The sequence below is a fragment of the Dendronephthya gigantea genome, unplaced genomic scaffold (assembly GCF_004324835.1).
Source record: "Dendronephthya gigantea isolate DGI-Jeju-01 unplaced genomic scaffold, DenGig_1.0 000193F, whole genome shotgun sequence".
Lineage (NCBI taxonomy): Eukaryota > Metazoa > Cnidaria > Anthozoa > Malacalcyonacea > Nephtheidae > Dendronephthya > Dendronephthya gigantea.
In genome coordinates this window covers 148212-203436 of record NW_021163203.1, presented here as the reverse complement: position 1 = coordinate 203436, position 55225 = coordinate 148212, and the positions used below count along the sequence as shown (strand labels likewise).

Here is a 55225-nt window from a genome sequence, read left to right as displayed (position 1 = left end):
ACTTTGTAACCATGTGGTTGTCGTTCCTGTTTCTCTAAGAATACATAGAATGATCTTAGAACATTAATGTCTTCTACAGACAAATTCAACAAAGAATTAGGTATGTTTTCATATCGAGGAATAACATATCGCGATTGAGTACATATACAATTTTTCAATAATTTGTTAGAAGGCTGTGATGTAAAATTGTATGGCAAAATTTTATTGGATAATGAATTGCATTTGGCACAAAATGCCCAAGAGAGATTAGTTGCCCAAAATTGCAAATGTGATGAAATCTTCATTACTGCATTATTACCTGTCGCATCCACAGGCGATGGAACTGAAACATGGCTTGCAAAGAAACATTGTCTATCTTCTCTTCTCTTTATCGAATCGATTTTCCAAACCACTTTTATACCTAGTGATTTGCTCATCTAGATCAGCATACTTATATACTAAATAAGTCTGTCGCTTTTGCCAAAAAGATTTGGCCTCCTCAATGGACCATATGTTTGGCATGAGGAATAAAGTATGTAACTGAATAAAATATATATATATTGCAACCCAAACAATTTTGTCACAGTAAGTAAACAATGTTAATTTCTTCGCCTAACTCACGAATACGCGCCAGCTTAATTTGAAAACAAATTTGGCACAAATACATGTTCCACTATCATTTTGCCAGGCTGTAAGGAGATTGAACTTCAGGACACCACTTTTGATTAAGTTAGCCAGATAAACTGTAATAAATAGCTTGTAATTATCTTATCAAAATGAATAATAACTGCCTGATATTGCAAGCGATGCTCTATATGCCGTTTTAATAACTAATTTCCTCAAAACCTATTCAAAAATCCGTACAATATAACAAATATGTTGTTATTATCTTGTTAAACTTCACCGATATAGCGAGCATTATTCCATATGCTCTTTCGATTATTATTGTGCCAAACACTTCGTCAAAAATTGCCTAAAACTCCCAAATAATTTTCAAATTTAATTGAGTTACAACTATTTTTAAACCGGTCAGTATAATCTGCAGACTGCGGACCGGAGTCCCGGACTGCAGACTAGGAGTAAAAAATGCAGACTGAGGATAACATGTTGACTGAGAGTGAATTAGGGATATTTTGCAAATCCCGCGGAACCATAATCACGCGGTCGAACGTGGTCGTTGTTGGGGAAGACTTGAAGTCTCAAAATGGACGAACAAGACAGCGATATAGAGGTATTGAATATTTATATTATTCTCATTCAACCGTGAAGGTTGCACGACAGTTTTAACGCGTTTTTTCGTTTTTATCTAAATGTTGCATTAGATCAGAACAATAAAATATCATCTTCGTTTTGTGCGTGTAAAATTTGAATAGTATATCACAATCACATCAAGCACAATTTATAAATTTATAGCACATTGTTTAGTAAAAATTTTCGCTTCGCTCCTGTACTTCACGTTATTTTACAAGATCAAATAAAAACTATATGCGAGGATCTACATACATAATTATATAAATCAAAAGCAGGCTTGTGTTTGCTCAATTGTGAAACATGAATAGAGTAGAGCATTGTGCTATTAAATCACGTGACAAGTGTTGAAAGCATTTGCGTTTGTCATACGAACCAAATTCCTAGTAACAGAACGAAGTATATATATATATATGTTATACATATATTGTCTTGTTGATCTCTTTAAATTTTTATTGCAGATTACCAGTATTTACAGTGGTGATGGGTCAGACCTATTTGCAGTAGGTCAAATAATTTGCATCATAAACTAGATTGATTGCAGCTATAATTTTGTCCAATTGCCTACCAAACTAGCAGTTTGGTTTGCACTACTGATCAAATTTGTTGGTACTGGTAGTTTGAAACTACCAGATTGTCCAGTAGTGGAAACTTGGGTGCTTTTTAGAGAAGTGGCCATGTGCATTTGGGGGGGGGGGGGGGAGAGGGCTGGGGGAACCTATCCCATTCTAACCACATTTTGTAAGAAGTAATTTTGTACAGTAATATTTTTGTTGCCGTTTTTATTATAATAAATGGTACTTTATTATCTTGTGCTTAGCTCTTCCTTACCTTTCATACTTTGTTTTGCAAATTTAGCTGAACTTGTTGAGGAAGTAGCCCCCCCCCTCCTTGTTTCCACTACTGGATTTTTTATCAAATCCTCCTGGGTTGCCTGCTCTTGTGGTGAGAGTTGTGGAAACAAATTATTGTTGAACCCAAATCATACCTCAGATAAGCCCTTTTCAAATTAAGCTCTGACCACATGCAAAGCACACTCATTTTTGTTTTTGACTAATTTATTAGATTGACTTAACTCTCGAAGATGGAGGTGATTTTTCGTCAGAGAACATAGATTTTTCTAGTATATTATTTATGACAACTTTGTTTATGCGATTTGCGGCTTGAAGTGACACAGTTATTGAGACAGTACTTGTTGTGTATTGTTTTAATGTTTCAAGAAGTTCTTCATCCGTTGGGTCTTCATCATGAAGAATTGTGCCATGCTGTACTTCTGTCAGCAAGGATTGTTAAGGCTGCCAAACCCAGATATGTTCTAAGAATTTTTCATAATCACCTCTATTGTTTCTGTGCTGCTTATTTAGCAGGACTTTTACCGTTACATTATTTAATTCTTCCACTGCCATTGCTGTTTTCGTTGTTTGGATTTTACCATTTATTTCTTCTATTGGTTGCAGTTGACGGTCATCACCAGCTAACAGAAAAACTGGTCGAATAGGTATTTCCCGAAAGGTTGCAAGGATATGTTCAAAGATTTTAATTGGAATCATAGAAAGTTCGTCAACAATGACAATATCATAATTCGAAATATTCCAGTTGTAATTTGGCTGTTCATTTGCATTGACTGGATAATGAAATGCAGCATGCACAGTGTCAGTGTCGATGTGATTTGAAAATTTGTCTTTATATTGTGTAGACAGAAAGCCAGTGAGCATTGCAACTAAAACCTTGTAATTCATAGATAAACCCACTTCAATTGCCTTGGTTAGAGTGTGCGATTTTCCTGTACCATGTCGACCAACAATTAACAAGAACTTACGCTAGTCTACGTTATATTGGGTTGACAGGGGCAAACTTTGACGTAAGAGTGGTTCTTGTGTAGAATTATCATCATCGCTATCACTATCGCTGTCGAAGTAATCTAAACCACAATCAACAGATTGGTACTGTTCATGCCTTTGTACTATCATAGCTTCCAAAAGGGAAATCACCAATTGTTGCTTTTGATCTAATGGAAGCTCAACTAATAGCGGTTCTTTTAGTTCATGAAAGGAACTACAGACCAGGAGGAGCTACAAACCAGGATTTATTAGCCTCTAGTTCCAAAATGCTCTTAATTTTCCTTCTCACTTGTCGAAATACTAATATGGTGATGTATAGCTCATACAAAATACTTGATAACATCTGGGATAGTTTCAAAATTTGCAACTAAAAACTGAACTGTATTCCTGTGGGGTACATTCAAGAGCATGTCCTGAAAAAAATACTAATCTCTGAAAATAGAAGTAACCTTTGTCCCAACTAACGTTTTGCTCTCCTTGTATATGCGCAATTTAGATGTATCATATTTCCTAAGCCATTGCAAAAATGAGAGATTTTCGAGATTTTTAGCTCTGCCCCAGTAACACTGTACAACTTTTATTATCATTTGCTGTTGTCGGCAGAGGAACAGCAAATCTTTTCAGACGATGAGGTGTCCAGGCAATCTTCTTTGATAAGATGGATAGCCACATTTCAGGTTCTAAAGGTCTTATTTCCTTCAGATGACGAAAGGCAGCCTCAAAAGCAGAAGTGTGGTTTGTGTATAAACAGTCAGAATTATATGCATCATGTGCCTCAGTAACATAGGAGCTGACATACTTAAGAAGAAGGCCATGCCCATCCGAACTTTGGACATCCATTCTGCATTTGGGTGCAGGTAAAATTGTTCAAATATAGCCCCTTAAGTTTTCTCCAAAAGCCTCAGGAGGATGTCGGATGTCGGAATGCCATTTTGTTTTTCAACAATTGTTTCGCCATCAGGTACAGTCAGTGACCCTTTGTTGGAAGACTGCAAATTATGTACAAGGTATACAGAGTCAATATCAACCCAAGGAATATCTCCTCGAATATTCCGGAGCGAAATTTGCTCAATACTTTTTAGCCAGATGAGTATATGAATGTGAATGTCCCCCTTTTTTGAAATTCTAAACAGTAAAAGTAATCAATAACATTCTGCATACTTGACCGTCTGTATGAAAAGAGGTGGCTCTTCCAGGCTCGGTCATTCGGCCACGCAAGGTTTGTGTTGAAAGAAAGCTTACAGCTTCACCGTGAGCCACTATCTGTTATTGTACTTTCACACCACTCTGTAAGGGGATACAAATTTGGCCAAAGCGCACATTCAATGCCTTGTGTTTGTTTAAAGTTCAATGCCTTGTGTTTGTGTTTACCATGAATATGACATTTCCAAAGTTCACTTAAGACTGTAACTTGTCTGGTAAAATTTACTGTATGTGTTCAGTTTCAATAAATGATATCTTTTATGTGGTTGTACAGAGTCACGAGATAATGTAAATAAATATACAAATTCGTCCGCATATGAAAATAATACTTGATGCATTGTTGTTTACATGGCCCCAATATACAATAAAACTGAATCACTAGATATTTTTGCAAAATCAAACAACTAACAGTGACAAATAACGAAAATCTGTAGAATAAATATCGCTGAGAACACCTGCAAGTCGCGATGCGGAATGGCAAATACTTGTAACAAAACAAAGCTGTAAAAATCTTCGTTACGATCGATATCTTATGCAATACGATACAAAAACTGTGAAACAATACCTTATCTGCTTTTTCAATACAAAAAAACAAACTGATGGACAAATTCGCCTTTCAAATTTAACGGATTCTACAGAGTCTAACAAGACGAATATATATCTTTCAAAATGGTTTCGTAGGAAAGAGAATAAGACCAGCATGAAATCAGCTAATCAAATTATGCATTTGCAAAAGCATAATGAGTTCTGATTGGATGATGGAAAAACCCAAGATGACTGCCAGATTTCTCTTCAATATTTTAAAAAATAAATTTAAAAAAAACATTATATGAATGCAAACTATTTAGAGTATTACATTTTCGCACAAAATGATTCCAGGTGTGCCTCTAACAATTGACGGAACTTAGATTGTGCGATTTTTTAGCAGAAAATATTGAAAAATAGCACTATATACAAATGAGTACAATTCGTAATCAACAATATTTAACACAGAAACTTTCAATGAATTTACTAATACACTTGCAATGAGCTGGAGTTCATGAGAAAAACTAAGAAAGCAGTGGCATAGTTCTGACGATAAAGTATAATGGCAAAGGAGTAGTATTTGTATGAAGACCCAGACAGTTAAGGTGGCTCTGAACATTCAACAAGCATGTCACTCATACACTTAGCTTAATGAGACATATAATACTTCAGTTTATAAGTTCTAAAATCTGAAATATTAAATTGTCCTGGCTAAAACTCCTGGCTAAAAATGAGATGTGCGTCAGAAAGGCAACTTTGCTATGTAGGATTGCTTGTTCCTATATCAATAATATGAATGTAAAAAATAATTGAATTACATGCAACAATTGCCATGTACAATAACACAGAATATAATATATAAAATTTGAAACATTTAACTGGTAGAGATAAAAACCAGGTGCAAACCTTCACAGTGGAGTAATAAAGGAGTGATGTGTGTTTCCAATTTTTAGCACTTAAGGTGGCTCTGAAAATTTACAAGTGTATAAGACATATACATAGTTTAATGTGACAAATGATGCCTCAGCTTTGAAACTCTAATCTGTAGAATATTGAATTTCCAGCGCTGAAACTCACCGTTAGCATTGCAAAATGCATGGTAAAGGTGACTTCACTATATCAAAACTCTAGTTCCCATACTAATGTCAGGAATTTAAAAAATGTTTGCATTTTATGCAGTTAAATGACATATAGAAAACCTCAGAATAGAATGGCTAAAATTTGAAATATTTAACTTGTGGACTTAAAAAGCAGGTAGAAACTTTAAAAGTTTAATATGAAAGCATGGGTGTGAGTATCAAAATTCTAACACTTAAGGTGGCTCTGAAAGTTGTACAATTGAGCCATACACATAGCTTAACGAGACATTCAATAACTTACCTTTTAGATTGAAAAATCTGGAATATTAAAAAGACTGTTTAAACTCACTATTAAATAGCCACTAAAAATGCATTCTAAAGGTTACTTCACCATATAGTAGCGCTTGCTTTCATACTAATGATTAGAATAGAAAAAAATGATTGGATTATATGCAATACTTGCCATGTGCAACACCACAGAATATAATAGTTTAAATTTTGAATATTACACTGTCAGAGAGAAGAACCAGGTAGAAACCTTGACAGTTGAATACAAAGGACTGACACTTGCATTATTGCTAAGTTTTAGCATCATATGTTATTTTATCTCAGAGATACAAAGATATGAAAAATATTAAAATCCAATATGGTGGAAACCAATTTTCTCCCCAGTGAAGCTATATGGCTGAAACTTTGCAGAAACATTTATGTCTTCTTGTTATAAAAAACTGTCAATTTTTAGCATCATACGTCATTCTGTCTTGGAGATACAAAGATATGGAAAATGTTACAATCCAATATGGCAGAAAGCTATCTTCTCTCCCTTTAAAAATATATGTCTGAAACGTCGAACATTAACGTATGTGTAAAAGTTATAAAACACTGCCACGTCTCATTGTCATATGTCATCTTGTCTTAGAGATAACAAGGTATAAAAAATGGCAAAAACCAATATCCCCGAATGCTATCTTCCCTCCCTGTCAAGACCTTTGTCTGAAACTTTGCACATAAACTTATATCTTAAAGTTATAAATATGTCCTAAGTTTCAGCGTCATATGTCACTTTGTCTTAGAGATAACAAGGTATGGAAAATATCAAAATCCAATATGGCGGAATGCTATCTCCCCTCCCTGTCTAGATATATGTCTGAAACTTCCGACAAAAACTTATATTCTAAAGTTGTAAAAAACTGCTACATCTCAGCGTCATACGTATTTTTATCAGAGATACAAATCACTCATTTCAAAAACCTAAAATCTGAACCAAAATTTTTTAGGTGATGATTTACCTATTAAAAGAGAGCCCATGTCATGAGAAGTCTAATGGTATTTGATTCATTCTTATACAGTTTTTGGTTGCAGAGATATGAGCAAAAGTGTCTTTGTATTCTTTATAAATTTCATTATGAGATATCACTCATTTTAAAAAACCTAAAATCTGAACCAAATTTTTTAGGTGATGATTTACCTATCAAAAGAGAGCCCATGTCATGAGAAGTCTAATGGTATTTGATTCATTCTTATACAATTTTGGTTGCAGAGATATGAGCAAAAGTGTCTTTGTATTCTTTATTAATTTCATTATTAGGAGATATCACTCATTTCAAAAAACCTAAAATCTGAACCAAATTTTTTAGGTGATGATTTACCTATCAAAAGAGAGCCCATGTCATGAGAAGTCTAATGGTATTGGATTCATTCTTATACAATGTTTGGATGCAGAGATATGATCAAAAGTGTCTTTGTATTCTTTATAAATTTCATTATGACATATCACTCATTTTAAAAAACCTAAAATGTGAACCAAAACTTTTTAAATGATGATTTACCTATCAAAAGAGAGCCCATGTCATGAGAAGTCTAATGGTATTTGATTCATTCTTATACAATTTTTGGTTGCAGAGATATGAGCAAAAGTGTCTTTGTATTCTTTATAAATTTCATTATGACATATCACTCATTTTAAAAAACCTAAAATCTGAACCAAAATTTTTTAGGTGATGATTTACCTATCAAAAGAGAGCCCATGTCATGAGACGTCTAATGGTATTTGATTGATTCTTATACAATGTTTGGGTGCAGAGATATGAGCAAAAGTGTCTTTGTATTCTTTATAAATTTCAGTATGAGATATCACTCATTTTAAAAAACCTAAAATCTGAACCAAAACATTTTAGGTAATGATTTACCTATCAAAGGAGAGCCCATGTCATGAGAAGTCTAATGGTATTTGATTAATTCTTAAACAATGATTGGTTGCAGAGATATGAGCAAAAGTGTCTTTGTATTCTTTATAAATTTCATTATGATATATCCCTCATTTTAAAAAACCTAAAATCTGAACCAAACTTTTTAGGTGATGATTTACCTATCAAAAGAGAGCCCATGTCAAGAGAAGTCTAATGGTATTTGAATGATTTGATTGATTCTTATACAATGTTTGGGTGCAGAGATATAAGCAAAAGTGTCTTTTTATTCTTTATAAATTTCATTATGAGATATCACTTATTTTAAAAAACTTAAAATCTGAACCAAAACATTTTAGGTAATGATTTACCTATCAAAAGAGAGCCCATGTCATGAGAAGTCTAATGGTATTTGATTCATTCTTATACAATGATTGGTTGCAGAGATATGAGCAGAAGGGTCTTTGTATTCTTTATAAATTTCATTATGATATATCCCTCATTTTAAGAAACCTAAAATCTGAATCAAAACATTTTAGGTGATGATTTACCTATCAAGAGAGCCCATGTCATGAGAAGTCTAATGGTATTTCATTGATTCTTATACAATGTTTGGGTGCAGAGATATAAGCAAAAGTGTCTTTTTATTCTTTATAAATTTCATTATGAGATATCACTTATTTTAAAAAACTTAAAATCTGAACCAAAACATTTTAGGTAATGATTTACCTATCAAAAGAGAGCCCATGTCATGAGAAGTCTAATGGTATTTGATTCATTCTTATACAATGATTGGTTGCAGAGATATGAGCAGAAGGGTCTTTGTATTCTTTATAAATCTCATTATGAGATATCACTCATTTTAAAAAACCTAAAATCTGAACGAAAACATTTTAGGTGATGATTTACCTATCAAAAGAGAGCCCATGTCATGAGAAGTCTAATGGTATTTGATTCATTCTTATACAATGATTGGTTGCAGAGATATGAGCAAAAGTGTCTTTGTATTTTTATAAATTTCATTATGACATATCACTCATTTTAAAAAACCTAAAATGTGAACCAAAATTTTTTAAATGATGATTTACCTATCAAAAGAGAGCCCATGTCATGAGAAGTCTAATGGTATTTGATTCATTCTTATACAATTTTTGGTTGCAGAGATATGAGCAAAAGCGTCTTTGTATTCTTGAATTTCATTATGAGATATCACTCAATTTAAAAAACCTAAAATCTGAACCAAAACATTTTAGGTGATGATTTACCTATCAAAAGAGAGCCCATGTCATGAGAGGTCTAATGGTATTTGATTCATTCTTATACAATGATTGGTTGCAGAGATCTGAACAAAAGTTTCTTTGTATTCTTTATAAATTTCAGTATGAGATATCACTCATTTTAAAGAACCTAAAATCTGAACCAAAACATTTTAGGTAATGATTTACCTATCAAAAGAGAGCCCATGTCATGAGAAGTCTAATGGTATTTGATTCATTCTTATACAATTTTTGGTTGCAGAGATATGAGCAAAAGTGTCTTTGTATTCTTTATTAATTTCATTATTAGATATCACTCATTTCAAAAAACCTAAAATCTGAACCAAATTTTTTAGGTGATGATTTACCTATCAAAAGAGAGCCCATGTCATGAGAAGTCTAATGGTATTGGATTCATTCTTATACAATGTTTGGTTGCAGAGATATGAGCAAAAGTGTCTTTGTATTCTTTATAAATTTCATTATGACATATCACTCATTTTAAAAAACCTAAAATGTGAACCAAAACTTTTTAAATGATGATTTACCTATCAAAAGAGAGCCCATGTCATGAGAAGTCTAATGGTATTTGATTCATTCTTATACAATTTTTGGTTGCAGAGATATGAGCAAAAGTGTCTTTGTATTCTTTATAAATTTCATTATGACATATCACTCATTTTAAAAAACCTAAAATCTGAACCAAAATTTTTTAGGTGATGATTTACCTATCAAAAGAGAGCCCATGTCATGAGACGTCTAATGGTATTTGATTGATTCTTATACAATGTTTGGGTGCAGAGATATGAGCAAAAGTGTCTTTGTATTCTTTATAAATTTCAGTATGAGATATCACTCATTTTAAAAAACCTAAAATCTGAACCAAAACATTTTAGGTAATGATTTACCTATCAAAGGAGAGCCCATGTCATGAGAAGTCTAATGGTATTTGATTCATTCTTATACAATGTTTGGTTGCACAGATATAAGAAAAAGTGTCTTGTATTTTTTGCTATTTTTTGCAATGAAAATTTCAATGAAATTCAAACATGGAAAATTTAAACCAAAGAGCTTTAACTAATAATTTGCCTGTCAAAAGAAAGCCCATGTCATGAAAAGTCTAATGCTATCTGTATAATTTGCATGCAGTGTATGGTTCCAGAGATATGAGAAAAAGTATCTTCATTTTTGCCAAATCTCGTTATGAAAAGTGGAAACACGATATGCAAACATTGTTTACAAAGCTAAATTCAATTCGATATTGAAAGGTTGGTTACTTGGTAAAGTCTTCAGAATCCTTCTATTTGGAGTGCTATTTCTATACATCCACTGGTTATTTTGTGTTCAACAGTTGTACAAGGTACTGATCTTAAGAATTGATATAATCTTGTGATAAAAACGTTCTTCTTTGGACGAATTTCAACAAGTGTTTACTTCGTTGAAAACACTTCAATTCTATAACAGAGTTGTTGTATTTGACTTAGTTTATTGCATTTTAACTTGCACACTAAGGTATTTTTACAACTTAGCATAAGCTATTGTCTGACTAACTGCTTTGGTTTTACTGCACATTCATAGAAATAACTATCAGTGGTTGTTTTTGCCACACTCAATTTATTTTACTTTGTTTCTGCATATTTCATTACAATATCTTCAGTCATATGGCAGGCCAGGATTATAATGAGTTTTGGTCAGCACGGCCGTTCCATATTGTAGGATCGTATCCAATTAATGATTGGAAAGCAACAAAAGAGTCTGAAATGAGCGCAAGGCGTCAAAGAGTTGATCAATTGCGCTCCGCATTTTTCAACAGTGAGTTTAGTGCACAAACTAATGAGGCAGAGGACAATTCCAACACAAACGCACATTTTTTACAGCAGTGGGCAATCAATAAGTCTTGGTCACATTGTCCTAATTGCAAGTTATTGTGTCCGGAAAAGCTTTTACCATCATTTCCTACTTCTAAACTGAACACAGTGAGGCATTGCCCTTGTTCAACACAGCGCTACCATATACCTCAAAAAGTGGAAATCCCGCTATGCTTGCATGGTCTTACATGATCAGAAATATTAGCCCTTCATCCACTAACGCTACATTCAGGCGACTACAAAGTGCATCAATCAGCATGGCTATAGACAGAAGGATGGCTTTTGTCGAGTGTCGTGGTCTGAAGAATCAGTGCTTGAAAAAATTTCCAAACTTGATTCCGGTAGCTATCTCAAGTGCATGTTAGCATACAGGTTTCTAACGACTTGTGAAAAATCACGTTACAATCATTTTATTTTATTACGAGAACAACACTTAAAGGATGGTAAACAATTGAATCTCAATGATTTTAGAGAGAACGATGGCATCGAATGTGCCCTTTGGCCTCACCTCTATCCATTTCATGATTGGTGTGAGACTAAATTATCTGGGAACACTTCTCGCCAAAGTGTCATTTACAATGAAAATCTTAAGTGAAATCCTAGACTATTCTCTCTATTACAATTTACTGCAATTTGTCTATGATAGATGGATTTTTACCACTGTCTCTGGCGCTATATCAACTTCCAGGGCTTTTGACACTTCTGCTGCAACTGCACTTTCAACTAAAACGTTTTCTTTAGAGTACTGGAAATAGCATCATCGATTCTTGATAGATGCTGTTCGTCAATTCGGGTATCCAAATGTTTTCATAACAATAAGCCTTAACAAGTAAAGTGGTAAGTGAATATCCCAAGTGGTCGTTAAAGGGAAATGGCAATATATTTGTTTATTTTCTTATTTGAAAGAGCTTTGAAAACTATATTTAATTCTCTTTTACCGTTTTTTTATATCTTGCTTACTTCTACAAATATTTTGATCGAAAAGAATGAAATATCCGCCATCTTGGATTTTTGTAGATATACAGTTACGTCACAACATGGGTCACGCAATATTTCTATCTCGACAACCACCAATCATTTTGCACTCAAAACTATATTCTGTTTGCTCTTCGAAATATCAAGATCACTCAACACCTTTAAAACATCTACCAATCAATATTTGGCCAGCAACGAATACTTTTATATGGCTAACCCCTGTTGTGACGTCACCAAAACTACCGTTAATGAGATAAAAAATTATCCAAGATGGCGGATATTTCATTCCTTTCGATCAAAATATTTGTAGAAGTAAGCAACATATAAAAAACGGCAAAAGAGAATTAAATACAGTTTTCAAAGTTCTTTCAAATGAGAAAATAAAAAAATATATTGCTATTTCCCTTTAAGGGAAGATAGAGCCCAGTCTAATACCGAGTTGAACAAAAAAGGCGACAATGGATCACCCTGTTTGACGCCTCGATGGGTGAAGATCGGGACGCTTCTTTCTCCGTTGTGCTCAAAAACAGTGCTCGAACGCACGTATAATTCCCGTATGTACGCAAGGAGCGGATCAGGGCAGCCAAGTCGACGCATTGCTAAAACAATGGTCTCATGGCTTACCGAATCAAAGACCTTGCGTACGTGAAGGAAGGCCAAGTTCAAAGATGTTAATTGTGACTTAGCTCCATCAATGATGGCCTGCAGCGTAAACACATGCTGAGCAATCCCATCACCACTCCTGAATCCTTTCTGCGTATGCTTCAAGGGCAGGTACGCATCAAATCTGCGAGCCATTACTTTATGGAAGGCCCGCAAGATATGAGAGGCAATGGTTATGGGACGATACTTGAGAGCGTCATTGGACTGAGAGCCTTTCGGGATATAAACTGTCCTGCCAATGCATAAAGCGCTGGGCTGACTTCCACACAGTAGCCAAAGGTTATAATGGCTACAAAGCTCATCCATCCCAAGCCCAATTACCTCCTTCAACTTCACTCCATCAGGGCCAGGTGCAGATGAAGCACCCTCAGATAACACCTTCTCAAGTTCAACAGGTGTTACTGGACAACAGGTGTTACTGGACGCAGAAGATCCCACTGCACCGGTCAAACACAAGTCACTTGACGATCATCTCTAATGGATGGAGTCTCAAAGATTGGCTGCCAGGCTTGGGAAAATTGCTCAAGGCAAGGGGACTCGCCAGGGTAAGGATTCACCCAAGACCCATCCAGCACTTTATTTGCACACGCAGATGGTTTGCGTCCGTACAAGTGCTGAATAGCACTGTACTGTGCATGTCTGCGCCATCGCGGATCTAATAAACGACCAGGGTCAGTTGCAGTAGATCGACTGCCCCGTAAAGGTGGCCTCTCTCCACGTACAACATGACTAACCCATGACGCAAACACCTTGTCAAGCATATCTCGCACTCCCTGGTCAGGACAACCCTCCACCACCCAATCCAGATCATCTACACATAGGTGATTGATGTTGATACCCAATTTAAGCTGCTCTGCCCATGTATTATCTCCCAGATCGCTAAGGTTACGTGGAGTAGTCGAGGGAACAGTGGAAACTTCCGCTGCCGAGCTCTCTTGACTTAACCTCTCGACCTCAAGCGCTGCGACAACCTCTGCATAGCGAGGGTTTTTAGATCGCAGACACTTGATGGCCTCAAAGGATCAATCGGGAAATCTCGAGTGCAGGGCACGAACAATTCGCTCACAAGGTTTAGTTCTACGGATTCCCAAGTCCGCATGGGCCACTAGAACAAGCTCTTCATGGGACCACCTGGCCTTCATCTTTGCCAGACCTGCCAGGCCTTTAAAGGCGCTACCGCAATCGGGACACATTTCCATTGCCTTACCTTGCGCGCCTGCCCCGTCGCACTAACACGCTGATGTTTCCATCTGTGGTGGCTTATTAGGGCACTTTTGGTTTTAAAACCGACACCACATTCCGGGCAGGGATGCATATTGATCACAATCCAATATCAACGAAAACTGCGAAGTGGCAGTCAGAAGCCTTATAGAGACAAGGCTTTTTCTCACAATAATTTTATCAAAATTGACTGCAAATGCCGGAGCACTGGCCTTATTAGCTTCACTCGAGTGAGTAGTTCTTAAAGAATCACCGTTGGAGGCTTACGGCATACACACTCTAAGCTACTAACCTTACGCACCACGTGGAGGTTAGGCCAGTTACCTGATAATCAGGTGGGACTTGTAGATGGAAATAGGGTTGAACTTTTTCGCTCAGATGGTATATTAGTGAAAAGGAGGGGCCGCAACCCACGTCCAATTCTGCTCAGTTTTCAGCAATTTTAGCTTTAACCTTTGCGAAGGAGCTCTTGCCTTTAAGTCTCACGCATCATGTCAGGCAGCGTAAGACTATCATAAGAGAGTCATAGTTACTCCCGCCGTTTACCCGCGCTTGGATGAATTACTTCACTTTGACATTAAGAGCACTGGGCAGAATCACATTGCGTCAACACCAGTCACCAGCCATGCTTGTTTTTTTTTAACAGTCGGATTCCCCTTGTCCGTTCCAGTTCTAAGTTGGTTGTTAATCGCCTGCCGAATCGACCTGACAGTCACTGCTGAATCAATCCACGTGAAATCCCTTTGCAGTCCGACTGCGACGCGCAGCAGGCCACGCATCTCCGTCAGCCCACGCCGAGTCCTCGCGCTTCAAGTCCCAGCCCGAAAGACCCAACCCTTACAGCCAATCCTTTTCCCGAAGTTACGGATCTATTTTGCCGACTTCCCTTACCTGCATTGTTCTCTCAACTAGAGGCTGCTCACCTTGGAGACCTGCTGCGGTTATGAGTACGACCAGACAAGAAAATGAACGACTCGCTCGGATTTTCAAGGGCCGTGGAAAGCGCACCGGACACCAAAAGAAGTTTGGGGCTTTACCGGATGTGAAACCTTATCTCCGGCTAAACCGATTTCAGGGTAAGGTTGCCCGTTAAAAAGAAAGGAGAACTCTTCCCGGGGCTTTCCCCAACGTCTCCGAGTTCAGTTGCGTTGCCGCTTGTGCCACTAGGTGGCAGTATCCCTGGTTCGGGAATATTTACCCGATTCCCTTTCCATAGGCGGTCTCTCAGGATTGGCTAACCCATGTCCAACTGCTGTTCACATGGAACCTTTCTCCACTTCAGTCTTCAAAGTTCTCATTTGAATATTTGCTACTACCACCAAGATCTGCGCCGGCGGCCGTTTCACCCAGGCTCGCGCAAAAGGCTGTGTCACGACCGCCGCGCCCTCCTACTCGTCGGAACGTCGCGCTTGCTCCAACGGCCGAGTATAGGTGCGACGCTTGAGCGCCATCCATTTTCAGGGCTTGTTGATTCGGCAGGTGAGTTGTTACATCTCATTAGCAGATTCCGACTTCCATGGCCACCGTCCTGCTGTCAATATCAACTAACACCTTTCGTGGGATCTGATGAGCGTCGACTTTGGCACCTTAACTCGGCGTTCGGTTCATCCCGCATCGCCAGTTCTGCTTACCAAAAATGGCCCACTAACAGCTCGCATTCGAGTGTCTGGCTTCAATCGAGCAAGTCGGACTTCTTACCAATTTAAAGTTTGAGAATAGGTTAAGGTCATTTCGACCCTAAGACCTCTAATCATTCGCTTTACCTGATAAAACTGCATGTATGAACTCCAGCTATCCTGAGGGAAACTTCGGAGGGAACCAGCTACTAGATGGTTCGATTAGTCTTTCGCCGCTATACCCAAATTCAACGATCGATTTGCATGTCAGAATCGCTACGAGCTTCCACCAGTGTTTCCGCTGGCTTCACCCTATTCAGGCATAGTTCACCATCTTTCAGGTCCCAACAGATACCCTCTTACTCAAACCTCTCTGAGAGCAGACAAGGTCGGTCGATGATGCGGCGACGAATGTGAATGCCGCTTCTCACCTCAACCGTCCGAGGACGGCCCTCCTTTCGTTGCGCCCACGGGTTTCGATCACCTGGAGACTCGCGCACATGTTAGACTCCTTGGTCGGAGTTTCAAGACGAGTCGGATGGAGCCCTATGGTCGTCAGCATCCTAGGCGCGTAGTGTGTGAACACCCTCACGGTCGACATGCCAGTCTGATCGGTCGGGTCGCCAGCCGAGCACACGCCGCAGACCACATTCGCCGACGAGCTATGCGAGCGCAAGTCTTAACAACCAGCCACGAGGCCGGTCCACCTTCCTTGCGACCTTATCGCCCGTCGACAACCGACGCTGACGCTCGCTCACCAGAAGTGCGCCGTCCTCGCACCACGTCCGAGCGCGCCTCGTCCATGCGGATCGAGAGCGCGACCGTCGCGATGCGCGAGTGACTGAATCTGGCGGGGCAAATTGCTAACTCCATTCGCTTTCCTTTCAACGGTTTCACGTACTCTTTAACTCTCTTTTCAAAGTCCTTTTCATCTTTCCCTCACGGTACTTGTTCGCTATCGGTCTTGTGCCTGTGTTTAGCATGTTGAACATGTGCGGGAGACCTCGAGTTGTTCCCCTCTTAGTGCGGGTTGACTGGGCACTTTGTCGAACATGTTCGGGAGACCTCCAGTTGTTCCCCTCTTAGTGCGGGAGTACTTGGCACTTTGTCGAACATGTCCGGGAGACTTTGAGTTGTTCCCCTCTTAGTGTGGGTTGACCGGGCACTTTGTCGAACTTGTTCGAGAGACCTCGAGTTGTTCCCCTCCTAGTGCAGGTTGACTGGGCACTTTGTTGAACAATCGTTCGGGGAGAGGGCGTGCGTCGGGTCGAGTTGTTCCCCTCATAGTGCGGGTTGACTGGGCACTTTGTTCAACATGTTCGGAAAACATTGAGTTGTTCCCCTCTTAATGCGGTTTGACTGGGCACTTTGTCGAACATGTTCGGGAGACCACGAGTTGTTCCCCTCATAGTGCGGGTTGACTGGGCACTTTGTCGAACATGTTCGGGAGACCTCGAGTTGTTCCCCTCTTAGTGCGGGTTTACTGGGCACTTTGTCGAACATGTTCAAAAAACATCGAGTTGTTTCCCTCTTAGTGCGGGTTGACTGGGCACTTTGTCGAAGATGTTCAGGAGATCTCGAGTTGTTCTTGTCTTAGTGCGGGTTGACTGGGCACTTTGTCGAACATGTTCGGGAGACCTCGAGTTGTTCCCCTCTTAGTGCGGGTTGACTGGGCACTTTGTCGAACATGTTCGGGAGACCTCGAGTTGTTCTCCTCTTAGTGGGGGTTGACTGGGCACTTTGTAGAACATGTTTGGGAGACCTCGAGTTGTTCCCCTCTTAGTGCGGGTTGACTGGGCACTTTGTCGATCATGTTCGGGAAACCTCTAGTTGTTCCCGTGTTAGTGCGGGTTGACTGGGCACTTTGTTGAACATGTTCGGGAGACCTTGAGTTGTTCCCCTCTTAGTGTGGGTTGATTGGGCACTTTGTCGGGTTTCTGGAACCGAAGTAATGATTAATAGGGACAGTTGGGGGCATTCGTATTTCGTTGTCAGAGGTGAAATTCTTGGGTTTACGAAAGACGAACTAATGCGAAAGCATTTGCCAAGAATGTTTTCATTAATCAAGAACGAAAGATTGAGGATCGAAGACGATCAGATACCGTCCTAGTTCTAACCATAAACGATGCCGACTAGGGATCAACGAGTGTTATTTGATGACCGTGTTGGCACCTTATGGGAAACCAAAGTTTTTGGGTTCCAGGGGAAGTATGGTTGCAAAGCTGAAACTTAAAGAATTGACGGAAGAGCACCACCAGGAGTGGAGCCTGCGGCTTAATTTGACTCAACACGGGAAAACTCACCAGGTCCAGACATAGTAAGGATTGACAAATTGAGAGCTCTTTCTTGATTCTATGGGTGGTGGTGCATGGCCGTTCTTAGTTGGTGGAGTGATTTGTCTGGTTAATTCCGTTAACGAAAGAGACCTTGACCTGGTAAATAGTCAGACGATTCGCGAATCGCTCTCGACTTCTTAGAGGGACTGTTGCGTGTTTAACCAAAGTCAGGAAGGCAATAACAGGTCTGTGATGCCCTTAGATGTCCTGGGCCGCACGCGCGCTACACTGACGATGGCAACGAGTCGCTCCTTCACCGAAAGGTGTGAGTAATCTTGTGAATCATCGTCGTGCTGGGGATAGATCATTGTAATTCTTGATCTTGAACGAGGAATTCCTAGTAAGCGCAAGTCATCAGCTTGTGTTGATTACGTCCCTGCCCATTGTACACACCGCTCGTCGCTACTACTGATTGAATGGTTTAGTGAGGCCTCCGGATTGGCACTGTCAGATGGGCTTCGGCCCATCCGACGGACGTCCAAAAAGTTGGTCAAACTTGATCATTTAGAGGAAGTAAAAGTCCTAACAAGCTTTCCGTAGGTGAACCTGCGGAAGGATCATCAACGTTTCGATCGGCAATCGAACACGCTGTAACTTACAAACCACAATGGAGGTGAGCGCTCGTTCGCTCTTAAATGTTCGGTGGATGGACACATCGATCTTGAAACGCGATGAGCGCTTCATTTCGCCATTGCCCGGCCTCCCCATTTTACTTTTTCAAACACAACACGTCGAAGTTTAACTGTGTGTTTTATATTTTTTACGCAAAATATACAACTTTTAACGGTGGATCTCTTGGCTCGTGCATCGATGAAGAACGCAGCCAGCTGCAATACGTAGTGTGAATTGCAGAATTCAGTGAATCATCAAATCTTTGAACCCAAATGGCGCTCTCGGTTATACCGGGAGCATGTCTGTCTCAGTGTTGGGTAACAAAACGCCGAGTCGGTTTCGACTCGATTGGGGCATCGTGCCGCAGCTTGAAGCTGCGCGTCCCTCAAAGTGCAGCACATGTTGCCGTCGCGACGTTACCGACGCGCGAACGAAGCCTAAACTATTGTATAGCAAAAGAGCTCTTCGTTTCGCGCGTGCCGGCCGACGCGCGCAACATATTCAATTCATTCATTCATTAACCTCAGATCAGGCAAGAATACCCGCTGAATTTAAGCATACTACTAAGCGGAGGAAAAAAAACTAACAAGGATTCCCCAGTAATGGCAAAGTAGAGGGAACAGCTCAACTTTTTGAAAATCTTCGTTGTGTTGCAGCGGCGAATTGTAGTTTCGAGAAGTACTTTCCCAGCGCAACGAGTCTACATAAGTTGCTTGGAACAGCAGGTCACAGAGGGTGACCACCCCGTACATGGCAATGAAGGTGGACTGGCCTCGCGTCTGGTTGTTAAGACTTGCGCTCACATAGCTCACCGGCGACCATGGTCTGCTGTGCGTGCTTGGCTGGCGACCCGACCGATCGGTCCGGCATGTCGACCGTGGCAGACGGCACGCCTGTGCGCTCGAACCGCTGCCCGTCGATCGTGACGGTGTTCGCACACTACGCGCCTAGGATGCTGACGACCATACGGCTCCATCCGACCCGTCTGTAAACACAGACCAAGGAGTCTAACATGTGCGCGAGTCTCCGGGTGATCGAAATCCGTGGGCGCAATGAAAGTAAAGGCCGTCCTCGGACGGTTGAGGTGAGAAGCGGCGTTCACATTCGTCGCCGCATCATCGACCGACCTTGCCTGCTCTCAGGGAGGTTTGAGTAAGAGCGTATCTGTTGGCACCCGAAAGATGGTGAACTATGCCTGAATAGGGTGAAGCCAGCGGAAACACTGGTGGAAGCTCGTAGCGATTTTGACGTGCAAAACGATCGTCGAATTTGGGTATAGCGGCGAAAGACTAATCGAACCATCTAGATGCTGGTTCCCTCCAAAGTTTCCCTCAGGATAGCTGGAGTTCATACATGCAGTTTTATCAGGTAAAGGGAATGATTAGAGGTCTTAGGGTCGAAATGACCTTAATCTATTCTCAAACTTTAAATTGGTAAGAAGTCTGACTTGCTCAATTGAAGCCGGACACTCGAATGCGAGCTCTTAGTGGGCCATTTTTGGTAAGCAGAACTGGCGATGCGGGATGAACCGAACGCCGAGTTAAGGTGCCGAAGTCAACGCTCATCAGATCCCACAAAAGGTGTTAGTTGATATTGACAGCAGGACGGTGGCCATGGAAGTCGAATCCGCTAAGGAGTGTGTAACAACTCACCTGCCGAATCAACTAGCCCTGAAAATGGATGGCGCTCAAGCGTCGCACCTATACTCGGCCGTCGGAGCAAGCGCAACGTTCCGACGAGTAGGAGGGTGCTGCGCTTGTGACGCAGCCTTTGGTGCGAGCCAGGGTGAAACGGACGCCGGTGCAGATCTTGATGGTAGTAGCAAGTATTCAAATGAGAACTTTGAAGACTGAAGTGGAGAAAGGTTCGATGTGAACAGCAGTTGGACATGGGTTAGCCGATCCTAAGAGATAGGGAAATTCCATTACAAAGCGTCCATTCGCGGACCGCCTATCGAAAGGGAATCGGGTTAATATTCCGAACCAGAACAGGGATACTGCCACCTAGTGGCACAAGCGGCAATGCAACCGAACTCGGAGACGTCGGCGAGCCCCGGGAAGAGTTCTCTTTTCTTTTTAACGGGCAACGTTACCCGGAAATCGGTTTAGCCGGAGATAGGGTTTCATGTCCGGTAAAGCCCCAAACTTCCAGTGCGCTTTCGACGGCCCTTAAAAATCCGAGCGAGTCATTCATTTTCTTGTCTGGTCGTACTCATAACCGCAGCAGGTCTCCAAGGTGTGCAGGCTCTAGTTGATAGAACAATGTAGGTAAGGGAAGTTGGCTAAATAGATCTGTAACTTCAGGAAAAGGATTGGTGAAGCGCGAGTACTCAGCGTGGGCTGACGGAGATGCATGGCTTGCTGCGCGTCGAAGTCGGACTGCGAAGGGACTTCGGGTGGATTGACTCAGCTGTGACCGTCAGGTCGATTCGGCAGGCGATTAACAACCAACTTAGAACTGGAACGGACAAGGGGAATCCGACTGTTTAATTAAAACAAAGCATTGCGATTGGCTGGTGACTGGTGTTGACGCAATGTGATTTCTGCCCAGTGCTCTGAGTGTCAAAGTCAAGTAATTCATCCAAGCGCGGGTAAACGGTAGGAGTAACCATGACTCTCTAACAATAGTTGTGTTGTTTCCTTGTCCTAAGTGTGGGCTTAATTTCAAGACAAGGAGTGCCCTGCTAAGCCACCTAAAGTGGAAACATGATGAAGTTAGGCCAGCGGGGCAGGCGAACGATAATGCGATGGAAGTGTGTTCCGATTGTGGTAGTGCCTTTAAAGGACTAAGAGGTCTAAATATCCATCGTCAATGTCAGCACCCAGATGTGTACCATGCTGAAAGGCATCCCAGATGGTCCCATGAAGAGCTGGTCCTAGTTGCCCATGCTGAGTTGGAGCTCCGTGGTAGCAAGCCTCGCTGAAGAGGCTGAGAAGGTGGCTCGGGAAGGGATGGCATGCAGGGCTTCTCCTCAGCACGTTGTGACCCCTGCCTCTGAAGTTTCGGAGACTGAGTGGAGTGACCAACTCAGACAGGGGCATCAACACCGAACACCTAGGCTAGAGGTTGATGATCTGAACTGCGTTGTTGTTGGTTGCCCAGACTAGGCTGTAGAGTCCCCTACCTTAGAGTAATTTTGCGCGGCCTGGCAGCCGATCTTTGAAACTCCATCAATCAAGGACAATCGACATGTGACACGCATTGGACCAGTGCAATGGAACCTGCTGTATCCGGTAACACCTGGTGAGTTAAAGCCTGTGTTAACTGAGCGTGCAACTTCTGCACCTGGCCCTGATGGGGTGAGGCTGAAGGAAGTCATTGGACTTGGGATGGAAGAGCTTTGTAGCAATTAAGATCTGTGGCTACTATGTGGAAGTCAACCCAGTGCTTTATGCACTGGCAGAACGGTATACCTTCCGAAGGGCTCTGAGTCTAATGATGCACTCAAGTACCGTCCTATCACCATAGCCTCTCATATCTTACGAGTCTTCCATAAGATTATGGCTCGTAGATTTGATGCGTGCCTTCCCCTGAAGCATACGCAGAAGGGGTTTAGGAGTGGCGATGGGATTTCTCAGCATGTGTCTACACTCCAAGCCATCTTTGATGGTGCCAAATCTAGCCGAAAATCGCTAAATTTGGCCTTCCTGGATGTGCGTAAGGCGTTTGATTCCGTCAGTTATGATACGATTGTTATTGCAAGGCGTCGTCTTGGCTGTCCAGATCCCCTCCTTACCTATATCCAGGAGTTATACTTGAGGTCAAGCACAGTGTTGGAGCACAACGGGGAAAGAAGTAACCCGATCTTCACATGCAGAGGGGTCAAGCAGCGTGACCCATTGTCACCATTTATGTTCAATGCGGTAATAGACTGGGCACTCTCATCACTAGACGACCATTTAGGGCATTCGTTCGGCGATATCCGTGTTAACAACTTGGGATACGCCGACAACATTGCTTTGCTGGTGAAACGAGAGCTGGTCTCCGTCGACCATACCTCATTCCTGGTGACTAACGGCAGAGTTATACCATCTCTCTCCGCAACTGGCAAGTACAGGTACTTGGGCATTATGTTAGGGGCATGTGGGGCTAAGTTGCGAAAAGAGTTACGTGAAGTACTTGTGCGAGGGCTCAACAAAATCACAAAGGCACCTTTAAAGCCCCAGCAAAGGATTAACATCTTAAAAGCATTTCTTTTGCCCCGGTACCTGCATGAGCTAGTATTAGCGTCAGTGGGCGACAGTTGGTTACGTTGGCTTGATATACCATAAAGGCCAGCATACGTCAGTGGTTGAAGGTAACCAATAATCTATTTTAACTGTAAACCAGTTGTATGCAATAAGTTATTGGGTTGTAATGCTAAAGTCCCATGTACCAGGGGGTGGCGGAATTGGCGCACTTTCATGACCTAATTTAGTATTCAAAATAAACAGCGCCATTTTTGTTTTCCTTGAGAGTTAATTTTTTAAATATTAATATGTTCTTTCAACCAGGGAAAAGGAAGGGAAACTCTAGCTTTCGCATTGTTGATGTAGCGAAGAAAAAATCGTCAATGATTAAACTTCCTGCACCGATATCTAAAAACGAAGATAAGGAAACTAGTGAGAACGCGGCAACTTATGATGATCAAAGTTGTAGTAGCAGTACAACAGAACAAGTTGAATTCTTAGATAACCAATGGAAGAGTAATTGTCATTTGCCCACAAATTCATCGTATAGAGCACGAAGAACGAGGCTTTCTCCGAACTGGGAGAAAATTCGCATATGACTGATGCAAACCTCTCTGCAATTAGAAGGTTTTGCACCGTCAAACTGCATTGAAAATGGCTGCACAGAAACAGCAGAAACACATTGTCGTGACTGTGGTTACGGGGCATATAATTGTCTGAATTGTTGCAATTCCATACACAAAGACAAATGTCAGTTCCACTTAACAGAATTATTAAGTGTAAGTGCATAAAGTTGTCAGGCAAGTAGATATGTCTCAAGATGAAATCTTTCCAGATATACAGTATTGGATATAAATGCATTGTATAGGGAGTAATAGCTAACAATTTATTCACAAGACCATTATATATCCTCTTTGCTGCAACTTCTGTATAGTTAGGAAGGTCGGAGTGAAGGCTTGTAGGAACATTTTATTACTCACTTGTATTAAGGTTACAGATTTGTACTTTTTCATATAACAGAGAGGTGGTTGGACTCACCACAAAGTTCCAGAGAGAACATTACGGCATCCTATACATGTTTGCAGTAATACACATCTGAGACCAATTACTGTAATTGACATCAATAGTATGTTGATATAATATATTAATTATTCTATCTCTTATTTATTGAGACTGAAGAAAACAGTGTTTTGTTGACCTAGCTGTTTCTGCTTCTGCTCATAACATATACAGTACACCTTATTATCATTAGAAATTGCCATCTTAATTGGTTATGCAGCTTTGATGAAAACATGTATTCGAATATTTTGTAAATAACCTATATAGGCTTTCATCATGATGTGCAATTTGAATATTGTACTTGTGTGAGTGTCCCAGAAAGTCTGCTTTGTTATGGTCTGTGGCCTGCTACTCCTGTGGAGCCAACGTTGGCTTTTACAGTTCGGTTAATGGAGCTGACTTTATCCCTGATGATGGAGTGTCATGTCTCAATCTATGACCTGTCAAAAGCACTGAATTTCTTTGAGACTCCTCTTTTAAAGGCACTGCATGTATTGGTTAATGGTTATGTGCAAGGTAAATTGCCTAGCATACATACACTAATTTAATGGCTACATAGTGTATTTTAGTATAATATATTTATTAGTATGAATTAAATTTTAATTTGATCTGATTATTTTGTAAGCAAAAATGTATTGAACATCTGTATAAAACGTTTGTCTTTTCTTCCTAATTTGGTAAACTAGATTTAAATAAAAACTCTATCAAGAAAGTAAAACCTTGTGTTTTCCAAGAAATCAAGAAATATCAACCCATGCAGTGAATTGTGTGTTATAATCTCTGTCTTTGTCCTTTAGAAAAGAAAAGTTTATGAGCAATTTATTGATGCATTTGAAGAGTTCAGGTGAAATACCAGTGTATACTTTATAATTAGTCTAATGTAGTAGGCTGGTATATTGTCTATGCTGTCTGTCCATTTGCTAGGTTAAAATGTGCAATTAAGATATAAATCTTTGCAAGTTGCCTCTGACCTTGAACAACGTTTTATTAGTAACTCTGTGCCACCCATGTTACATAGATCATAAGTTGTGAGCAACGATACCAGTCGTACTTGTAAGTTAACTCTTGTTAAGGTGAAAGTCAAGTCTGTCAAAAGACCTTAGATCAGTTAAATGCATTGCAACCCACAGATAAACTTCCATTCTCACTAATTACATCGATTTGTTGTAGATTCAATTTAAAAACAACACCATTTTATGACTGTGGAAGCGAGTCTGGTACAGCTCTTGCACCAAGTTGTCCAGCATGTCCAAAGGTATTGTATGTTATATTGTTGTTTTTCTCTTGGATTCTGATATGATACATGTATAGTAGCTTTGTGGATGTAGGCATTTTCATGTAGTACAAAATAAGTCTCACTATGGCAATAGTTTACTGTGGTTCGATTCCCAGTTGAGACACATACTGTACCAAAAAAAAACAAATAGATGTGAAACAGAGTTACTACTCTATAACCATAATATTGTGTGCATTTTAGTAGATTATTATGAGTTCAAATCACTCGCAAAGTTGGGCATACCCGTACAGATACAAAAGTTTTTATAAATTATAGTTGTTAATAATAGACATTTTGCATATTCAATCAAATTTTGAGGATCAAAATGGAAAACTGTTTGTCTCCCTGGATGCATGCTTCGGTTTGCCAAGAAAGAAGACATCTGGAATGAGTTATCGCGAACCCTTGAGTGATAACATGTTCTTCCATAATCAAGACAAAGTGGATGAATTTGTATCCTCATATCCAGTTGCTTCTGGAAACTCACGTGGTAACAAGGTACAGTGATTCTAACTGAGCTGTGAATTTTATGTGAGGTTATTGAACTGCATTCAGGTCTATAAGATGAAGATATTGCTACTCTGAGTATCATTTGCTACATCGAGTCAACCTATTTTTTTCCCAGCTTGCCTGGTGTGGCAAATTATACTGAAGCAATTGTTCGCACAATGATGTGATGGGACCAAACTCGTTTCAAAATATTAATACAGTATTTCTTTTTGTGAAACGTCTGCACAGTACATTTCTTATGCTTCTTACTGAATATCAACCTGTCAAGAACAAGTACGTTACCAAGTTATCCATGTTTTAGGAGTGCAGTGATTTTCAGGCTGGTTCTGAAATGGTGTCCAAGGGCAAATATTATGCCCTAGATGAGACTGCAGTTTGTGGGTTGGGATGCAAACATGGAATTCCGATGGATTTCCTAAATTTAAAGGGCGGAGAAAGGTATTTGGTTTGATATCTTTTTCTACGTTTTAATCCTGCAATTTCTGTATCTTTGTAAGTGTTCGAATTGCTCATGTTCTCTAAGAGAGTCACATCTCCTTCGTCAGTTGATAAGTTACTGTATGGTATTCTTCTCTCTCACGAAGAAATGCACATGCCATATGTTCTCTAATTTTTGTAGACTTGCATACGGTGTATACTTACTCAGTTGCTTAACAACGAGAACTGCTAAGAGTGGTGTAACTGTACATTTCATGTACGATATTTGCTGTCTTCTTGAAAGTCATCTTAAAGTACGTATTCCTATTACCATATGTACAGTACAGTAGATTTGCGAAATATTTTTTGAAAAGCGTACAGTATAATGAACCATGTAAGCGTGCTGCTGTTGGTTGTTGGTTTTGCGACCACTTCTTAATATTGCCTACAAACTTCAGTGTAAAAGCGTTGTTAACAATTTAGCGTTTTGATTTTTATAGAAGCAAAATAATAACGAGCTACTGAGTTGTATAAAGTTAGCTTGCCCTCAATTTCACGTGTATGGACACGGTGCAACTTGTCAGGTACATGAATTTCAAAATAATATTAGCAATTAACAACAACAGCCTTTTATTGGACTCTAAAGAGTGTACAAAAATAGTACTAACAGCATTAGTTCATTGTTTACATTATTGTACAGTGCTCCAAAACCCACCGCACATGTGCAGTATGCGTGGAACATGCACTTCATTTTCATAGGAAATCTTGAATATTTGCGTATGTAATTGTCACTGTAATTGTACATGTAACAGCTAATGTACAGCCCAAGAAGACTTGATGGATGGGGTTTGATTGATGGAGAAGTTCTTGAGAGACTCTAGTCATATCTGAGATTGTTTCGCAAAATGACTAAAGAGATGTCTGCCAGTCATCGAGAGGATATTCTTTCAGATGCTCTATACTACTACACAAAACGTCAAAGATTGAAAACAGGTAATTACCCTTTCTCTTCTACGTAGCTTTTACAAGACTAACACAATGGAGTTTATATAATACAGATTTTTAAATTTGAACTACTGTACAGTGTACATCACTGTTTCATTTCAATTTCTAGTATTATTATTGCGTGTGCAGCATAAAAGATGTCAAGAGCTCTCTAATTCAGCGTGCATCGAACTTGAAGATTTGCGAAAAAAAACTCCAGGTATTATATGTGTAACTTATAAACTCAAATCATAGATCAAGTTAGTTCCAAAAATAAGTGGAGTGTAAATTATAGTTCAACTTGTTAACCATTGAACCACTTTATGCTATCGTGTAGTCCCCGTCACTGACGAAATGGTCACGGAGTGGAAGCAACGTGAAAAGGAATATTTACGAAAGTCCAGACCAGAAGAAGGTACATCGATATGTGGATTGGGTATATTTAATATGCGATTGTTTTCTCAAGGCGGGAATGGTATAGGAGAGAAAGCGCTAACATTCTTGTTATTGTGAACACGATTTTAGTTTAGAACTTTTGTATTTACATGTACACCTAATATAGAAAATCTTTATCGTTTATAGTTGATTTAGGTCCGCACAATTGGGTCTTAGAATATTTTTCCCTGTTGCGCCAGTATTACTCTGCAAGGTATGTTGTTTGTGGTAAACAAAATCGTACAATATAAGAAACCATAACACATAATTATCAAAGAATATTGAAAGGAAAATTATAACGAAATCACGGTTTATCGGTTGGATTCTTGATGATAAAGACGTTATAAATAGTATTATAAATTGTATTCTTCCTTGTTTCTAGAAATCAAGTGTCAGAGGGTGTCGACGACAGCCGCTATAACCATGTTATGGCTGTAATGAGCAGGTAAGCGAACAGCTATTACAGTGAAAAAGACACCTTACCGTAATATAATGTTAACTGTAATTATGTAGAATGTGTTTTATTCCATTGAGTAGAATAAAAGAGTGAAAGAAATATGGCTTGTGCGTTTCTATTTAATTTTATTTCTCAATTACATGGTTTAATTTTCAGCTTAAACAATCGTTTACTGCGAATGGAAACAGAACATGGTATTCAGAGTAGATGGACGCCAACTAGCGAACAATATTTGTCTACTTTAAGAACACAAGAAGCAGTAAATGCTAAACAGACATTAGACATGATATTGATCAGTGGGCGAAGAAGATGGTTTCTTTTGTCATTGAAAAAAAATACGCAGGTGATTAAACCGTGCAGACGGTACTCATTATGTAATATTTTGCGCACAGTTCATTAAATTTTTAATTCATTGCAGATGGACAAGCTCAAGCCAAGAGTCTTTCAAAAAGCATTACGAACGAAAGTGGCAATCTGAGGAAGCTTTTAAAAAAATACATCTCGTCAATTGAGATTTTAAAGCAAAATGGTTACGAGCAATTTCCATTTCTTTGTTGGGAAGACGCTAGTGACGTAGACAGTCACATATACGCAATCAATGCACCAAACGAAGACACCATTCCAGTCACCATCAAACGAGCAGCAATTGATGCGCGTGCAATGATCGAACGATGTACTGAAGAACAAGAGATCCTTGCACAGGAAATGGCGAGCTGTGTAAAAGATTTTCATAATTCATGCAAGAATATCGAATGCCATTTGGAACAGCTAGAGAATAACAATTTATTTCCATCCCCGTATATGATGAAGGGGTCGTACGCCTTGCACAAAAAAGAGCTTGATATTGAGCGCTTAAATTTGTTTGTTGCGTGTAATCTTTTTGACGGATCGATATCCATAAGTGACGAGGCAAAGCAGTACTTAAGTGAGTGTTGTAGCGGAACTAATTTTGTCCCTGAAGAGTATGACACAGACAATGATGATGATTATTACGATGATGAAATGGACGATGAGACTGCAGAAGAGGATAGTTATTCTAACTGAAACATTGCTCACCAATAGACCTCCTTAGCTTGGTATGCTTTTTTTTGGTCTCTTTGTCATTCTAATCCGGAATGCATTGTTGGTTTCTGAATATGAATAAATTAAAAAGAACCCACGATTTCACATATTTCAAAAGTGTAAACAAAAACGAAGCTGAGGAGGTCTATTATACCAATGTTCATTAAATAGTAGCATAGCGTGCCTGACAATTTGGTCATGCTATGCAAATTCTTTGTTTGTACTGCATAAATTAGTGGCCATGTTGGAGGAAAATTGAAAGGAAATTGCACAAATTATACGCTCTGTGGAGCGTCGGTACTTTGATGTTTCCTCCAACATGGCCACTAATTTATGCAGTGCAAACGAAGAATTTCAAATCATTATCATTATTCATTTCTACAGGGTGTCTTGAAAAACACAACACTTAATATTCATTATATCAGAGTGTATCGTAATTAGGCCTGTTTCAAACATCGAACTTTCATGCGCCGAACTCATTAAAAACAATAGATAATGAGGGCCTTCAACTGTTTATCTATTGTTTTTAATGCATTCGGCACACGAAAAGTTCGACGTTGGAAACTAGCCTTAGTTGCACAGTTTTCATTAGTTCTTTTACTCCTAGAATTAGAAGCCATCTCATATTCCCTGAAGCCTACGATCTTTTGAGATAAAACTGAAAGCAAACATCATAAATATTTAATGTTGCGTTTTTATACACCTTGTTTTTATACACCTTGAAGAGCGAAAGGTAGTAAACCTTTTTGGTAATAGGCCTTTAAATTGACATTTATGGCTAACGGCTGACCGCTTTTAATAAAGTGGATAATTTTAAAATCTTGAACAAATGAATGAATGACTTGAACAAATTACGAGGTACAAAAGTAAACCTCGAACGTCTACGTAACGTAGGTAACAATTTCTTTGTTTTAAATATTAAATAATAATACTTCCTCTACACTGTACAGGGTGTCCCAAAAAGGAACCATTTCGAGTTCAATACATAGAAATTGGCATTTTCTTTCAAACATCCTATTAGATTATGTATTGTACTGAAATTCAAAGTTCCCTTTTTTGAGACACCCTGTACAGTGTACAGTATAATTGTCTAATCAGTGGCGTGTAGCCATCCCGACAGCTTGGTTGTGCTTTATTATTCCTGTTCATAGACTGTAAACAACAATTTCTAAAGAATTGAACGATGATAACGATTTCTGAAATTTGCATAGCACGCCCAAATTGTCAGACTGGTTACGCTACAGTCATTCGTCATATCTTTGTGAGACGAATAAAATATCAAGTATAACATGTCTTTCTTCAAGTTTGGAACTTGGTAGCTCGTCGAAAACTTGTGGTAGAATCTGTTATGGAGTGTACAGGTATAAGAGAATTATCGTTGTTTTTTTCATACTCTAATATATATGTTCTGTATTGAAAAAGCAACCTGAAAGCAAGTCTAGAACGTAGATCACTGCGCTCCTAAAACGTCGGTAACTTGGTTACGTACTTGTTCTTGATAGGTCTGCTATCAGTCGTAACATCGTGACAGAGAGTAATTCATTAAAATGTCATCTGCAAATTCGTCACAATTGTGATTCATTTTGACTCATTTACTTAACAAACATAAATGATTTCTCATCCATAAACTGAACTTGTTTGTAAAATTTCAGACTAATCGAATAAAAGTAACTTTGATTATAAATTTCAGGACAACTTTCGCTATTACGTATATACATAACATGATGTAGACATGGTGTGCATGAAATAGACCCCATAGAAGCAAAACGAATTGAGATACGAAAGTTTGTAAATGATTTCTCATCCATAAACTGAACTTTTTTGTAAAATTTTAGACTAATCGAATAAAAGTAACTTTGACTATAAATTTCAGGACAACTTTCGCCATGACGTATATACATAACATGATCTAGGCATGGTGTGCATGAAATAGACCCCATAGAAGCAAAACGAATTGAGATACGAAAGTTTATAAATGATTTCTCATCCATAAACTGAACTTGTTTGTAAAATTTTAGACTAATCGAATAAAAGTAACTTTGATTATAAATTTCAGGACAACTTTCGCTATTACGTATATACATAACATGATGTAGACATGGTGTGCATGAAATAGACCCCATAGAAGCAAAACGAATTGAGATACGAAAGTTTATAAATGATTTCTCATCCATAAACTGAACTTGTTTGTAAAATTTTAGACTAATCGAATAAAAGTAACTTTGACTATAAATTTCAGGACAACTTTCGCCATGACGTATATACATAACATGATCTAGACATGGTGTGCATGAAATAGACCCCATAGAAGCAAAACGAATTGAGATAGGAAAGTTTATAAATGATTTCTCATCCATAAACTGAACTTGTTTGTAAAATTTTAGACTAATCGAATAAAAGTAACTTTGATTATAAATTTCAGGACAACTTTCGCTATTACGTATATACATAACATGATGTAGACATGGTGTGCATGAAATAGTCCCCATAGAAGCAAAACAAATTGAGATACAAAAGTTTATAAATGATTTCTCATCCATAAACTGAACTTGTTTGTAAAATTTTAGACTAATCGAATAAAAGTAACTTTGATTATAAGGACATTTATCGGTAATTTGTCTGTCTTCTTACCTTGCACTGGTGTTTTTGGCGCATGCACATGTTGCCATTCTCTTGATGTAAGCAACTTGAAACTCAATGAATGGTATTGTATTTGAATTAATAATGTTTTGCTGATTCTTTCTAAGACTAAGTAGTCACAACTTACAGCCAACGGCACGAACGGTTTTAGTTTTATTGCGATTTCGATCGGCAATTTTCAACAGATTTTTTTTTGATCATTTTTATCTTTAATTATATGTAAAAGTATGGTAACATTTAAGTCTTGTCGTTCTTGTTATGTAAAATCAGATCGCGCCTGAAATGCAATACTCGACTGACAAGAGCCAGATAGAGCTCCATACACTCCGTAATGCTGTATAAGTAAATGAGAAATGCACATTATGAATCTAATACAGGAAAATGAAGATGATGGTGGTGACCAACATTACTAAAGGTTGCTTTCCATTTTAATAATAACTATTTACAATTATATAGGTTAACTTCTTCCAACATTATTTTCCTGATATCAATGAAGAAACTGTCTATACTAGCTAAAAGTATGGCAGTCAGCTATATCCAGTGTATCATCGTAACTGATAAGCAACTGCCCTGCGAGCAACGCAACGTATCTGACCCTGGGAGCCTCGCTTTCCTGAATCAAAACCCAAACGTGACTGGCTCGCCATAAATGATAACGACGCACACAGGCCAAATGAAGAAATTATCTAAATGGTCTATTGGGACGAATGGTACACTGCGTTTGATCTCTATAGTTTAACGTTCAATAATACAACAAAACAAAAGGGAACGAGTTTGGAGCAAAGAAATACGCTACGGCATACACTGTGGGCAGCTCAACTTGAAAATCTCTGTTGTGTTGCAACAGCGAATTGTAGTCTCGAGAAGTACTTTCCCGGCACAACGAGGCTCCCAAGTTGCTTGGAACAGCACGTCAGCACGTTGCTTGAAACAGCAGGGTGACAACCCCATACGTGGCAATGCTCGAGCGCTTGTGATGTGCTTTTGAAGAGTCAGGTTGTTTGGGAATGCAACCCAAAACGGGTGGTAAACTCCATCTAAAGCTAAATACAGGCAAGAGACCGATAGCGAACAAGTACCGTGAGGGAAAGATGAAAAGGACTTTAAAAAAGAGAGTTAAAGAGTATGTGAAACCGTCGAAAGGGAAGCCAATGGAGTTAGCCAGATTCAGTCGCTCGCGCATTGCGACGGTCACGCTCTCGATCTGCGTGGACAAGGCGCACTCGGGCGCGGTTGGCACACTTCTGGCGAGCGAGCTTCAGCGTCGGTTGTCGACGCGCGATAAGGTCGCATGGAAGGTAACCGGCCTCACAGCTGGTTGTTGAGACTTGCGCTCGCATAGTCTGTACCAACCATTGTCTGTATCGCGTGCTCGGCTGGCGACCCAACCGATCGGTCCAGCATGTCGACCGTGGCGGACGGCACGCCTGTGCGCTTGAACCGCTGCCTGTCGATCATGATGGTGTTCACACACTACGCGCCTAGGATGCTGACGACCATACGGCTCTATCTGACCCATCTTGAAACACGGACCAAGGAGTCCAACATGTGCGCAAGTCTCCAAGTGATCGAAACCCGTGGGCGCAATGAAAGTAAAGGCCGTTCTGGGACGGTTGAGGTGAGAAGCGGTGTTCACATTCGTCGCTGCATTATCGACCGACCTTCTCTGCTCTCATAGAGGTTTGAGTAAAAGCGTATCTGTTGGGATCCAAAAGATGGTGAACTATGCCTGAATAGGATGAAGCCAGCGGAAGTGGAAGCTCATAGGGATTCTGACGTGCAAATCGATCGTCGAATTTAGGTATTGCGACAAAAGACTAATCAAACCATCTAGTAGCTGGTTTCCTCCGAAGTTTCTCTGAACATAGCTGGAGTTCATACATGCAGTTTTATCAGGTAAAGCGAATGATTAGAGGTCTTTGGTTCGAAACGATCTTAACCTATTCTCAAACTTTAAATTGGTAAGAAGTCCGACTTGCTCGATTGCAGCCGGACACTCGAATGCGAGCTCTTAGTGGGCCATTTTTGGTGAGCAGAACTGGCGCTGCGAGATGAACCAAAGGTGCCGAAGTTGACGCTCATGAGATCCCACGTAAGATGTTAGTTGATATTGACAGCAGGACGGTAGCCGTGGCAGTGGTGCCAAAGTCGAAGCTCATGAGATCCCACGAAAGGTGTTAGTTGATATTGACAGCAGGACGGTAGCTATGGCAGTCGTAATCCGCTAAGGAGTGTGTAACAACTCACCTGCCGAATCAATTAGCCCTGAAAATAGCTAGCGCTCAAGCGTCGCACTTTATTCTCGGCCGTCGGAGCAAGCGCGACGTTCCGACAAGTAGCAGGTTGCGGCGGTCGTGACGCAGCCTTTGGTGTGAGCCAGGGTGAAACGGCTGCCGGTGCAGATCTTGGTGGTAGTAGCAAATATTCAAATGAGAACTTTGAAGACTGAAGTGGAGAAGGTTCCATGTGAACAGCAGTTGGACATGGGTTAGTCGATCCTAAGAGATAGGGAAATTCTGTTACAAAGCGTCCCATTCGCGGACCGCCTATCGAAAGGAAATCGGGTTAATATTCCCGAACCAGAACAGGGATACTGCCACCTAGTGGTGCCACCCACAAGCGGCAACGCAACCAAACTGGGAGACGTCGGCAAGAGCGCCGGGAAGAGTTTTCTTTTCTTTTTAACAGGCAACATTACCCTGAAATCGGTTTAGCCGAAGATAGGGTTTCACGTCGGGTAAAGCCCCAAACCTTTTTTGGGGTCCATCACGCTTTTGACGGCCCTTGAAAATCCGAGCGAGTCGTTCATTATCTTGTCTGGTCATACTCCTAACTGCAGCAGGTCTTCAAGGTGAGCAGCCTCTAGTTGATAGAACAATGTAGGTAAGGGAAGTCGGCAAAATAGATCCGTAACTTCGGGAAAAGGATTAGCTCTAAGGGTTGGGTCTGTCGGGCTGGGACTTGAAGCGCGAGGACTTGGCGTGGGCTGGTGGAGATGCGTGGCTTGCTGCGCGTCGAAGTCGACTGCGAAGGGACTTCGCGTGGATTGACTCAGCTGTGACCGTCAGGTCGATTCGGCAGGCGATTTAACAACCAACTTAGAACTGGAACGGGCAAGGGGAGTCCGACTGTTTAATTAAAACAAAGCATTGTGATGGCTGGTGACTGGTGTTGACGCAATGTGATTTCTGCCCAGTGCTCTGAATGTCAAACTGAAGTAATTCATCCAAGCGCGGGCAAACAGCGGGAGTAACTATGACTCCCGCTATATCAAGATTCTCGCAGCACTGGAGGCTGAAGAGGCTGAGGAGGTGGCTCGGGAAGGGATGGTATGCGGGGCTTCTCCTCAGAATGTGGCGACCCGTGCCTGATGTTTCGGAGGCTGAGTGGAGTGACCAACTGAGATGGGGCATCAACACCGAACACCTAGGAGTTGATGATCTGGACTGGGTTGTTGGTTGCCCTGACAAGGCTGTTCGGGATATGTTCGATGAGGAGTTTGCGTCTTGTGTTGGGCATTTAGTACGTGGGGAGAAGGCTCCAACTAGGAGTCGTCGAGCTGCTGCTAGCCAATCCAGATCCAATTCGCTGGATCCTAGAAGGCGTAGACGTGCCCAATATCCATCTGCCTTTGTGCATAGGGTTCTCGACGGGTCCTGGGTTAATCCGGATCTGTGGAGTCCCTACGTTGAAGCAATTTCGTGTGGCTTGGCAGCTGATCTTTGAAACTCCATCGATCAAGGACAATTGACAGGTCACACGCATTGGACTAGTGCAATGGACCTGGCGAGTGAAAGCCTGTGTTAACTGAGCGTGCAACTTCTGCACCTGGCCCTGATGGGGTGAGGCTGAAGGAAGTCATTGGACTTGGGATGGAAGAGCTTTGTAGCAATTAAGATATGTGGCTACTATGTGGAAGTTAACCCAGTGCTTTATGCACTGGCAGAACGGTAAACCTTCCGAAGGGCTCTGAGTCTAATGATGCACTCAAGTACCGTCCTATGACCATAGCCTCTCATATCTTACGAGTCTTCCATAAGATTATGGCTCGTAGATTTGATGCGTGCCTTCCCCTGAAGCATACGCAGAAGGGGTTTAGGAGTGGCGATGGGATTGCTCAGCATGTGTTTACACTCCAAGCTATCATTGATGGTGCCAAATCTAGCCGAAAATCGCTAAACTTGGCCTTCCTGGATGTGCGTAAGGCGTTTGATTCCGTCATTTATGATACGATTGTTATTGCAATGCGTCGTCTTGGCTGTCCGGATCCCCTCCTTACCTATATCCAGGAGTTATACTTGAGGTCAAGCACAGTGTTGGAGCACAACGGGGAAAGAAGTAACCCGATCTTCACATGCAGAGGGGTCAAGCAGGGTAACCCATTGTCACCATTTATGTTAAATGCGGTAACAGACTGGGCACTCTCATCACTAGACGACCATCTAGGGTATTCCTTCGGCGATATCCGTGTTAACAACTTGTGATACGCCGACGACATTGCTTAGCTGGGTGAAACGAGAGCTGGTCTCCGTTCCCAGCTCGGGAAGCTCGAGTCACACCTTTTGAAGGGTGGCTTCAATATCAGTGCAGGCACTGATGGGCAGTCAGCTTCCTTGAGTATTACAATCGATGGTAAGGCGAAGCGATGGGTCGTTGACCATACCTCATTCCTGGCGACTAACAGCGGAGTTATACCATCTCTCTCCGCGACTGGCAAGTACAGGTACTTGGGCATTATGTTAGGGGCATGTGGGGCTAAGGTGCGAAAAGAGCTACGCAAAGAACTTGTGCGAGGGCTCGACAACATCACAAAGGCACCTTTAAAGCCCCAGCAAAGGATTAACATCTTGAAAGCATTTCTTTTGCCCCGGACCTGCATGAGCTGGTGTTAGCATCAGTGGGCGACAGTTGGTTACGTTGGCTCGATACTACCATAAGGGCCAGCATACGTCAGTGGTTGAATTTGCCAGGTGACACTCTGGTTGCTTTCTTCCATACTAGGATCAGTGACGGTGGTTTCAGCGTTCTTTCTCTTGGTATTCTATACCTGTCATGAGAAGGAGTCGTCTGGAGGCCATTTTATCTGCAATGGACCCGTTGTCCCGTGCATTGGCTGGCTCTCCCTTCTTCGAGAAGTCGTTGAGTCAGCTCTCCAATAAGACCTTGGAGGGGCGTTTGGTGACAGACAAGCACTCCCTCGCACAGGCCTGGGCTGCATGTCTGTACACCAAAGTGGATGGACGAGGTCTATCAGAGTCGCGATTGTGTGTGGCTGCGAGCGGCTGGGTGTCCAATCCGTCAATCCCACAATGAATCAGGGGTAAGTTATATGGGTGCTGTTATAGCTAGAGGCAGACCCCTTTTCTCAAAAGTGCATGCAGCACGTGGTGGCCCTGGTAGAGATGTAAAATGTGACTCATGCATGCGTCCAGAGATGGCTCAGCACAGAATACAGGTGTGTCCGAGAACCAGTGGTCCGAGGATAAGATGCCATGATAAAGTCGTTAAGTTCATTTCTGCTGCAGCTGAGCAAGTGGGATTCAATGTCATGGTTGAGCCGAGGATCGTTGGTCATACTCTGGGTGTTCGGAAGCCTGATCTAGTTTTTTGGAATAAGGAGAAGGCCTACGTAGCAGATGTCACTATCACCTCAGACCAGGTCGGGGGAGTTAAAGCACACCGTGATAAGATCGCCTATTATGACCAACCGGAGATTAGGGAATGGGTCAGCAACATTTCGGGTACGGCTGACATTTCATTCTCTGTGGTTGCTGCTAATTGGCGGGGTGTCTCGCCTCTCAGTTCCAAATTTCTTCGCACGGTGCTTAAATTATCCAATCGGAGCATCTCTTAACTAGCCCCTCAGATATGCGAGGAAACCTTTCACATGCATTGCTTCTTTGGTAGATCTACATATCGAGGACGTTCTTAATTATGGATTCTTTGAATTCCTCATTGGTTGTATTCAACATGGGTTATCACCTTGACGTGGTGGTGAAGCTTGCGAGGCTCAGTGACCTTTAGAGCTATGCTGGCTGGGACCTTGGTCCCTGGCAGGTTCAACCTTGCCGGATTGGTCAAGAGGTAGAGCCCAGACAGAGAGTAACCCACCGTTCCTACCGGTAGTAGGTTGACCATGGGGCCAATCACCCTTTCTCGTAAAAAAAACCCGGATTACGGAAACCTTAAATTTTGGACTCAATGAATGTTATCTCGGGAGTAGTACAACGACTTGCCAAACTCCAGAAGATGAATACAGCAAATGGAATGATAGTAGTATGACTGGTACACGCCCAATCCGAAAGGAAGCCTGTACTCTGATCAAGTCATTTGCTAACCCCAAAAAGATGCTCCGTATAGAAAACTGGAATGTTAGGACAATGTACAGCGTGGGAAAAACAGCCCAAGTAGTTAAGGAGATGCAAAGGTACAACTTGGATATCCTGGGCATTAGTGAATGCCGATGGTCTGGCTCTGGACGGCTAAAGACACAGACTGGCGAAACTATTCTGCATTCGAGAAGAGATGATAACATACACCAAAGTGGCGTTGCACTTGTGATGACAAAAGAAACAGCTGGTTGCTTAGAGAGCTGGATGCCAGTTAGTGATAGAATTATGACTGCACGATTCACTTCAAGATACATCAAAACGACAGTGGTTCAAGTATATGCACCAACAAATGAGGCAGACGAAGAGACAAAGGATAGCTTTTACGATATGTTACAGAAGGTCACTGGCGAGACTCCAAGGCATGACATGATTATGATGATGGGCGACTGGAACGCTAAGATCGGGGCCAAGCAGAAGGGGAAGATGGTGTGGTGGGGCGACATGGGCTTGGAGATGAGCGGTCAGAAAATGGTGTTCGTTTTGTTTCCTTTTGTGCAGCTAACAACCTAGCTATTGTGTCAACAATGTTCCCACACAAGAACATCGACAAATACACTTGGACTGCTCCTAGTGGGAAGACTAGAAATCAAATCGATCATGTGACGATGAATGGCAAGTGCAAGAGATCAGTGAGGGATACGAGATCTTATAGAGGGGCAGACTGTGGAAGCGATCACAACCTAGTTATCACAACTGTACGACTTTGTTTGCGCGGGATAGTTAGGAATGTAAGGAATTCCAGGAGATATGACACAGCCAAACTGATTATACCGGAAGTAAGACAGCAGTTTCAAATTAAGTTGAGTAACAGATTTAGCTGTTTAGCTGATGAAAGCACAGAAGTTAAAGAACAAGATGTAGAGACTCGATGGACTAATATAAAGGAAAGTTACCAGAAAACAGCTCAGGAGGTCTTAGGATACAGAAAAAAAAACAGAGTAAGCCCTGGATAAGCGCTACAAGTTGGAAGAAAATTGATGAAAGAAGATCTTGTAAAGCTAAAGTGGATTCAACCAGGTCAGAGAGACTAAAAGCAGCATACAGAGAAGAATACCAAGCTAAAGACAAGGACGTAAAAAAGCAACTTAGGAGAGACAAGAGAAATTGGATTGACCAGATTGCTAGTGATGCAGAGAAAGCAGCCAAAACAGGCAATATGAAGGCGGTGTTTGATGCTACAAGACAACTTTGCAACAAACCAAACAGAAGAACAGACTCAGTAAGGAGTAAAGAAGGCATCCTACTAACAAAAGAGGAAGAGGTAAAGAAAATGTGGAAGGAACAGTTTGCTGAAGTCCTGAATAGACCACCCCCACACGATCGGAAGTGGAGAGTGTTGCTTATGAAACATTAGAAATTGAAACAGGTCCCGCTACACATGCAGAAATTAGGAAAGCTATACAGCAATTAAAGAACGGAAAGGCTGGTGGTGTTGATGGTGTGACAACAGAACTGATGAAGGCAGATAATGAAACTACAGTAGCTGTGTTGTACGAATTGTTGTCGAAGATCTGGGAAAGTGAAAGAGTACCTAATGACTGGAGATGTGGGTTGATCATTCGCCTTCCTAAGAAGGGAAATCTTATAGAATGTGGAAATTGGAGAGGAATAACACTGCTTCCTGTGGCCGCAAAAGTATTAGGCAAAGTGATTATCATAAGAATTAGGGACGCTGTTGACACCAGGCTTAGACAAGAACAGGCAGGGTTTAGAAGAGGAAGAGGAACAAATATTCATTCTGAGAAACATCATTGAACAAGTAATTGAATGGAATGCCAACCTGTATGTTTGTTTTGTGGATTTTGAGAAAGCGTTTGATAGCATTGACAGAGGTATTTTGTGTGGGGAATAATGGGAGAGTATGGTATTCCTTCAAAATTGATCACGATGGTAAAGGCAATGTATGATCAGAGCAAATGTGCTGTTGTAGATAGTTCTGGAAGTTATGGCTGGTTTGATGTAAGGACAGGGGTGAAACAGGGCTGTTGCATGTCTGGATTTCTCTTTCTGCTAGTGATTGATTGGGTTATGAGAAGGACTCTTGAAGGAAGGCAAACTGGAATAAGATGGCAATTCACGAACAAGTTAGAGGATTTAGACTTTGCTGACGATGTGGCTCTTGTTGCAAGCAGGATAGTGGACATGCAAACGAAGCTCGAAAATCTTAACACAAACGGGAAGAAGACTGGGCTGAAGATTAACCTGGGAAAAACGATGGTAATGAAATGGAATGTCAATCCTGGAATGAAGATCCATCTGGAAGGAAGTGACATTGAAGAAGTTGAGAAATTTGTTTATCTTGGTGCCACAGTCACAGCAACTGGTGGTGCAGGTGAAGATATAAGCGCCAGGCTGGGAAAAGCACAAGCAGCTTTTTGCAACTTAAAGAACATCTGGAAGAACAGTCAACTCAGCATAAACACCAAGTTGAGGATTTTTAGATCTAATGTACTGGCTGTCTTACTCTATGGTTGTGAAACTTGGCGAATGATCAAAAGCGATGAGAAGAAGCTCAATGTCTTCCTCCACACGAGCCTTCGATGTATTTTAAAAATCTACTGGCCCATGAAAGTATCAAACAAAGAGATAAGATCAAAGACGAATATGGAGGAGATCTCTCATCAGATAAAGCGAAGACGCTGGAAAATGATTGGGCATATACTAAGAATGAAGGCAAATGAGAACCCTAGAATAGCTCTAACCTGGACGCCTGAAGGAAGACGTAAGAGAGGCAGACCCAAAGAAACATGGAGAAGAACTGTTGAGAAGGAAAGAGGTGATCTTGGATTCAATGGATGGATGGAAGCAAGTAATTGCGCTAAAAACCGGGACACTTGGAGACAAAAAACGGAAGGCCCAATTTCCCTTAAAGGGAAAAGGACAAGATGATAATGATGATGATGTATTTAACGTCAGCCGGTTTGCGGCTCTAATGCCGGAGCTTTTAATTTATTTTTACATTTTAATACTTTATATATTTTGTGTTGTATTATGTGTTTAATTGTTTATAAGCTCCTGGTAAATAAATAGCCAAATGCCTTGTCATCTAATTAGTGACGTGCATGATTGGATTAACGAGATTCCCACTGTCCCTATCTACTATCTAGCGAAACCACAGCCAAGGGAACGGGCTTGGCAGCAACAGCGGGGAAAGAAGACCCTGTTGAGCTTGACTCTAGTCTGACTCTGTGAAAAAACATGAGAGGTGCAGAATAAGTGGGAGGAGCAATCCGCCGGTGAAATACCACTACTCTTATCGTTTTTTCACTTATTTGGTGAAGCGGAGCTGGACCTCAACGTCCACTTTTTAGCATTAAGATCGCTCTTCTGCCGGTTGATCCGAGCCAAATACACTGTCAGGTTCGGAGTTTGTCTGGGGCGGCACGACTGTCAAATGACAAGGCAGGTGTCCTAAGGTGAGCTCAATGATAACGGAAATCTCATGTAGAGCAAAAAAGCCAAAGCTCACTTGATTTTGATTTTCAGTATGAATACGAACTGTGAAAGCATGGCCTATCGATCCCTTAGTCTTTACAAGTTTTAACCTAGGGATGTCGGAAAAGTTATCACAGGGATAACTCAATTCTTATAGTGAGATTTACCCACCCTCATACCAACCCTAACTAAGGTTTGTGAGATATCGATTTTGGGCCTATGAACAAATGAGGTAAACGCATTTTCTTGCTATAATTGCTCATCTTTCAGTAATTTGACAATGCTGAATATAAATGATTCAAACATCCTCCTTACATCGGGTGCCAAGATTGTGAAGATATGTATTATTGCATATCTTTCATTGAGAATTTGGAATTTTCCAATACATTATTGTTTTTCTTCAGTCATATATTTTCCAAGTCATGTTTGCCCAGTTTAGTACAACATTTCTAAGGTCTTTTTCTTCTTTTTTGTGGACTTCAATATATTCGGTATTTCGTTTTTCTTGCCATCTTGATTATGCTGGGTTTTTTCGCTTTTAGAGAGTAGAATTGCCTTCAATGTGTACTTTTTTATCTAGTTTTGGTCTCATTCTAAATTAAATCCTCATGAAGATCATCCCAGTATTTTGAGCTTCGTTTGAACAACTATGTTTTCAAATTGCCCCTCTTGTAATCCGTGCCTTCAATTCACTGCGTTTTTGCTATCCTGACATCGATTAAGCCTTTGTTCTATTTTAAAAACTTTCAGCGGACATACTCCATTTATGATGTCTACGGCTCCATTTCATGGAAAGAAAAACCGTTTGCAAGTAGTTTGCAGCTACTTCAAACATCATGATCTCAAAAGATACAATAGGCTGTGTTCGCCTTAATTTGAATGGATCATGGAGGTAAGTAAGTTCCTAATAATTGCAAATAAAGTATTATAAACTGAACCAATGCTATCTTCTTTTAATACCCTTATAGGGACAATGTATATGATGCTGTTATATTCTGAGATTTTCATAGACAGCTATTGCTAATTTGCTGTAAAATTTTTAAAAAAATGAATATTTTAGGTCACTTTTGCTTAATTTTTGTGGATGAAAAACCATAGCCAGCTTAGTATTTGAAAAGGAAAGTTAAAAACAAATTATGAATAAAGATGGCTTCTTGAAAGTCAAAATATGAAACAGCAAGACACAAATTGGGATTATAAGTAATTTTTTTTTTTTTTATTTCAAAATCTTTTTCAGATTGAAAATCATCTTTAAAAACTCAAAAATTTGTATTCTCATCTCCTGTCTTTTTTCATTAATATTTCGAATCTCAAGTTGTCTTGTTTATTACAACGATAATAAAGTACAACAATACCTCTCAAAAAAACACAAGTAAAGGTGACTTCATCTAATATCTGTGCGAATGCAACAATATCTGTTTAATACACAGCAGTAAAACATACGTATCTAAAAGTCACACTGCACTGTTAACTGCAATCCTCAAACACGATAATCATGTGAAAAAAACGTGAAACACTAGTTCATATTGAACTCTCACAATTCTAGAAAAAAGAGTACTTAAATCTGAAACATTTGCTTGTTCCATTTCCAAATTAGCCCTGTCAAAGTACATTATGGCAAAAGAAACACACAACTTCATTAATTATGTACAACAACACATGAGTGTGAACTAATTAGCTCCGAAACATTTCTAATTTCAATATTCTTAAACATTCTTTTTTTTCGATTTTTTACTTTTTCCAGTATGCTGTACTTCTGCCTCGACATCTTTCGGGTTTTCAGGCTGTACCACGGTTGGCTCTTCATACACCGTCATTACCGTATCCAAACTTATGCATGCTTCTGCTCCATCCTCTGTTGCGTTCCGTTTTTTTCTTCACCCTGATTTTCCCGTTTCATCATGCTCCATTCTCGACGTTTCCGGTTCATCTTTGTCACTTGAGATATCTGTCAAAATCATACTTTCCTCCTCTACAGAAACGGTAGTCTTCTTTCTGCATCTGATGTTGTCATTTTAAACGGCCTCCGTTGTTCCATAGACTGCACCTGACTTTGCAACTGCAAGATAATATTGGTAAACCCTTCTTGACCTGATGGTTCTTGATTTTAGGAAGAGGAAAAACCACGTAGCTGAGGTCTCTCCAAACCAGATAGTCCTTGAGAAACCCTTGAAGGGTTAACCAATTGGGTTGCCAATGCACGGGAATCGACCACAGACGATGTTGAGGGAGGGAGATTACAGACGCATAATGCTGTTATCATCTTTTGCATTGACCCTACCGACTGTGTTTTTTTTAATTCTGTTGCCTCAGGACTATCAGTAACAACTTTTGCTGCATACGACTCGGGATTAACAAATAAGCTCCGCATTGCTCTCAACTGTGTCACAAATACGAAAAAAAGCAGCAGATTGCTGCATCCATTGACTAAATCTTGAGTGAAAATTTGGATTTTCAAAGCACCATCTCATCACTTTTTAAATGTCTTCATCATTGGGTGCTGACATTTTATCCTTGCAGTCCAAGTTGGTTACGTTCTGCAATACGGGAGTAAGCATGGCCTGGATATTTGAAAGAACTTCCTCGGTAAACAAGTCGCTGGTTTTGAATATTTCCTAATTGGTGCGCAGTGCTTGACCAGCCTCGCTCATGGTTACTTTTAGTCAAGTAAACCATTCACAGTTTTTCGCGCAAAGCTTATTGAGAAACTCCCTCTGGTCGAACTGAATTTGGGCATCATATGGCCGGAGAAAGTAGTGTGGAAAGTGCTTGAAAAAACTCACTTTACTTGTATGCTGCACCTGCTGATGTGACATCTAAAGAGAATAATACGAATAACTTTGAAATACCTCATAATAGCATAGCAACAATCCACGTAATAAATTTTCAGTATAAAATTTAGATAAGCATAACGCCATTTATTTCAAAGCAAAAACCTTTTCATACAAAAAGAAACAACAAATATTTTCTTTCTTAGTACCTTGTATGTCTTTTATGTTAAATGAGCAAGCTACAAGTTCAGATTGCACACAAAAATTATGGATACTTGGCTTGAATAACTTCAAAAATACAGAATGCAATTATGCAAAAGTTAAATCAAATTTTGTAAACAATGCTTCCACATCATGCTTCCACATTTCAAAACAAATTTGAAATTGATGCAAAACGGGAAAAATGAAATATCACTTAGACTCCAATATTCCAATTATCTGCATAACCAGGCAAATTTCCTCAAATTAGATTAAATCAATACTTTTTGTCACTAGTAACACGAACACAAATGTAAGCAGTTTTTACTTGTTTAATTTACCTATCCAGAAAAATAAAGAAAGTTAGAATATGAGCATTTATTTTGTTATACAAGCATTTTGAAAAATCTTTTAGCCAAAAAAGTACCTGAATGTGAGCAGTGCCACGTCCTTGGAACTCAATGCAATAAAAAATGAAATATCACTTAGACTCCAATCTTTCAATAATCTCGAATTAAATTAAATCAATACTTTTTGTCACTAGTAACACGAACACAAATATAAGCAGTTTTTACTTGTTTAACTAAACTATCCTGTAAAATTTACTGGTTGAAAATGGGAAAACATTAATGGTGTTAAGAACTTTATATTTTTCAAAGTTTTAACCCTTGATAATGCTACATAGCCTGCACCGGGACCAAGAGTTGTCGTATCAAACCACACAATGACTTTCTTGATGGTCTGCCCATGACTTTTACAAATTGTAATTGCATATCCAGGTACGAAAGGGTAACACGTTCTCAGCCCTGATCCACCACTGTCATTGCCAACTTGCACAATTACGGAGGAGACGGGATATACAAAAACTGTTTTTCCATTTGGCAATTTAATCAGTACAGTTTTACCTTTTATCATCACGACAACTCCAGGTTGTCCATTAACAATTCCATTCCTTTTGTCCCGATTTTGTGTTAAAATAATACCCATACCTTTGAAGATACTAGTTTGCGGATCATCATTGTCCATTTGTATAGTACCAACATATAAGTTTTCAGGGAAAAGATTTCGTAAAATGAACATGTTAATTCGTGACACTGCATTTCTGGAAACAGTTAAAATTTTCGCCGTAATATTCTCCTTTAAAATCGATAAAAGTTCTTCATCAATAATATCCGCACAAAATTTGTCCATTTTATTGTTATTCACGCATGATTCGCCGTCCTGTTCGCCTTCATTGTCTGAATAATCTAGGCTACTCTGGTTCAATTCTGGTAAACTATTGTAATATTCCACTCGTAAATGTAAAAAAGACTTCACTGTATCAAAAACAGCTGTCTGCATTGGGTCAAGATTACTATTATGTCCCAACTGAGTCGAACTGACACGGGAATGATAAAAAGTCTTCATTGTGCAAAATGTGAATCTGCCATAGTTGATAAACATTTCTCATGTTTGAAACATAGTTTACTACGTTACCTATAAAGTAGCGCTTTTGCCTTCTTTTAGCAGCATATCTCGAATTGACTGTTCACTTCTTAATTTAGAAATATTTATAACACATGCAGCGAAGAATTGTAAATCTTCTGGCAAATGATCATGGTTTGGATGTTTCAATTCGTCGAGATTAAAGTGAGGCTTGTTTACAATTAAGAACTGAAAAAAGAATTCTACATTAAAGTACAAAACATATTTGATACCAACAAGGCATTTGTGACGCTTATAAGAGGGACAGTTTGCTTTTGAGGTATCATGAGTTCGAAGAAATTCTAACAAAGACACATTTCTCTTGTTATTACGTTCATGGTACTTTCCAAAAATATGGTTACTGTCTACAGAATTTGACCTTGGTGGGACATAATTTTTTGTACTTTTGCTACACCATGCCTTTTGAAAAGAAGACAGTGTCATTACCCCATTTCTGGTTCACACGGTTGCATGTCTCTTAGATGCTGATATGCTGCCTGCGCTGGTACTAGTTTAGTGGAGCAAAGCGATTCTGCTGATTGTGAATCTTGAAACTTTGATACATAGTTAGTAACATAGCGCATTACCATTCCACATTGGTCCGAAAATTCAACATCCATGCGACATTCAAGAAAAGGAAGAACAGATGAAAGGTACGCTCTTAATCTCAAAGCAAATGCACTTTGAGGGTAATGCAATGACAAATGATGTTTTCCATTCCCATTTATCGTTAAGCATGTGGGCTCTTCATTAATGACAATACTGTTTTGTCTGACTGTTGCAAGTCAAGAACCAAAAAACCCAGTTCCTTGTTGAAAATTGGAATATGAGCATTTATTTTGTTGTACGAGCATTTTGAAAAATCTTTTAGCCAAATAAGTACATGAATGTGACGGTGCCACGTCCTTGGAACTCAATGCGATAAAAAAAGTTGTTTACATTGTTATTATTTACTTGGTTTTCAAGATTAAAGACATGTCGCCATCGTTTAGAATTTGTGCCACAGAGGTATCCACGTATAGTTTGCTCTAAAATATGTACAATGTTTAACGTTTCGAGTGTAGCTAACTGTGTAGGCATTTTTCCAGATATTGTTGCTGCATTTTCTAACCACAGTGGAGTTGGAAACGTCCATTCATATGGACTTATTGTAAGAAAAACATCGGGATACCCAAACTGTTGAACTGCATCTATCAGATATCGATTATGCCATTTCCAATACTTGCGAGAAAATGTCTTGGTTGAAAGTGCTGTTGCAGCAGAAACTTGAAGTTCTCTTGAAGATGATATCGCCCCTGAAACTGTTGTAAAAAGCCATCTGTCATAGACAAGTTGCAACAAGTCATAGTCGAGGGAATAATCTAAAATCTCACTCAGAAATTTCAAGGTAAATGACACTTTAGCACTCTGCCGAGATGTATTTCCTGAAAGTTTCATTTCACACCAGTCACAAAATGGTCACAAATGTGGCCAAAGTGCACATTTAATTCCAGCATTATCTTGGTAATTATAAAGATTTAGCTCTTTCGCATCGTTCAATTGCCTTTCACGTAATATAATGAAATGATTATACCGTGACTTTTCAGAAGTATTCAAGTACCTGTATGCCAACATGCATTTAAAATAACTAGTATGTTCAAGTTTCGAAATTTTTTCCATTACAGATTGCCGAGACCAAAAAACTCGACAAAATACGTCCTTTTGTCTTTAACCATGCTGATGAACTTTATAATTTCCCGTGTAAAGTACTAAGGGCCGTAATGCTAAAATTTCCTCCTTTGTCTGACCTCTTAGAAAAATAGGAATCTCGAATGCTTCAGGAAGATGATATCGGGTCTTTGAGCATATACAAGTTTTGACGGTAGTTGATCTTGAACTATTGTATGACGGCAAAAGCTTTCTCTTATGCAATAGCTTGCACTTTGCACAAAAGACCATGATTTATGAATTGCCCAGTGACGTAATCTTAATGCCTTATCTTCAAAATCATCTTGAGCATTAGCTATAGTAAGACCCATTTCACTGTTCAAAAATGTTCTCCGGGTTTCCTCAACCCTCCTTAATCGTTCACTCATCTGAGCCTCTTTCCCTGTTTTCCATGCATTAATGGGATAAGACCCAATTATATGGAACGGTCGCTTTGACCAAAATGATTTGTAATCTTTGCAGAGGCATTATAAAAGCTTGAAAAAATCAGATAATTATTACAAATAATTCAATAGTAAAGCTTCAAACACTGTTTACACATTTGACAAGACTTTTAAGTAAAACAATGCAAACCGAATGAAATATATTGAACAGTATATCAGATTACAACACACAAAATAATCTGGACAAACAGAGACAATCCTGCTTTATATTAATACAAAAAATGCACACACTATATAACAAATCAGCTCTTCACAAAGTAAAATGCAAGTTCTATGCTCGAAAATCAGAATAATTTGTAAAGCCTAAGCGAATAATGTCGAGAAAAATTTAGTATCGAAACAAAGCTCGAGACTCACTGTACAGTGCTAAAATAGTAATCTGTCAACACAGAAATCGAATAAGAAGTGAAATAAATGCTTGCACCCTGTTTTAAATATATGTCTTGCTTCTTGTCTAAAGATTTCATCAGAAATGTAAATAAAATCTTGAGCTTATACACAAGCAAAGTTTAAAACAAACTTGAACTTAATTTGTTAACAATCCACATGATGCTTGCACTTTTCAAAACATTTCGTTAAAAAAAGAAAGTTAAATAGAACGCAATGGTAATTTTTGCAATTTATCTCATGAAAAAAGCATTTTCACATACTCAAAATGCGCCAGCCCCACTTGCCGCCCTCAATTTTTTTAGGCGATTCTAGATCTGCCATCAGATTTAACTTGCAACATAACCAGAAAGAGCTATTGTTAAATTTCTTAAAAATGGAAACTCTCTGATTACCTCACTTCCCATATTCACTTGTCAATCAAATTTGTATGATTTACCTTCTGAATAACTGCTGAAAATCTCACAACATTTCGTCCGATAACCGGGGGAGCCATTGCGAATTTTCTTAAAAAATCGAAAATCCTCTGATTACGTCACTTCCGGTATTCACCTGTCAATCAAACTTCTATGCTTTATTTTGATTTACCTTCGCAATAACTCCTGAAACATTTCGTCGAATATTAAGAAGGTTCGTATTTTTTCATGTACCATGTATTCAAAACAGTTAAATAAAACGCAATAGTAATTTTTGCAATTATACAAGAAAGTATTTTCACAGGCTCAAAATGCCGTACCCCCGCTTGCCCTGACTCAACCTTTTGAGGCGATTTCAGATCTGCAATCAGATTTAACTTGTAACATAACCAGGGGGAGCTAATGTTATTTTTCTTGAAAAAATAGAAAATCTCTGATTACATCACTTCCGGTAATCACCTGTCAAGCAAATTTTGTACAACTACAGAACGTGTACGTGCGCATCAACCCTGAAAATTTCATGAAGATTCAATGACAATTTGCAGACTTATTGCAATTTAAAGAAAATGTTTCAAAAAAGTTATTATAACAATCTGTATAGGATAATATGAACAATGTTTTAATCAGTTTGGTCTATAGTGGTAAAACTGAACTGCCTTTCAGGGCAAGTGATCCCTTTGCAAGATATGGTCGGGAGGTCTTTTTTTAATAACTGGCTTGTGGCAGCCAAGCGTTCATAGCGACGTTGCTTTTTGATTCTTCGATGGTGGCTCTTCCTATCATTGCGAAGCAGAATTCCACAAGCGTCGGATTGTTCATCTGCCAATAGGGGATGTGAGCTGGGTATAGACTTTAGCTGGGTTTGTTGAATGGTTGTTGCAATAGTAATTCTGCTCAGTAGGAGAGGAACCGCAGATTCAGACAATTGGCTCATGCACTTGCCTGAAAAGACAATGGTGCAAAGCTACCATCTGTTGGATTATGATTGAACGCCTGTAAATCAGAATCCGTGCTAGAACGCAACGATTCCTTTTCTTTGGACGACTTAAGCAAACACGAATAGAGACGCGATCATTTGCGCCTCCTGCGTCACAACGTGCCCACGGAGCGACCATGCTCCAAAGCACTACAACGATCAAAATCTAAATCGGGTCTCTCAAACATGTCCGCGGAAGAGGCAAAGGAAATCGAGTTCTCTCGAACATGTCCAAAAAAGTCGCGATTTAGACCCCGACCAAGAGGCGAAGGAATCCAGGTCTTTCGAACATGTTCGAGAAAGTCCCGATTTCAACCCTCACAGAAAGGAAAAACTCAAGGTCTCTAGAACATGTGCAACAAAGGCCCAATTTCAACCCGCACTAAGAGGGGAACAACTCGAGGTCTCTCGAACATGTTCGAGAAAGTGTCGATTTCAACCTGCACTAAGAGGGGAACAACTCAATATCTCTCAAATATGTTCAGGAAAGTCGCGATTTCGGCCCACACTTGTAGGGGAAAAAATCGAGGTCTCTTGGACATGTTCAAAAAAGTCCCGATTTCGACTCGCACTTGTAGGGGGGAAAATCGAGGTCTCTCGAACCTGTTCAGGAAAGTCGCGATTTTGACCCACACCAAGAGGGGAACAACTCGAGGTCTCTCAAACATGTTCGATAAAGTGCCGATTTCAACCGCACTAACAGAGGAACAACTCGAGGTCTCTCGAACATGTCCGAAAAAGACCGGATTTTGACCTGGACGAAGTCGGGGGAGAAAATCGCTTTCTCTGGAACATGTTCGAAAAAGTTGCAATTTCGCCGTGGTAGACTTCTGCGAAATGGCGACATTTCCGAAGTTAGCTTGCACAGATGACGATCAAAGAGGATGTTTAGGGAAATAGTCAAATTTTGGCAGCCTGGTGCAAGGTGGTCAGCATCGGTCTTCAAGGAGGATGTTGCAGCGACTGGTGCTCCGGTTCTAATTTTGACTATATACGAGGGGCAAGTGCTCCGCGAATGAGTGTGAGTGTGAAACAAAACTCGCTCGTCGTGGTGGGAAACGCGGCTGCTCTTGATCGGTTGCTGCCTTTCCTTCGGGCGAAGTGGCGCTTCGTTCTCGAAGTTTTGCTTTGAAGAGGCGCGAATGTTGTGCACGATGTCCATTGGACAAGGTGAAGACACAAAGCTAAAGCGCGAGTTCGGCCGTTCCGTTGGTTGTTGCCCACCCAACCGCTCGGTCGTCTCAGCACGCACCGTTCCCAATGCAAACGTGCAGTTGCCCGCCTGTTTTGCTTTGTCGGACGAAAGAGTGCATTTAAAGAGGTGGCAAAGAAGTGTCTTACCATGGTTGCAACGGATGACGGAGAATTAGGGCTCGATTCCGGAGAGGGAGCCTGAGAAATGGCTACCACATCCAAGGAAGGCAGCAGACGCGCAAATTACCCAATCCTGACGTGGGGAGGTAGCGTCCTAGTTCTAACCATAAACTATGCCGACTAGGGATCAGCGAGTGTTACTTGATGACCTCGTTGGCGCCTTATGGGAAACCAAAGTTTTTGGGTTCCGGAGGAAGTATGGTTATCAAACTAGCAACCGTATCTTGGTCACGATTCTATGGTTAAAAAATCTTGACCAAAATGATTACCAATCGTGACTAATTTCCTTGTTGGGTAATTAGTCCCGACTGATGATCTTTTTACCACTTTGTTTTTAACTTAAGCCCTGTTTGAAATCTCAGTCGTTGAGGTTGCGCCACCTCATATTCAGTACCCCAGAAATGATCGCCCTACTAAAGCAAGCAAAGGTTTGGTACATGGATGCCACTTTCAAAGTTGTGAAAGATCCATTCAAGCAGCTATTCTCAATTCATGCCTTGTGAGACAAAACAGTGACGTGAAGCAGGTAAATATGTATGTATATATATGTATATATATATGTATATATATGTATATATATGTATATATATGTATATATATGTATATATATATATGTATATATATATATATATATATATATATATATATATATATATATATATGTGTATATAAATATGTATGTATATATATATATATATATATGTATAATATATATGATTTCTCGCTACTCAGAGTTTCACGATCTTTAAGGATCGATCATCAGGCAATTATGTCCGTTTAATTCTCTTGCTTGATTTCGTGATTTTCAATTGATCTTGCTTGCATGCGCGCATGATGAAATTTTGTGGGAGGAAAATGCTTGTTGATAAGTTGAAGAAATCTGCCTCCAACGTTTGTCCTAACCGATTTACTATACGGGGGGTTAAACCATATAATATTTCTATGCCTCTTTTGCTTTCGCGTTGCCGATACGTTGTGGTTTTCAGGGTTGTAGTGTAAGTCTTCTTTATAGTGACTTTCTTTCAAGTTTTCTACGTAAAGAGGTTTTGACTGTTCGAATGTCTCTTTCTTAGATGAGAGAGATGATATACGCATGTTTATTGACTTCGGTATTTGCTTTAGAATGACTTCGGTATTTGCTTTCTTTTAGTATGTAGACAGTCGATCTAACCACCCGCCAGCAATTCTAAAGCAAATACCAAAGTCAATAAACATGCGTATATCATCTCTTCCATCTAACAAAGAGACATTCAAACAGTCAAAACCTTTTTACGTAGAAAACTTGAAAGAAAGTCACTATAAAGAAGATTTACACTACAACCCTGAAAACCACAAGGTATCGGCAACGCGAAAGCAAAAGAGGCATAGAAATATTATATGGTTTAACCCCCCGTATAGTAAATCGGTTAGGACAAACGTTGGAGGCAGATTTCTTCAACTTATCGACAAGCATTTTCCTCCCACAAACCCGCCTCACAAGATATTTAACAGAAGCACGATAAAAGTCAGTTATAGTTGTATGCCAAATGTAAAGAATGTAATTTCGCAGCATAATCGGAAAGTATTAAGGAAAAAGGATCCTGAGACAACCCCAACGTGTAATTGTAGAAATCGGGATAAATGCCCTCCAGACAACAAATGTCAATTGAAAAGTGTCGTTTACAAAGCAATTGTAACTTCTCTGGATGACGGTGTGAAGAAAGTATATGTTGGTATGACAGCAAATTCGTTTAAGGAAAGATATTAGCAACCATAAGAAATCGTTTAATTTAATTCAATATGAAAAGGAAACTGAACTGTCTAAATATATACACAGCAAAAAATCATTTTCTTATATCAAGAAAAAAAAAACTTGTTTCAAGAAATATTTTCTTGAAACAAGATATTTCTTGCTAGGGAGAATAGCGAGAAAAAATTTCTAACTAAGAATTTGAGCAAGAAAATATTTCTCAAAATGAGAAAAATACATTTCTTGTTTCTAGAAAAATATATCTTATATTAAGAAAAGGATAAGAAATTTTTTAGTGTTCTTTTTCTAGAAATAAGAAATTAATGTCTAAGATAGATAAAATTACACCTGAATTAAAAAAATTTTTTTTACACATTTAAGAAAAAAATTCTTATTTCAAGAAAAATATCCTTGTTTTGATAATAAATTTCTTCAAATGAGACAATTTTGAATGTTAAAAATAGCTGGAAAATCTGATTAATATATGCTTTTATATGAATATACACTGCCTGATTTTTAAAAATATGATTTATTTCATAATTTTGGTGATATCAACAAGGATTAACAAGACTAAGGCATAAAAGAATACAGTGATATTTACAGTACACAGTCTTTAAGAGTACTAAAAGAAATACTCATCAGTCTTTTTTCATATCACATCACGCTGACAGACTCTTGTACATTCGGTACTGGCTTGCCATCCCTTCAAAAGTTGGGGCAATGTCTGCTGGTATGTTCTTGTCCATGAACACTGTTGTTTGCAGCATGAACAACCCAAACTCGTGTTGTTTTGGATAGTCAAAGTCAAGGAGATAGAAGGCCCCAAGAAAAGCCACAACACCTGCCGCCACATTCTCTAACTCTGTTTGACAGAGTATATTCTTGCCAACAATGATGTATAACTGCTCATTATCAACAACAAAAACAGGGCTGTTGCCTGTTTGCTTTGTACAAAATGAATCTGGGTCCTCATGATCCTGCAAAAAAATGAATTTTTATTTCAATTAAAAGTTCAACTCTGCCTGGTATACAATATTAATGCTTATCAACATACTTTGCTGACAGAAATTTCAACAGAATAATTACCTGCAATTCATGCAGCAATTCAGGTGCTTTCTTTAAGGGCTTCGGCCGAGGAAATAACTTTGTTAGCATTTTTAAGACATGAACAATTTTGGAACCTGAATAAAAAGTAATTTATTGAAATGAAAAACATTAGCAGATATTTTGTTCTGTTCATGTCATGAATTTTATTATACATACCATACAAAATCTATATCTACAGTAACAGAGATAAACAGATAAAAATCATTATCACTGACAACAAAAAGAGGATGGATTTTCAGATTTTGCCTTGCATGGGAGGCTGAATTCAAGAAGATACATATCCAAGAAAATACTTAGGTCTCTGCAATGTGCTCCTATTCATTTGGGAACTTTGAAAATAGCATCAAAAATACTGGGAGCCTAAGTTTCAGTCTTTTCAATTTGTTTTTACTACACAATATAACAAACATATAGCATGCATGTATATTCTTACCTAGTTTGGGGCTTCGTGGAGTTTCAATCCCTTGCTTATTCCATAAAACATCAGAATATCAATTTCCTCAACAAGCCGATTAACACATTCACTCATGAACTGGATGCAGCCAGTGGAATTGACATTCAATACCCGTCGAACTTCTTCTATAATCTAATGATGTAATTAATTAGTTTTATTTTTATGCAGTCACATGATGAGTCCTTTTTTTTGAAATGGCAGGGTTTTGTAATCTAATAGGTAAAAAAACTTTGCTCATTGGTCTGGAGAAACTCTGCTGGGCTTTTTGTTTCACAGTCATCAGGGGTTTTTTCTACTTTTCTTTTTTTACTTGGGCATGGTCCTTGTGGTTTTTTTGTTGGCTTGATGTTGCTTAACTTTTTCTTCAGTTTTTTTAACAAATCACCCTAAAAACCAACATATTTGCACAAGTTATGAATATATGACTTGCCAGTTCCTTACAATATAATTCCTTCATTTTGATAATCTCATAGTGACACTTACATGACCGTTCTCATCATCTCGGAGGCATGGATAAGCAATAACCAGTGACTTTGCCATTTCTTCAATTTCCATTGTCAAAGGATATCGGGAGAACGGTGGGTGAGCCGCAGCTGATATCATGTTATGTATTGTTGCTCTGATTAAGCGACACTTCAATTCATGTGACATTGCCCCTGAGCTGGAGGCAGCACGTATCTCCTGATCAACATAAACAGAATACTTAGGATGTTCCACTCTTATGCCACTGGTATGTTTTGGTGTAGAGACTTTTA

The 55225-nt window shown here is 39.8% G+C and overlaps 3 protein-coding genes, 1 long non-coding RNA gene and 1 other non-coding gene across 7 annotated transcripts; 4 read left to right on the top strand and 1 right to left on the bottom strand.

The window, feature by feature from the left end:
* Positions 1-16320: 16320 nt before the first annotated feature.
* On the bottom strand, positions 16321-32889 carry LOC114538985. Its single transcript, XR_003688835.1, has 3 exons — positions 32858-32889; positions 19552-19555; positions 16321-16409 (listed from the first exon to the last, which is right to left on the bottom strand). It is a non-coding gene; the product is annotated as an uncharacterized LOC114538985 (long non-coding RNA).
* Positions 18772-18924, top strand: LOC114538986. The gene has a single exon (XR_003688836.1). It is a non-coding gene; the product is annotated as a 5.8S ribosomal RNA (ribosomal RNA).
* LOC114538982 lies at positions 24111-26920 on the top strand. 3 transcript variants are annotated; one of them, XM_028559823.1, is made up of 8 exons: positions 24114-24352; positions 24634-24680; positions 25007-25091; positions 25431-25610; positions 25924-26060; positions 26242-26353; positions 26540-26623; positions 26852-26920. In XM_028559823.1, exons 1-8 carry the CDS (start codon positions 24326-24328, stop codon positions 26918-26920), a joined length of 741 nt encoding a protein of 246 aa, XP_028415624.1. In that variant the 5' UTR covers positions 24114-24325. The 3 variants fall into 3 exon arrangements, with proteins under 3 accessions (XP_028415626.1, XP_028415624.1, XP_028415625.1); XM_028559824.1 differs by lacking the exon at positions 24114-24352 and having other exon boundaries at positions 24590-24680; XM_028559825.1 differs by lacking the exons at positions 26242-26353; positions 26852-26920 and having other exon boundaries at positions 24111-24352; positions 26540-26617.
* LOC114538983 lies at positions 26927-28406 on the top strand. Its single transcript, XM_028559826.1, has 7 exons — positions 26927-27032; positions 27154-27243; positions 27361-27438; positions 27606-27672; positions 27841-27903; positions 28072-28258; positions 28334-28406. Exons 1-7 carry the CDS (start codon positions 26945-26947, stop codon positions 28391-28393), a joined length of 633 nt encoding a protein of 210 aa, XP_028415627.1. The 5' UTR covers positions 26927-26944; the 3' UTR covers positions 28394-28406.
* Positions 32890-37895: 5006 nt separating the features above from the next.
* On the top strand, positions 37896-38519 carry LOC114538979 (craniofacial development protein 2-like). The gene has a single exon (XM_028559819.1). The coding sequence runs from the start codon at positions 37896-37898 to the stop codon at positions 38517-38519; it is 624 nt and encodes a 207-aa protein (XP_028415620.1).
* The last annotated feature ends 16706 nt before the right edge of the window (positions 38520-55225 follow it).

Bases quoted from the DNA above. Each gene is read 5' to 3' on its own strand.
- LOC114538982 (XM_028559823.1), top strand. From the start codon at position 24,326: ATGTATTGGTTAATGGTTATGTGCAAG. The intron at 24,681-25,006 runs GTGAAATACCAG...GATTTGTTGTAG, and splicing joins GATGCATTTGAAGAGTTCAG to ATTCAATTTAAAAACAACAC. The intron at 26,061-26,241 runs GTATTTGGTTTG...TAATTTTTGTAG, and splicing joins AATTTAAAGGGCGGAGAAAG to ACTTGCATACGGTGTATACT.
- LOC114538983 (XM_028559826.1), top strand. From the start codon at position 26,945: ATGACTAAAGAGATGTCTGCCAGTCATCGAGAGGATATTCTTTCAGAT. The intron at 27,673-27,840 runs GTATGTTGTTTG...CCTTGTTTCTAG, and splicing joins CGCCAGTATTACTCTGCAAG to AAATCAAGTGTCAGAGGGTG. The intron at 27,904-28,071 runs GTAAGCGAACAG...TTTAATTTTCAG, and splicing joins GTTATGGCTGTAATGAGCAG to CTTAAACAATCGTTTACTGC.
- LOC114538979 (XM_028559819.1), top strand. From the start codon at position 37,896: ATGACTGGTACACGCCCAATCCGAAAGGAAGCCTGTACTCTGATCAAG.